General features: G+C 38.9%; 1 protein-coding gene across 3 annotated transcripts; it reads left to right on the top strand.

Annotated features, from left to right (window-relative positions):
* The first annotated feature begins 936 nt into the window (after positions 1–936).
* On the top strand, positions 937–58,948 carry DDX4 (DEAD-box helicase 4). Of its 3 annotated transcripts, none has more exons than XM_084802059.1 (22): positions 937–1,046; positions 1,797–1,886; positions 8,303–8,363; positions 11,962–12,039; positions 15,883–15,960; positions 18,077–18,127; positions 21,608–21,667; positions 27,939–28,040; positions 28,979–29,059; positions 29,552–29,593; positions 32,154–32,201; positions 32,296–32,343; positions 32,525–32,667; positions 33,455–33,607; positions 34,682–34,836; positions 38,514–38,643; positions 40,823–40,989; positions 53,611–53,756; positions 55,826–55,925; positions 57,015–57,285; positions 57,408–57,521; positions 58,256–58,948. In XM_084802059.1, exons 2-22 carry the CDS (start codon positions 1,815–1,817, stop codon positions 58,340–58,342), a joined length of 2,187 nt encoding a protein of 728 aa, XP_084658185.1. In that variant the 5' UTR covers positions 937–1,046; positions 1,797–1,814; the 3' UTR covers positions 58,343–58,948. The 3 variants fall into 3 exon arrangements, with proteins under 3 accessions (XP_084658185.1, XP_084658187.1, XP_084658186.1); XM_084802060.1 differs by lacking the exon at positions 937–1,046 and adding an exon at positions 1,055–1,314; XM_084802061.1 differs by lacking the exon at positions 21,608–21,667.
* Positions 58,949–60,948: the final 2,000 nt, after the last annotated feature.

Below are 60,948 nucleotides of genomic sequence, written 5' to 3'. Positions count from 1 at the left end.
GGGCTTGTAAATAGGTGAACCACAAGCCCAAATGCAGGCTCTGGCAAACAAGCCATTTCTTTCTTTCTTCTACTTGAGGGGCTGTTTTCTTCCCACAGACTAGCTTTCTTGGCAACTCCAAGATAGAGTCTGATCCTTTTGTTTGTTTTTTCCCCAGACAGGGTTTCTCAGTGTAGCCTTGGCTGTCCTGGATTTGCTTTTTAGACCAAGCTGGCCTCGAACTCACAGTGATCTGCCTGCCTCTGCCTCCCCGAGGGCTGGGATTACAGGTTTATGCCACTGCACCTGGCTTCGTCTTCACCTTTTTTTAATGGAAAGGAAAAAAGAAAAGCATCGCCTCCATTCGGTTGTAGTAGCTGAGTGGAAGCTAGTAGATTTCTCAGATATAAGATGGGAGCGCTTCAGACATTTAGACCCAGAAGGGCCAAGCCCCACACTGTGGGAAGTCAAGGGGATGCGTGAAGAGCAAGGAGAGTGGGCATTTGTTATGGCTCCCAGTTTTATTTACTTATTTATTTAACCTCCCGTTGGTTTTTAAGACTGGGTTTCTCCGTGGAGCACTGACTATTCTGGAATTTGCTTTGTAGTCCAGGCTGGCCTCGAACTCAAGAGATTCTCCTGCCTCGGCCTTCTGTGTCCCAGATTAACCCCTGCCTCTCCTAACCCCGGAGAATAGTGGAGCTGATAGCCACCAGGGTGGAGGTGGGTGGGGATGGGGGGCGGGCAGGAGAGAGACCGGATGCAGCAGGGTGGGCAGGCTCAGGGTCAGCCCTACTCGCACCGGCCTAACGGGCCACCTGGCGTCACCCTGCCTCGGCCTCATCAAAGGCTGAGAACTGGCAAACTCTCAGTGGGGGGGGGGGGGCAGGAGCGCCGCGGGCGCTGATTGGCTGGCGGGCCCGGGGTCGCCTGGAGCTATTTGTTGTCGCCCCCCCCCTCCCCCGACGCCCGCGCACCCAACGCAGTGTGCGTCACGGCGTCCGCACGTGCAGCCGTTTAAGCCGCGTCGGCGGGCGCGAGGAGCCCGGGAAGCCTGGAGCGGAGAGGTGAGTGGGGCCTGGCCGCCTTCTTGTCGCCGTGGCCCGAGGTCTCGGCTGCCCTAACAAACGGGGACCAGCGGCCTGGGGTGGGGGCGCTGCGCGCATGGGCCTGCGTGGGGTGTGAGGTCGGCCTCCCGGGCCTTTCTCCCTCCGACGGCGTCTTGATGGCGAGTGGAGCGGGTGTGAAGACTTGAGGCCTGCAGGGGGAAGGGGGCCCAGGGAACCTTGTGCTCGGCGCCTGGGCGGCCATTTCTCGGGAGAAACGGTGTTTGTGGTGAGCGCTCCTCCTTGGGGAGGAGGCAGTCAGGCCATCGAGGCACTATGGTTCTCCCAGTCTCCCCCCCACTGGGGGTGGGTGGGTAGGGGGGAGCGCAATGGGGGAAAGCCTCCTTGAATATTATCTCAGAGAGTGCCCGCCCACTTCATACTCAGCAAGCCGGTTGGGAACCCTTTGAAGAAGAACAGACAGATTTGGGGCAAACCTAGGCACCCCTGGGAACGCGGGGGATTGCTGGGACGATTAAATGTCACCCCTAGGCGGGAGGGCTGGGGAAGGGTGGGGAAGCCCATCACTTAGTAGTTGCAAGTGGTGTGTAGGGACAAAAACGTTATTAATAATGTATTATTTTGTGGTGGTGATGGTCAGTCTCAGTGCCTTGCGTTTCATGCCCTACGTCTTCGACCTATAGCACAGCCCCATAATTGAAAGCTAAGTTCTGATGTGACCATGGCCAAAAGTCCTTTTTACTTTTTAAGGAACCTGAAGCTACTACCATGGGAGATGAAGACTGGGAAGCAGAAATCCTCAAACCTCATGTGTCTTCCTACGTTCCTGCATTTGAAAAGGTGATAAAACTTAAACCTTGTGGAGTCATTAAATGTTGCCTTTTTTTTTTTTTTGTCATTTAAAGATTAAACTGGTGAGAAGTTCTGAATTACTACAGCTTGTTTGTCAGCATGTGATTTTTATCACCTGTTTTATGGGGACTGAGAAAGGCAGGCCAAACTTCAGATTGAAAACATATATGGTAATGTGATAATCACAAGCAAAAGTAATGCTACCAGTGCAATTCAGATCTCTGATTTAGGACTAACAGATGAACACAAGCTTGTACAAATGTGCTAGAAAAGTCTTGACAGATAAGTTGTATAGAGAAAACAAACAGAAAACATTCACTGCTTTGATTAAACTGAACTTGCTTGGTTTGTGGTCTTTGAATGCAAATACCCAAGTAATAATCCGAATGTATAATATTTCTTGGCTTGGAAATTATTTTAGGTCTAGCACCTTTAGTATAAGTTATATTTTAATCATTTTCTTTGCATCATAAAAAATAACATTTTGGGGGGGAGAGAGACAAATTACCTAAAAGTCTTGCTGTCTCGTTAAATTTTGAGTATTTTTTTCAAAAAATATTTTACATAATTTTAATGATGTGTATAACAACAATTTTGATTTTTTCTTTCTTTTCTTTTCTTTTTTTTTTTTTTGAGACAGAGTTTCTTTGTGTAGCCTTGGCTGTCCTAGACTTGTTTTTTAGACCAGGCTGGCCTCAAACTCACAGAGATCTGCCTGCCTCTGCCTCCCTGAGTGCTTGGATTATAGGCGTGTGCCTATAATTTTTTACTTCAGCACTAGCTATTACACATTTCGTAAAAATAATTTTTACATTATTTTGTCAAAAGAATGTAGTGTAATATATGATTTTTTTGAGATATTTGAGATAGTTGTAGCATATCGTTACTATCATTGGTATCTACTGCTTGTTTATTTAATTTGAGTTTTTTTTTTTTTTTTCCCCAAAAATGGGAATGGTTGGTTCAAATGGTCAGAAGACATTCAATGGCTTGTTGTTCTTTCTGGTACTTGTTTTTGTTTGTTTGTGTGTTTGTTTGGTTTGGTTTTTCCAGACAACATTTCTCCGTGTAACAGTCCTTGCTGTCATAGATGTTACTTTGTAGACCAGGCTGGGCTCGAACTCACAGAGATCCACCTGCCTCTCCCTCCCAAGTTCTGGGATCACAGGCAAGTGCTACTGCAACCAGCTCTTTTTTTTTTTTTTTTTTTTTTTTTTTTGGCTGTTTTTTTGTTAGCTTGTTTGTTTTTTTAAGAGAGGGTTTCTCTGTGTAGCTTTGGCTGTCATGGACTTGATTTGTAGCCCAGGCTGGCCTCGAACTCAGAGATCTGCCTGCCTCTGCCTCCCCAAGTGCTAGGATTACACGCTTGTGCCATCTCCACTGGCTTCCTTCTGGTTCTTAGTTGATTTATATAATAAAAATTTAATTAACTGATACAGACTGTTCTATTTGGACTTTGTAAGTCATCTGTCTGACTTCAAGATTTTTATTGTCAAGAAATGTTCTTTAAGCAGCATGCTGCGGTGTGGAGTGTGCTGGGTATATGTACTGCCCTGTGTTTCTGAAGGTGGTGGCTGTTAAAGTCCTGCTCCCCTTTCTCTCCTTTCCTCTTCCCTCCCTTTCTCCCTCTCCCTTACTCCCCTCTTCTTTCTCCTCCTCTAACCTCTAAATGCAGGGAATACAGGTGTGGTTTGAAATGTACATTTTTGGTACATTTTTTGAAATGTACTTTTTAGTAATATAACGATGTATCTTGACATTGAGAATACTAAATTGATAATTCTCCCTTATGATTTAATGTTACTGTATGGAGCCAGTTTGTGGTAAGTTTCTTTGACTTGTCATCAAATTGATAACTGTAACTGGTTTTTACAGTTACTTGCCTTTATTGACTTGAAGAAACACAACATAATCGATGGCTTTGTTGATCTTCCTTGGAAGTGAATGTGTCACCTAAGGATAGAATAAAGGTGTGAAATTATGAAAAAAACTGCTTATCAATATAGTTCAGAAATCATAGTTGCTACACAAATTTGAACATTGTTGGCTTATTGGGATGAATGTATTAGATATTCAGTTTGATTATTGTACAGTGATGCTTTTTGTTAACTGACTGGAAGTAATTCTCAATAGTAATCATTTCTGTGTAAGACCTGTTTGCCTTTTTGGTAAGTTTTAAGATGAAAAAGCTCCTGAAATTAAAGTGGAAATGGGTTAATCTCTCCATAATTATAATTTTATTAAGCACTAATAGCAGTAATAGTTGATTAAATAAAATAAATGAGTAGATGACATCTCGGAATTAACAGTAAAAATACAGGTAAATAGAAACATACTCATGCAAAGTTATTTGTAGCTAAAGAGAGAATCTTTAGAGGTCAAACATTGAAATTTCTATATTGGTGTGTTTGGATGGACCAAGAGACTACAAATGGCTTGTATGTAGCTAGGTATTCTAAAAGTAAATGAATAACCTGACCTATGATTTATTCAACTTTTTTTACTTAGTCCTGTGTACTCTAAATAGTGTTGGATATAAAATACTTTCTTTGAGAGTCATATTTTAGGAGACATGTTTGAGACATTTGAGAACCAACTAATTTTGCATGGTAGAGAGAGTCATAAAAACAGAAGACTGTGAGCCTGTTATGTTGGGGTGGGCCTTGGTGAAGTGGAGGGAGATGGCGGTAGGCACTGACTGGGAGGATTTCAAGGAGTCTTAGCAGGACATGAGGTGCGAAGGGCACAGGAGGGAACGGATAACACATTAGGACATTAGGAAGGCGGATGTAGTCTTCCAGATAGCTGCTACAGCAAGTCACCAGAAACTGGCTAATGCAAAACAACTGAAGCTTTTTCTCTCCTTGTCCTTGAAGCCAGATGTTAGCGATTAAGGTATCTGCAGGACTGTCTCCCTTTGGAGGTCCTAGGAGAGAATCTTCGTTGCTTTTAGCATCTGTTGCATGTAGACAATCTTTGGCTTGTGGTTTGTGTCACCCCAAGCTCCTGCCACCTCTGTTGTGTGTGTCTTCTCCCATTACTTCTTTCTTAATGACACCAGTGATGACAAATTAGGACTTGACTGGATAATCTAGGGTAATCCTATATCAGAATCTTTAATTATATCTGTTGTGGTCCTCTTTCAAATAAGACATTTATTAATTCCAAGGATCAGTAGCATCTTGGGACAGGGCTCACCCTAGCTGAAAAGCTTTTGGCAGTTGATGGCTTCTAGGGGAGGGAGAGTCATTTTGTTTGAGTGATGCAGCCCCTGAGAGGCTACTTGTGCATATGCTGGCTACAGTAAGCAAGTGGACTTACTTAGTGCAAGTACTCGGGGGGGTGGGGGCGGGGGGTGGGGGGGTGTAAAAATAACATAGTTGGGAGGAAAAAGTGGATAGATGAGGAATTGAAGGAGAGGAAATGGGGACTGGATTTGATCAAAACATTATGTGTACATATAAAATTCTCAAACAACAAACAATACAGCCAATTCCAGGGTTAGGACTTGACGTCTGTGGTGGCCATTATGCAACTTAGATTGCCAGTATGACGAAAGCAGGACGAGATAAAGCCAGAGTGGAACAATCTCACACTGTCATGTTTGTTTGTTTTTGTTCTTTCGAGACAGGGTTTCTCTGTGTAGCCTTAGCTGTCCTGGACTTGCTTTGTAGACCAGGCTGGCCTCGAACTCACATCGATCTGCCTGCCTCTGCCTCCCAACTGCTGAGATTAAAGGCGTGCGCCACCAGCCCAACTAATGTTATGTTTTTGCTCTTTTTTTTTTTTTTTTTTTGGAGACAAGGTTTCTCTGTGTAGCTTGGCTGCCCTGGCCTCCCTTTGTAGACCAGGCTGGCCTCGAACTCACAGCAATCCGCCTGCCTCTGCCTCCCGAGTGCTGGGATTAAAGGCATGCGCCACCACGCCCGGCTATGTTTTTGCTCTTAATAACAACTTTGGGAAATATTTGTATGGTTCGTGAACTACATAAAAGTTTTAAAAGTTGCTGTGTGTGTGTGTTTCCCGAGACAGGGTTTCTCTGTGTATCCTTGACTGTCCTGGACACGATTTGTAGACCAGGCTGGTCTTGAACTCAAAGAAATCAGCTCGCCTCTACCTCCCCGAGTGCTGGGATTAAAGGCGTGCATCACTGCGCCCAGTACTTAGTGTCTTTTGTGAAAGAACAATGTTAGCTGAATATAGCCATCTTGGTGCACTCTTTCCAATTTTGGCACTTCTTAAATGAGCTTATCTGAAGATTGTGACTTATAATGCGTTATTTTACTTCAATAATATCTATAACTTGAGGTTACTTCATTCTTCAATTATTCATGTTGCATTCTCATGTATATGAATTTCAGAGCTATAGTTTGAACGATTTTACTTTGAGGAAGCTTACATCAAAAATAAAGGAGTGGATTAATGATCAAAGGACATTATAGGTGCTAGAAGTGAGAAAAAAATTACCCAGATTGTCATTAATAGAGAAGCCCTGAGAAATACTGGAAGATTTCAAAGTTAGTTTGGTATTTAGTTATTGATTTTATAACAAAAGGCGAATCTCCTAAGTCTATTGGTTAGTATAATATTGCCACAGTAATGTACATGCATCTATAGCAGTTTGTTTTTAAGACTAGAAGCAGGAGCATGGGTTTGTGAGGTAATGAAGATAGTCTTCAACCACTCTTCATTCTAGTCTAATTAGAATTAATGTTGAATATTTTGATCAGTATCTGGTTATTCAGCACTTCATTGCATTTGAAAGCCAACCCCAAAATTCGTACAGATATCAGTGCATAAATGGATAGTCTGATAGTCTTTAAAGTCAGTTATTTAAGTGTAGACATAATAATGTATTTGGTTTGATTATTTACAATTGTAGTGTTTTTTAAAAAATATTTATTTATTTAAGTATACAGTGTTTCACCTTCATATATGCCTGCATACCAGAAGAGGGCACCAGATTTCACTATAGATGGTTGTGAGCCACCATGTGGTTGCTGGGAATTGAACTCAGGACCTTTGGAAGAGCAGGCAGTGCTCTTAACCTCTGAGCCATCTCTCCAGCCCCGGTAGTGCTTTTTAAGACATGTTTGAGATAGATTTTTTTTTGGTAGCCCAAGCTAGCCCCAAAGTCTTTGTCATCTATCTTAGCATGCTGAGTGCTAGTCCTGCCTAGTCACAGTGAAGGTTTTAAAATAAGTTATCTTTATTGTGAGCCTCACTTGTAATGATTTTTTCCTATGTTCTACTCTAGTCTGTAGCATTGGTGTGCATACTATGAAATATTGAGCTCTGCAAACAATGCTGTGTATTGTCTTTGGTTTATTTACTTTTTAACAGTTAATACTTTTCAGGTATGTGCGTCAGCAAGCGTTTCATGTAAAGCACTAGTCTGTGAATGATTCAGACTTTGTAGGTTTTAGTCTCAGCCATAGCTTGGCTATTGCAGCTATTGATATATTTATAGATTAATGAATTGCTATGCTCCAATAAAATTGTTTATAGAAATGGATAGCTCAACAGATTTGGCTATGGTTCTAGTTTATTATTTAATAATCCTAAGTGATAAACATAGTTGCACTTAGACTATTAAGTTACTGTGTCTTGGAATAACTAATGAAGGTACATCTAATGACGTACAAAACTTTACTGCTTATCAGTTCTTGGTTTTTGTTTCTTTGTTTTTTTGTTGTTGTTTGCATGCAATTATACATTAGTCTCTCTTTATCTGAAGTTTCACTTTTCCTGGTTTTGGTTACTAGTTGCCAACTATGGTGTAAAAATATTAAGTGGGAAATTTCAGAAGTAAAAACTTATTTTTAAATTTCATGTCATTCCAAGTAGCATGTTACAGCAGCCTCCTAACATCTCCCCTTGTCTTATCCGGAAAGTGAGTCATCCCATTGTCTGGTGGTGTCTGACATAGAGGTTTATGACCCACAATCACCTGGACCAGTTTATTCTCCTGACATATTGTCAGAAGGTTAATAGTAGCTTAATCTTACATTCTAATGTTGGTTTCATCCGCCCCGGTTCATCTCATTGTGTAGGCATTATGTCATGTCACAGCTCAAGAGCGGTGAGTAAAGAACAGTAAGATTCTTTACAGTATATTATCATACTTGGTTTGTTATTTTCTTACTGTGCCAAATTCATAAGCCTTATCATAGGTATATATATATATAAGAAGAAGTATCTCCTATATTTTGTGTGTTTGAGTGCATTAAGAGGGACTGAGATAGAAAAAGACATACACAATCGAATTTAGAAAGTACTTACAGTTTCAGGCATGAGGGTCTTAGAATGTGTTTCTCCTGAAAAAGAGACTGCAAATTTCTGTTTGTGAAATAGATGACATATTCTTATTTTCGTAGTTGAAAGCTTGGTTTTCTTTCTTTCAGGATAAATATTCTTCTGGAGCGAATGGAGACACTTTTAACAGGACTTCAGCTTCATCATCAGGTGTGTGTTAAGGCAAGGCTTTTCTTTTTAATTAATGGTTGTACATAATACTTAAGGGTGGACTGACAATGTGTTTTTAAATTTTTCATTATTGTAGTTTGGATTTGTTGGGATAGGGTAACTTGTAGCAAAAGAAGATACAATGTTAGTGTATTATTCAATTTAGTTAGTTGCTGTAAAACTTTTTCCAACCTTAAGGCTGCATGTTTGGCTTCAGGTTGCTAAAGCACTGTCTCAGCTTCTGATGACAAAGGAGCAGGATAGGTCCGATTATTAAAGCAGGTTCCAGTCATGACGACTGGCATCAGAAGACTAATTTACTGACGTTCTCAAGACTGCTGCTCCTAACCCTTTCTCTGTGCTATTTTTTTATTTGGGCTGCCCACATGCTGCATGCACAACCTATGGAATCAGTGTATATGGTAACGTAGTAGAAGGAGTGGGACGCTGGCTGAGAAGTGAAACCACGGCAGTGCTCGTCTGCTTTGTTGAAGCCTGAAACAGGCTGAAATGTGATGGCTGCTATGCAGTGAGATATTTTGTTATGGTAAAATGTACATACAGTGACCATTGTCACCGTTGACTTTATTATTGTGTGCATAATGTATGTGTGTTTGCTATGGCGTGTGTGTGGAGGTCAGAGGACAGCTTTGTGGGGTTGTTCTCTCCACCTGTAGGGTTCTGCAAATCGAACTTGGAAGGGCAGGCCTGTGCAGCAAGCACTTCTACTGCTGACTCATCTTGCCAGGCCTGATTTTTGACATTAAAAAGAAAAGATTTACTTATTATTTATGTGTACGAGTATTTTGCCAGCGTGTATGTAAGTGCACCACGTACATGCCAGATCCCTGAAGAGGCCAGAAGATGGTGATAGGTTCTCTGGAACTGGAGGTGGAGACGGTTGTGAACTACTGTATGTGTGTGCAGGGAACCACACTTGGTTCCTCTTCAAGACCAGCAAGTGCTCTTAACTGCTGAGCTGATGCTCCGGCTCCAAGGCTGTATTTTTCATCTCCACCATTTTTAAGTGTATAATTGCCTGATGTTAAATACCCTCATATTAATACACCATCTACCATTTACCTTGAGAATTTTTCATTTTTGAAAACTGAAATTCTGTTCCTATTAAATTAATAGCTTCTCACTTCTGTCCCCAGCCACTGGCAGCCAGACTACTGTACTTTCAGTGAGTTCAAGCTACTGTCTATGCATTTGAGTTTCTGCTCATTTTAAGGCAGTCAGATGCAAGGCCTATGGGCATACTCAGTTTATCATTTCTCCCATTGAAAATTAGAGGATGAGGTAGGAGCATTTTATAGTCAAGGGAACGGTTGGTTCACTACCTGGCTTAAAGTGAAGAAATACAAATCTTTCCCAAGGTAGTTTGTAGAATGTGAGGGGAATGTAAGACTCAGTTTAAAAGGTTAAAGCAAATTTAATTCCTTTAGCTATTTTAAGTTCAGAGTAAATGTATTGACAAAAGCTTATAGAAACTTGTGTTACTGTCAAGGAGCACTTCTTCTGCAAACAGTTAAATGTATTGGTTTAGTATATTATCAGATTCTCAAAAGCCTCCTGAAAACAACAAAAGGCTAATTTTACTTCCTCCATATGAATGCTGAGATCTTTAAACACAAAAAAGACAAATGTGGAAAAGCATACTTCTTGATAATGTAACCGGCAGATACCTGGTTCTTGGAGGTATCAACCAAAGGCAGTTTCAGTAATGGCCTGAAGTAAGCCTATATCATATGAGAGCGTAATGCTCTGTTGTCAGGGAATTTTTAAAAAGCTAGAAGCCAGGCCGGGCGTGGTGGCGCACGCCTTTAATCCCAGCACTCGGGAGGCAGAGGCAAGTGGATCACTGTGAGTTCGAGGCCAGCCTGGACTACAAAGTGAGTCCAGGACAGTCAAGGCTACACAGAGAAACCCTGTCTCGAAAAACCAAAAAAAAAAAAAAAAAAAAAAGCTAGAAGCCATAGCCTATTGATCTATGTATGTTTAGGCTAAATGAATGAAATCACACAAGAACCAGTTGCTGCTTTTTTGGATAACAAGTACTTTTTGTAGTTCTTAATTAAAATTATTTTCAAAAAGGTAATTTGAGTATTGCATGTGTTTATTGTGTGTATGTCAGAGGTGGCTTGGCTGCATGCTGCAGCACAGGTGTGGACAGGAGCGGACTCCTTGCAGGGGTCAAGTTCGCGTCTACCTCAAACTCAGGCTCTCAGGCTTGTAACAGTACACGTAACTGACTCATTGTGCTGGTCCTAGTTTATGATTGTAAATGTAGTTTTTTGGACATAGAAAACTTATTTTCTGTATAATCTGCAGAAAATATTCTGGTCAAGTGAATATAAAGTAACTGATACCTAAATAACTCCTGTCAAAAATTTAAATAGAAAGGAATAAACTAAATTACTCGAATTTGTCCAAAATTTTGGCTGCACATTTTGGCATCCACTGACAGTAACTCTGATTATTGTTAGATTTCTTTATATATTCTGACATAATTGTATCAAATTCTATTTGTATTTTATGGATGCACATTTGAATGTTTATTTTTGTTGAGACACAGACTTGCTTATCTGCTCCTGCTTTCCCTACTCTTTGATCCTGTTAACATTATACTTGATCTGCCTTCTTTTCATTTCCCTGGCAATGGAATCCAATTATACTATGTTTGCTTTTAATTAACAGTAGTGTTTTGGTTAGTTTTTATTGTTGTCTTGGCCCAGCCTTGAGCCACTTAGGAGGAGAGATTCTTACCTGGAGAATTACCTTGATCGTAGGGCCTGTGAGCATGTCTGGGCATTTTCTTTATTGCTAATTGATATAGGAGGGCTGAGCTTACGGTGGCTGGAGCCACTCCAGGCAGGTGAATGGGTCTTTATAGTAGCTAGTGGAATACAGGATATTCTTCTTTTAAAGAGCTACTTACCCACCATCAGAGACGTGAGAAGGAATAAAATTAATTACCTAAGTAAACAGCAAGTACAGGTTAGCAGCTTCCAAAATGAGAAAATGACAGCGACTGTTTGCTGCCTGAACAGTCACCTAAAACTCCATAACACTAGCTCATTATCTTCAGTCTTCTGGCCCAGTATATCCGACAGACATACTTGTGAAGCAACAACTTTTGAGGACTTGCGTGTATTAAGATAAATGCACATGTAAAATATTTAATAAATTTTTTTTAAAAAGAGCTACTTCTACATACAACGCACTTTGAATCAGGCTCTTTGTCATCACCACAGTTCGTTCTTACACTAGAGATGGAACCTAGGGCCTCATGCATCCTCAGCAAGTTTTCACCACTGAGCTACGTCCCCATCCTACCTTAACTCTGTCACTTAACTTCGTCTTGAGAAAGTATCTCAGTAAGTTGCTAATGCTGGCCTTGAACTTATGCTGTAGCTCAGACTTTGCATGAAGTTGTCACTCTTCTGCCTTAGTCTCCCAAGTAGCTTGACTTTGTCACTTTTCTTGTTGGTAAATTAAAATTCTCTGTTATGTGTGTGGCACATGAAAAAGCTTTAAATTTATATATTTAGATAGCGTTTTTGTTAGGCTTACTTTGAAATGTTACTGGCTTTAGAAATGGAAGATGGACCCTCTGGAAGAGATCATTTCATGAGAGGTGGATTTCCTTCTGGAAGAAATTTGGGAAACAGAGGTAAGCATCGTCTTTCCTTAAACTTAATGCCATAGGAACTTTGGCTGTTTGGTGTAAAGCTAAGCCTGCTATAATTCAGTGAATGGTATGTTTTGTTGATATAATGAGTTAATTTTTTTTTTTTTTGAGACAGGGTTTCTCTGTGTGGCCCTGGCTGTCATAGAACTTGCTCTGCAGACGGGTCTGGCCTTGAACTTACAGAGATTCACCTGATTTTATTGCATGCCATTTTATTTATGGGGTGTGAGGCTGAGAAGCAAAGATACGTATGCCCAACTAGCTGTAAACTCTATATAATATAATCCTTGCTGCCATGACTTTCCATGTGGAGTGCAGCACAGACAAGCACTGAACTTGTGGTCCTCTTTCCATGGCCGCCTAAGTGCTGGTAGTGGAGGTCTGCGCTACCACACCAGGCGGTGCCATGTGCTTCATGCTGTTTTACTCCCGTGGGATAATAAGACGTAGTTAAGTGGACTAGACAGACAGATTGTTTTGACAGATTGTCTACAGCTGCTGCTTAATTTAAAATTTCTGTTTTTAGGAATTGATGTGAGAAGACTGTTGAAAACTTTTGGAGGTTAGAGTGTAGGGGCTTGCTTGAGTGTTAGCATACTTAAAAGGTGGTATGGGAGCTTTACCTCTTAGCTTAAAAGTATTAAGTTTAAAAAGTTATTTTAAAAAGATTGAATTTTTAAAAAGTTATTTTTAAGACAGCGTCTCTTATAGCCAGGCTGGCCTTGAATTTGCTGTGTAGCTGAGGCTGGTCTTAAGATTCTTGTCTTCCTGCCTCTACCTCCCACATGAAGCAATTGCAGACAGAAGTCACTGTGCCTGGCCAAGGCTGAGCTTCATTTTCAGACTATCAACACTTGTATGAGTGGTGGATCCTGTAAGCCTAGAGCTTGGCCAGCTGAGGCAGGGGATTTCTGAGTTAAGGCCACCCTGGGCTACAAACAGAAACACTTGGGTTCCGTAGGCAGCGATAAAACAAAATACCTCTATTTTCCCAGAATTAATACAAGTGATATGAAAGTCCTGAAAACATTCTGTACTATTCTTTATTATAATTCAATACAATATTATTAAAATTTCATGCTAATTTTAATCTTTAGAGTCTTTTATCTTGTAAAGCACAGCATAGCTAGGACTGTTTGGTAATTTTAAAATACTTGACACTCATCCTTAAATTTGTCTTTTGAAAAACTTTATTGACTTTTTCAATTGCTATCATGAAGTATTTCATTTGAAATTTGGAAAACCTAATTTCTTATTTATATACAAATACAAATTTGAATTTTACATTCTTGCTACTAATTGTTAATATTATTTTTCAAATATTGATATTTTGTTTTTAAATATCTGCATATTAACATACAATGCTGACTTGGATCATGTGATTGATTTTCTTCTCACTTTAAAGACAGAGTTTTATTTTGTGGCCCTATTTGCCTTGGATTTGGTATTTTAACCAGACTGGCCTTAAACTTGCCTCTGCTTCATAAGTGCTAGGAGTTTACACATATGCCATCATTATTAGCTAATTTGAGCTAATTACTCATGTAAATGAATAAATACTGGTTTTGCTAGCTCCTACTAACAATAGAAATGTTAATATTTAGGAGAGAATTAACAATGTAGCTATATTTTCAAATTTTAAAGAGGCTATGTGATACATTTTGATGAAGGTTTCTAATTAGTAAGGTAGAGGACTCTACTTCCAGGGATCTTTTTCTTTCTTTCTTCTTTTAGTGCTGGGATTAAAGGCATGCCTGGCCTCAGTAGTACTTTTTCAATGAGAAAATGACCAACATAACAGATTTTGTCACAAGTTATTTTCATATGTTTTATCTTGAAATACACATTGATTTTTTTAAAAAAAAATCAGAACTCTGTAATCTCAATGTGATGATCATGTCTGTAGTCTCAGCACTAAGGAGACTTGGCATCATGTGTGTTCAAAATCAGTCCAGAGCCGCTTAGTAAGACGTGTCTCAAACAAACCCCACCCCCCAAAAAAAAATCCTCTTGGTTGAATTCCAATAACTAAGTGTTATCTTTGTGATATATATAATTTCAGAAATTTACAGCCTCATGAGTATGTCTTTTCCTTACGACTGACCTAGCATTTAATATAGTTTGATTTGGAGGTGTTTTTTGAACTCATATAGTTCAATGAGTGTTAGTGTGCTTTTGATTTGATTCTTAGAATTAAAATGTAACATTGATTAGCTTATCATGTCCTTAAAATGACTGAGTAAATTCTTGAATTACATATAATTCTTAAAATATGATGAATTACTCTGTTGTTGGTACATGTGATTAGTACAAGCTTTTTGGAGTTTTAAAGATTTCCTTCAACATCTTAGGTAAGACAGTTTACAGGGATCACAGAGAATGCTTTTTCCCACTTGTAGTTTAGAATAACCGTGTGTACTGATTTGGATATGACTGTTGTTCCCTTCTTTCCAGGTAGAGAAGGGGTGGTAAGATGAGGGTGTGTGTGTGTGTGTGTGTGTGTGTGTGTGTGTGTATGCTCAAAATACACGATATGAACTTGTTTATCTCTCCTACATGAACTTCTGTGAGAATTAATGAAAATATTATAAACAATAACCAACTATGTTTCTTGTCATGGTATCTCTGACCTTAAGATTATATTTTCTTTTTTGAGATGAGTTGTGTTACCCAAGTTGGTCCCAAACTACTGGGCTCAGCGGATCTCCTGCCTCAGCCTCCTATGTAACTGGAACTACAGGTGTGTTCTACCGAGCCTGACTGGTTCTTTACTTAGTGGTGGAGAAACACATGGACTATTACTAAGAGGAGGTACAGAGAAGTATGCTGTTGGGAGTGTGGGCGGGCGCTACATGATTAGAGCACTAGAGAAGACTTCACAGAGGAATTGGTCTTTGGAAGAATGAAAATTACAATAGGAAAAGCAGGGATACCATGCCGAAAGGAACAGAGTATAGTATGCTGGCAAGATGGCTCCTTTGCTGTTGTGAGTCTGCTGTCGTGAGTCAATCCCCAATTCCAGGATGGAAGGAGAGGATAAAGTGAAAGTTATCTTTTACCCTTTGCATGTGTGCCACACCCCAACAACAACAACAGTGACAACAGCAGCAGCAGCAAGAACAACAAATTGAGGTGGCGTCACACACCCTTAATCCTATCACATGAAAGCAGAGGCAGTTGAATCTCTAAGTTGGAGGCTAGCCTGTTTACCTAGCGAGTTGAAGGCCAGCCAGAGCTACGTTCTGAGACTCTTGTCTCAAAAAGAGAACAAAAGTAGGGTTCTGGCAAGGTGGCTCAGCAGAAAAGGGCACTTTTTGCTAAGCCTGACAGCCTAAATTGGACTTGTGGTAGAAAGATAGAATCCATCCTCTGATCTTCAAATGCATGCTTACACACAAAATAAGTGTAAAAAATGTTTCTAAAGTAGGAAGTTCGGAAATTCTAGAAGTACCAGAAAAGTAAATAATAGAACAATAAAAACACAACACAACACAAAACTTTCAGTAGTGAAGATTATCAGGTGGGCTGAATATAACGCCTTGTCTATTGAGGTGAGGAGGATTCAGTATGGAGAAACCATGGGATGAGCTCCTGATAAGAGGTAAAATAATGGATTGAACTTACATTTTACCACTAGTAGGTTTATGATTTTTATTTTGTAATCATAACTTGATAAATAAAGAAAACTTGGCAAATATATTATTTTTAAGTTCCTTTACTATTTTCTTACCATCTGAAAAAGTCATCTAACCCTATAGTTCATCCCTATTTTTTGGTGACACAATTTTGCATGTTAAAAAGTTTTAACTATCTAAATTTTTTCAGATACTGGCGAGTCTAGTAAAAGAGAGACTGCACCAACGACTGGTAGCTTTGGAAGAGGAAAGGGTTTTGGAAACAGAGGTAATTGTAATATTTTAACAACCAAAATTTTAGTTGACTCTAAGGTTTCTGGTTTATTTTTTAGAAAACAAAATGCAGAAAGTGTGTGCCATGCTAGGAATTATGAGGGTCACAGTAAGTATTGTCATTAGGCATAGTGTAAAAGAAGCAGTTTATGCTGCTTTGGGTTTGTACAGTGTTCATTTGTCTTAAAAACTATTTTATTATTACTCTGTGTGTGCGCGTGCGCGCTATAGAACATGTGTGGAGGACAGAGGACAACATCCAGGTGTTGGTCTCTCCTTGCTCCATGTGGACTCAGGGATTGAACCTGGCTCAGGCTTTTGCAGCAAGCACTCTTATCCCTGCTGGCCAGCTTGCTGGCCTCCATTACTTGCCTTTTGAAAACCAGCCATTCTTCCTGCTGTAGTGCCATTGACTCACGTGTACATGAGCCCCAGTCCTGTCCTTCTGTACTACTCAGGGCCCAGTTCCCTGTGGAGAGTTGTTTTATACTTCAGTAAGGGAACACATGTGTTCATCTGTAGCTGAGCACAGGAATCCAGCAAAGTGTAGCTGGGTGTTTCCTAGCATTTTAGACACTAACCTGGACCCTTCCTGGGGACAGGAATGAGGAGAAGCAAGCAGCTGTTGAGGAGGGCAATAGAATATAGACCTTTGGTAAGCAATTTTGAAGATTGCAGATATTTAAGTGAAGGTAATAATTTAGGAATTACATCTACATTTAGAAAGGAAATATCTGCAAACGGGTTTTTTTGTTTGTTTTTTTGTTTTTGTTTTTTGTTTCTGTCAGTCATACAGTGGAGCTATTGGGGTACATGCTTTTCTATGAGAACTGTTCGTTAGATTTCCACGGTATTTTATTGCTGAGAAGTCCCTTAAATTTGCCTAAACCTCAGGATGTTAAATGACGCATATATTATGAATAAGTTGAACAATTGCCCATATAACTGGATAGTTCTTATTTTAAAGAAACCCAATTGTAACTGAGTACTATATGATATAGTTTAGATAATGTGTGATAGGCAGTCTGTATTGACATTTGATTTTAAGGTATGTATCCCCACATATCTTTTCTGTGTGAGAGAGAGGGTGGGACAGGCTGAGGTGTCTTGCTATGCTGCCCCATGGGTATCTAGCCCATGAACTCAAGTGACACTTCATGATTAGAGTGTCCAAGTAGCTGGGGCTGCAGGCATGCACCACCATACCTAAAGGACATTTTACTAAGAGTCAGCAGGCCGCTCACTGACCCCGGAGCTCATTGATTTGGCTGGACGACCTGGCCAGTGAGCTCCAGGGATCCTCCTGTTCTTGCTTCCTCAGTCCAGGAATTATAGATATACATCATTGTTTACAGCTTCTTCATAGCTGTGCTGTGGGCTGAGCTCCCACCCCTCATGGCAGCTGCTGTATCAACTGAGCCATCTCCTCAGCCCTAAGTTTAAATTGTTTTGATATTTTGAATAGAAAATAAAAAATGGTTACAATGATACATACTGTCTCAGTTGTGGACAAATCCAGGAATTGTTTTAAGATTACCACAGCAGCTTGTGCTAGCAACACATCTAGTGTTTTATAGCTCTTTACCCCAGTTGGTATAGTGTAGTGATACTGTTTTCTTGTCTGTGTATATATAAGGAGGAATATAGGGTATTTGAGATAATAATAAATTTAAAACAAATTTTAAGCTTCAAGAATAGAACTGATAATCTAATAAAGGCAGAAATTCTAGGATAATTAGTTTTCCTCCCATGTCTGTGTATGTAGTTGTATAGTTTATCTCATTTTAAAGGGTCTTGATAACTAGTTGTCCCTGAAAGACTTTCAAAACCAATTTTATTTGTGTGTATATGCATGCTGTATGTGTTTCTGCTAACATGGTGTGGAGGCTCGTCTAAGGGGTCAGATCCCCTGGAGCTGAATACAGGCATTTGTGAGCCACCTAATGGTGGGTGCGTGATCCGAACCCCTGCCTTTGTGATAGGGCAGTGAGCTGTCTTTCCAGTCATGAAAAACTAAACAACAACAACAACAAACCAAACCAAACCACACAACTATAAAGGTAAAAGAAATTCTTTCAGAAATTTGCAGTTTCCTTTTATATTTTGCATAGGTTTTTTAAATAACAAGTTTGAAGAAGGTGATAGCTCTGGTTTCTGGAAAGGTAAGTTGTGTTTTTGTGGTAACTTTAAACATTATACTGTTGGATGCACGTGCTACAGAGGTTCAGGTTGGCAGTTTTACTCAGATCCAGTTCTAAGTTAAGCTAGGCTTTCGTGAAGCAGCTGTGGGGACCTTAGGCAAGGATGCAGACAAAGAAGTCAGACATCTTTACTTTGGTACTTTTGCCACCGTCCTTAGTTAATCTATGAGTACAACCTTTGAAAACTTCTATATCTGTAGAAAAATGGGTAGGTAGTAGAAAAGTAAGTCAAGAATTAAAACTCCACGGTAGGTTAAGTGTAGTTGCCAGCACAGCTGATGCTCAGTCTCCAGGGTCACATGGGGGAAGCAGGATGCTCGTTCCTGAAAGTTGCCCTGACCTCCACATGTGCCTCTGTCATGCATAAAACTCCAAACATACACATTCAAAACATGTTTAAGCTCAGGTAAGTCTAAGAGGAAGATGACGAAAAAGTGAATCTCTGCTCAAAATAAAAACATGTCTAAGGTACTGAAACTGGGGAAATAGCCTGATGAGAACAGCATGTCATCAGAAGGTTGACATTGCTTTATCATGTCTGATGACAAGGCTTGAGTGGGGTTTTAGAACTTGTGTGTAGAAAGCATCGCTGGTGATTCTGATAGGCTTTTTGTTTGAAAACCACTGATCTGTGGAATCTTCCTGACATTGACGTCCAGAGTTTATGGACCTCTCAGCCCCAATTACCTGCTAGTTTAGTGATACTGAAACAAATTGTTCACCCTGAGCTAGTGTTTACCACTCTGTAGAATGGATGCCATCCATGTATGGACTAGCTATTTAGGCTCTCAGTAAAAGAACAAAGCACAACAGTAACAGAGTGGTATATATTTAATAAACATCATTTCTGCATTAGGTATTTGCGGTGTGAGATTGGATTGGAGCTCAGTGGTGGTCTAATATGCGTAAGACCTTGGGTTCTATCCCCAGCATTTGGAGGAAAGGATGGGGCCTTGTTTTATTATGTAATTTGATTCCCAAAGTCAAAACCAAGACTAAACACAATCTCTAAAAGTCTTGTAAAATTGATATTGGGTAATTTGTTGTTTTTGAGACATGACCTTGCTCTGTAGCCCAGGATGGCCTTGAACTTGTGGCAGTCCTCCTGCCTCAGCCTTTTGAGTGTAGTTCTGGGACTGTGAGTCACCATACCTGGTTTAAGATTGGGTTATAGTATATCAAATAAGATGGTTTCTTCCAGCCATTGCTTTTAGCCTGCCCCATTATATATATATATATATGGAAAACATTCTTTTAAATTTTTCTTTAGCTGGGCCTGGTGGCATACGCCTTTAATGCCAACACTCCAGGAGGCAGAGACCAGGCAGATCTCTTTAAGTTGGAGACCAGCCTGGTCTACAAAGTGAGTCCAGGACAGCCAAGGCTGTACAGAGAAACCTTAAAAACAAGAACAAAACACAACTGATTTTCTCTGGTTTTTTAGTACCTTTGTTTTAATCTATTAATTTTTATATATTTTGCTTGTAAGCCTCCCCTTTAACAGCTGAGCCTCCCTCCAGCCCTAATCTATTAATTTTTAACCTCCTTACTAGTTATTTTGTGCTTGCTTATAACTGTGATAAAAGCAACTTAGGGGAGTTTGTTTCAAGAAGGCAATAGTCTGTCATGTGGGGAAGACATGGCAGTGGGAGTGCTGCACACAGTGAGAAGAGAGAGAGCTGGGTGCGCATGACACTCAGCTCACCTCGTCTTTTTATGCAGTTCAGGATTCCAACACGTGGGGGAGTAATAGCCACATGCAAGGTTGATCTTTGATCTCTTCAGCCTCTCTGGGGACATTCTCAGAGACATGGCCAGTCCTGTGGTCTTAGGTGATTCCAAATCCAGTCAGGTTGACAATGACAGTTTTCTCCAGGTTCTGTTTTACTTCCTAAAGAGATCAGAGTAAGTACAGCACCGGCTGTAGAGGAGTAACTGACCAGAGGTACCTTAAGGCCCCTTGCTTTTTGCCAGGTACTAAACGGAACAATAGGATATTTTTCTCAAAGGCAATATGTGTTAGTTCATTCATTATCTCAGAGTCAGTTTTCTTTCGAAAAGCTCTTTCTTTCTCAGTTATCTCTCTTAACTCTTCTTTTCGAGAAAGCTGTGTTGTTGGCTCTTTAATAGTATCTGCTGACTGCGTCTGAGGGCCTTATTCTGGTCCTTGGCCCTACTGCAGATGGGAGTTCTGTGGTTTGTGCTAACACAAGAAACTATGTATAAGCCCGTAATCCATCCTTCCTCGGTCCATAAAGAGCAAATAGGCTACTTTCGCAGTGGTACTGATGACTACAAATGCACAGTTGAGAGAGAGGGGCATGGAAGACTTGTGTGACAACCCTTACCTCCACCAAGCCTCCCCACCTGCTAGCAAATAGTGCTAGCCTAGGCTGGAAGCTGTCAGAGAGAACACTTGAAAACAACTGTGATAGCCGCAGCAGGTGACTTCCAGCAGGGGTCAGGAGGGAAAGGACTCGGCTCCATTTAGGGAGCAGGCCACTGAGAACTTGACCACATCCCAGTGAATGTGGGGATGACACAAGCTGGATTTTGTTTTTCTGGAGTGGGAGGAGGAAAAAGGATGGAGAGGACAGGGAAGGACTGGGAAGTAAATGCCGTGGGGCGTATGATGTGAAATCCCCAAAGAATCTATTAGAATGTTATTAAAAAAATACGTTGACTACTGAAGCTCAAATAGTTAAGGAGAAGCCGTCAGCTAGGTATCAGGATCGTTTCTAAAAATGAGAAATACAATGTGTTAGTTAAACAGGTATTTTGCACAGGACTTACTTGATAGCCTATAAACTGTCAGTCACTTGGCATTATCTCTGTTTGTTTAAACTTCTTGAATACTGGGCATCAGTGACATGTACAAGATACCTTGAAACTGTATTTCCCAAATAAGCTTTTTTAGAACTTTTGGAGAATTTAGAGTTATATTAATAACATGAAACTTTTAAAGTTGAAAAAATTGCACTTTCCTTGCTGCCATCACTGAACACCTGGAGAATAAACTCTGGAGTGGAGTTTAGGTGTTTATTTTCACCCAGTTCACTTGCATATCCATCAGTGTTGTGATTGATCCTCATACCACTGTTCAGAGAAGCCCTGGTGTGTACTGGTAATGTCACTGAAGCAGAAAGGCCATTGAGAAAATGAGTTATTTAATTAGGAAAAATGAAAAAAAGTTTGTATGGATTTAGGAAAGCATCACTGTCTAGTGTTATTAAGAATGGTAAGTTACAGAAAAAAAATGATAACATTTTAAATAGCTATTCTGCATAGGGAGTTTACCTTGAACAATGTTTTTTTGTTCCTGTTAAAATTATCTTAAGAATCATAATGTTTATATTTCAACTTGAAGACTTTCTATTACAGATCTATTCTTAGGTCATTAAAGTTACCTAGATGCTATTCACATGTTACATTTCTATCTAGAGTCTAATGATGACTGTGAAGATAGTCAGACTCGGAACAGGGGATTTTCCAAGAGAGGCGGTAAGGACAGTGCTCTGAACAGTTTGTATGTAAGACAAAAATAAACTGACAAAACTGACTTCAGAAGGCCCAAATAAAAGTATGAACGCCTTTAAGAAAAGTACGTTGGGAACTGTGTGCAGTGGTGCACGCCTGTAATCCAAGCTCTTGGGAGGTAGAGGCAGGTGGATTGCTGTGAGTTTGAGAGCAGCCTGGTCTACAAAGTGAGTCCAGGAAAGTCAAGCCTACACAGAGAAACCCTGTCTCGAAAAATCAAAGAAAAATATGTTCGTATATGCATCCTGCTTCTAATACCTGAGTGGCCATCTGTATGTCCACCTCTCTACTCTGAGTGGCCATCTGTATGTCCACCTCTCTACTCTGAGTGGCCATCTGTAGGTCCACCTCTCCTACTCTGAGTGGCCATCTGTAGGTCCACCTCTCTACTCTGAGTGGCCATCTGTAGGTCCACCTCTCTACTCTGAGTGGCCATCTGTAGGTCCACCTCTCTACTCTGAGTGGCCATCTGTAGGTCCACCTCTCTACTCTGAGTGGCCATCTGTAGGTCCACCTCTCCTACTCTGAGTGGCCATCTGTAGGTCCACCTCTCTACTCTGAGTGGCCATCTGTAGGTCCACCTCTCTACTCTGAGTGGCCATCTGTAGGTCCACCTCTCTACTCTGAGTGGCCATCTGTAGGTCCACCTCTCCTACTCTGATATCATTCGGTATTGGGGTTTTTCCTTAGGACCTCAAAAATGCCATAATTTACAAAAGAGGGATTTTTAGTGTTTTGATCAATCATAATTTATATGAACTGAGAATGTATTTGTCTCAGAAAAAGTTCATTGGAAATTTGAGAGAGGCAAGAAATTCCACGATATTTTATGTTCAGGTCTAATGATAGTTCACCATGCTTTGTTAATTCTACCTCTAACAAATTTGAGGTGAGATGGTATAATAATTACCGTTCATACTTTTTGAATATATAGGGAGACATGTTTAAAAAAGCAGCAGCAATACATTAAAAATCCCCCAGTGAACTTACATAGAATGAGTACTCCTTTCTACACGTCTGTGATAAAGGCTTCTGTGTTTGGAACTCTTAGAATTGCATGACTTGGGAGCGTTCTTTCCTTAGCTCTTGAGATAGTTAGCTGGCTGAGCAGCAAGCTCTCCCTCTCTCCCTAGTGAAGCTAATCTCTCGATTTCGGATTGAAGAAGGCTGTCTCCTAAATTAAGCCTTATAATTTTGTAAAGATGTGATAGTAGAGAAAAAATGAAATTAAGTACATCTTTTAGCATTGCTTTTTTTTTTTTTAAACACTGCCACTCATCAAACCCAGGGCCTCTTGTCCCTCTAAGTTCCCCACCACCGAGACGTAAGCCCAGCCCTGCTGCTTTTCCTTCTGTTTGCTTTCTGTGTCTTTCTTTTGTTTGTTTTTATTTGTTGTTGTTGTTGTTGTTGTTGTTTTGTTTTTTGAGACGGAGTTTCTCTGTGTAGCTGTTGCTGTCCTGGAACTCAGACCAGGCTGGCCTTGAACTCAGATCATCTGCCTGCCTCTGCCTCCCGAGTGCTGGTGTCAAAACTGTGCCACTGCTGCCTGGCTTCCTTCTGTTTCTAACAACCAGATTTTTGACACCAACTGTGTGGGAACGATTGTTATATTTTAAATATTCTGATTATTTTCTGGAGAATGGTGAATTGTCTTTGTGTTACCTTTACTAAGCCAGATTAATTCATATTCAAATGAAGAAACCAGAGGTCATTTGGAGCAGTATGTCCTTATTTCTGAGTTACAAGCAGTATAGGATGATTAGGTGGGATGTAGACATTTTCTAGTGTATTCTCGAGTCCTGTTCCTTGTAGACACATATTTTAGAGTAGGAAGCTAGCAATAGCCACTCAGTGAATATGTGTGTGTGCTTATTTTGTAGTATGACAAGATACACCATTATTAGGTAGCTCAATACTTAAAAAACAAAACAAAACACAAAAACTGAATACCTCAGTTTATTCGCCACATGTAGGTTAAGAAATAGAAATTACTAGCACCTCAGAAAAGCTCATCTTTCATACTCAGGTTCACTCACAGATAACAGCATCCTGAAGGTTAACTTTATTCTGACTTCTAGAAGGATAATTTTGTCTTGTTCTGTTTGATACAAAGGGACTAATACAGCAGGTGCTATTCTGTTTTTGGCTTCCATTTCATGTATTATGATAACCATACATGCTATTACTCTTTTTTGTTTGTTTGAGACAAGGTTTCTCTGTGTAGCCTTGGCTGTCCTGGACTCCCTTTGTAGACCAGGCTGGCCTTGACCTCAGGTCAATCCACCTGCCTCTGCCTCCCGAGTGCTGGGATTAAAGGCGTGCGCCACTCCCGGCCATGCTATTACTCTTAGAGATCATTAACATTGTTGAATAGTATTTTTTCATACTAATAACAAGTATTGGAGTTGTTTTCAGTTTAGGGCTATGAAAGTGATGCTGTAGTATTGTTGTACATTGGTACCAGGAGTAGAATTGCTAGTGAACAGGCTATGGGTAGTTTTAGCTTTAAAAGATACTGTAAAACATTTCAGTGAGTTGTTAATACTCAGCTACATCCCTCACGCCCGTACGCTTTGCACTTCCCTTTTCATTTGAACAGTGGCACTGAGTTTTTTGTTATTGAACCTTATTGTGCTTTTCGTTTGTCTTTACTTTTGTATATAGAGCAGGAGTCAGAGGCAGATGAGATCGTTCAGCATATAACACTGTGGCTTTTTCTAGTCAACATTTTTTTCATTTTCATTATCAAGTCCTTAAACACTTCCCACATCTGAATTCTTGGTACTTTGTGACACATACCACTTTTCATTGAATTAATGCTTTATATATTATGTAATTAACCAATTGATTTCAATTTGTTACTCTACTGTACAATCTTGGCTAATTCCAGAGCATGGAACAGTGTTATAAGTATAGGAATTTCTTTTTTTGAGGAGAATGAAAATATCCCTTTCTGGAGATTGTTACCAGACATTATCATAAACTGGTATTCATGAAACATAGACTATCTTTTTTCTTACCTTCAAATTCAAGACTCTGGTTTCCTCTAGAATGTTACTGTCAAGTTGGATGTATAGCTCAGTGGTAGAGTGTCTTCACACGGCTGAGTGTGATTTCCTAGGACTGACCTCCCCAGATAATGTTACTTTAGGAGGTCACATTAAAAATAACTAGTTTCAAAATATTTTAATGACTCAGAAAAGTAAAGAGTACTTTTAAAAAAACATTTGTGTATGCATACCTAGATTTAGCAAACATATTTTACGGTATTTCTTTCAAAGCCTGGAAAAACTTAGAATTATGGGATGGCAAAGGCTGGTCCTACTTTATATTTTATCTCCCTTGACTAGCTGATACTGGTTTATATTTTAACTGTCCATACTTTGATTAAAAGTTAATATAATGTATACTTACTACTAATTCATTATATTTTGAGATTCTTTTCTATTGAAAGTATGGACCTGTGAGTGTGGTGGTTCACATTTGTAGTCCCAGCACTTGAGAGGCTGAGGCAAAGGATTGCTGCAAGTTTGAGGCTGGTGTGGTGTGACACGAGGCTCAAGGACAGCCTGGAACACATAAGAAACCCTTCTTAAGCTTCCAGCTTCAAGAAAGTGTGGGTCTGTTTGAATTGTTGTTAATTTTGTATTTTGTTCTTTGATTCAGTCTATCTGTTTTAACAAGGTAATTGTTAAGATTATGAGACCAGAGATTTTTTGCCTTCCCTTAAGATAGGGTAGAGTTGGCATAATACCCATGGCTGTTTCTACCTCTAGTTAATATTCTAATATAACTCGGAACTGGCATCAACTCTGGAGGATAAGAGTGTGTTTCTTTAAATGCTTGTCTATTCTATGTGGAGACATAAGGTGCCAAAGCATAAAGCGGCTAGGTTTGGGGACCCAGCTTATGCAAGTGTGACTTAAGTTTTAAGGCATACTGGATAAGTTAAATGAACCGGAATCAAGAATAGATCCGAGGAAATTATAATGGAAATGGGAAATAGTGCAGTTACCAGGTTGGAGGGAGGGAGAGAATGTCTGCTTGCCCAACATATGCCTAAATAGCTTCGAAGAGAAAAAAAGGGAAAGCCAACCGGGAAAGATGACCATTCAGAAAGAATAGATCAGACTCCCAGTTAGTCACAAGAGTTCTGAGCAACTTATATAAAAACAAATTCCTCCCCTCATGCATAGATTGAAATTAAACTGTTTCAAAGGTTGAAATCACCAGAAAGGGCAGGGGATGAAATTTATTTGTACAGAACAATATCTTGACAACAGAAGGTTTTTGTTTTGTTTTAAAGGTTTGTTATATATAGTGTTTTTACCTGCCTGTTCCCCGAAGGCCAGAAGAGGGCGCCAGATCTCATTCTAGGTGGTTTTGAGCCACCATGTGGTTGCTGGGAATTGAACTCAGGACCTCTGGAAGAGCAGACAGTGCTCTTAACCTCTGAGCCATCTCTCCAGCCCCGAAAACAGAATTTTCATACATAAAGTAATTAGGCTATCATATAGAATACTATACTCAGAGTGCTGGGCAGGGAGTAGCTTTGAATCTAAACTGCTGTATTCAGATATTTGGGTGCCAGTGAGAAATTATGCCATTCAAATAAAAACAGTGTTTAAAACTTCCAACACTGGATAGAGAGATGGCTCAGAGGTTAAGGGCACTGGCTGTTCTTCCACAGGTCATGAGTTCAGTTCCCAGCAACCACATGGTAGCTCACAACCATCTATAATGAGATCTGGTGCCCTCTTCTGGCCTGATGGCGTACATGCAGGCAGAATACTGTGTAAATAATAAATCTTTAATAAAACTTCCAACACGTTGTAGAATTACCTGCAAAATCAAAGACAGAAGTAAGATGGCAGCTGAACACAAGAAAAAAGGGGAGGAGATAAGCGTCAATGATGAGTGCAAGTGGGATGAATGCTGAGTAATGATGTGGCTGCCGAGGTGGATAGCCTGAGCTTGACCCCGAGACCCGTGTGGTGGAGGACAGAGTTAACATACAGACTGTGGGCAGATTGAGTGTGTTAGCTGACCCCGAGACCCACGTGGTGGAGGAAAGAGTTAACATACAGACTGTGGGCAGATTGAGTGTGTTAGCTTGACCCCGAGACCCACGTGGTGGAGGAAAGAGTTAACGTACAGACTGTGGGCAGATTGAGTGTGTTAGCTAGTAGATACATTCATTTGAATTTTATTTTTGGTGGTACTGAGAACAAAACACAGCCTCTGTCACATGCTGGGCAAGTATTCTACTGCTGAGCTACATCTCCAGCCCTGATTGTTCTTTGAATTAGTTCTGTCTTTTAAGGAGGATTTTAAAGTATACATAATCTACTGTAAGTAATTAAAATATGTAGGATTTTGTTTAGTTATAAATAGTTAAATGCATTTATTTTCTATGTATTTGCCATTTGTTTGCAAGTGATCTACTTTATAGTGGAGTCACACTTGTAATTTGTAACAGGAATTGAGACTTTACATGTACCTAATTTCTTGTGCTTTTGTTAAGGCATTTATTATTTTCTATAGGGGACAAATATAAGCTTGGATTAATTTAATCCTGTAGCAGATTATCTAGATGTAGTTTCTCAGCATACGTTGAAGTTACATGCATGTTATCATTTAGTAAGACCAGGAGAGACTCAGGAACTGTGCTATAGAGCTTGTTGTAGCCTGTTTCTCTTAGTAAATAAAATACAATAAAAAATTGAAGCTACAGCAAAAGCAGAAATCAGCAATAAAAGTTTAACCTTTATGGTATGCTGAGATGGCATCTAGTTTATAATTTTAGAATCTATGAGTACAAACAAAAATATTACACGAAACCTGCTAGCTGCTATATAAATCTACATTCTTAGTGGTTTCTGGTTTGTTCGTTGCTAATTTTGGAAGGAAATGGGACTAAGACATACTAGGATTTACAAATCATCCAGACTTAATCCTGTAGTAGAAATCCAGCTAATGGTACAGTTGTTGCAGCTTACTGTTGTATTCAGACAACATGCTCCTTTTACTCAGTCTTCAAGCAATGCCTTTTTTCTGGTTGTAACAATATTGGTAAAGCAGAACATTTATAGGTTGTGACTTTTGAAAAGTTAACTCTGTTAATTCTTTAAGGTTAAAGCCGTTTAGATTAAACAAATGTTAAGTTTTGCTACCATGTGTCCAACATTCCTTTGTTGTTGTTATTTGTACTGTTCCTGTGTGTGTTTCAATACAGGCTATCAAGATGGAAATGACTCCGAAGCATCAGGGCCGTTCAGAAGAGGTGGAAGAGGTAGTTTCCGAGGTTGCCGTGGAGGATTTGGTCTAGGAAGACCAAGTTAGTAGTGGATTGCATAAGATGCACTTTGTTTGTTGGAAATGATTTTTAAAAACCCAATTGTACTAGGTTGCCATGAGGATTATGTGAATATTTTAGTAGAGTATCAGATACAAATTAATCACCCATGTCATGTATCATTATTTTTAAAAACATAGGTAACTGAATATTATGTTGAAACACATATTTCAGAAGTTTGTGTTACAAAATATATATATATAAAATATATAAAGCATTATATATTATTATTATTATATTATTATTACTATTTTGAAACCTGGGAACTGCGGCTGACCTATAAATAAGTGGTCTTCTGTGTGGCTCTCCCTTCATACATTCTTTTACCAAAATGGCTTTCTGCTTTAAATTCCTGTTGCCATTCTTTTCTAGAAAGAATGTATTATTTTCTGAAGTCACCATTGGAATCCATGTGTTTCTTAATAGAGGGCAGATCCATGATTTTAGAAACTAATGACGTGATAAATTTTTAGTACTCATTAAACAAATGTACTAAATTGAATAAACTACCCTTTAAAAAATAAGGCTTCCGAAGGGTCTGTACATGGCAAGACCAATAATGTTAGAGCTGATACTGACGGGGGCAGGCATGATATTTTGGCTAACAAGCAGGGAATTGATGCAATGTGGTTTCTAGGCTCAGTAAAATTGCCATTTGGTGGGAGGAGCCTTTTGTTTGGGTATAGCATTGACCCTAGCTTATTTATAAAATGACATTAATCTTTGAGGAACTTATTTGTAATGGAAGTATATAATTTGTAGAAAAATCCTTTCTGTGACACTTAGAAAAATACACATTGTGATTCTTGTTATACTGCTTTACACATCTTTTAACCTGTAATACCGTGCCTTGGACTTTTTGCTAAATGATTGTAAAATCTTGTTAAAAGTAACACAAATTCTGTTTCCTTCAAATAAAGATAATGAATATGACCAAGATCAGGGGACACAGCGTGGTGGCGGCCTTTTTGGTTCTAGGAAGCCAGCAGCAAGTGATTCAGGTGAGAAATGAAACTATTGCCGAGGACTAATATTCATATATGTTTTTATGCTTTTAGCAAGAGGGCATGTTTAAATATACTAAGGCTAGCTAACAATTTCTTCCAAATCTTAGTTATGTAGGCAAAAATATATGGGCAGTTTTGCCTCCCTTAGAAAATTGGTACACTATGAATTATTTTTTTTTCTGAGTGGATGTGAGTAGATACTTTTAATTGGAAGATGAAAATAAGACTTGCATTGGTTTCAAAGAAAGTTTCTGAGGTATAGGGGAAAATGACTTGAGGTGAAATGGGAAAAAGAACATAATTGTAAGTGAAAAATGCCTGATAAAGGGGTAATGTTTAAAAGAATTCTATGAAATCTAAACTTCAAAGGGACTAGGAATCCTATGAAGGACTCCATCGAGTCCAGTTATCTGCTCCTTGTGTGTCTGAGGACAAGGGGAAGAGGGAGGTGAATTCTCTACATTCGTTGCAATCAATGTTTTACAGGGAATGGTGACGCTTATCAAAGCAGAAGTGGAAGTGGGCGAGGTAAGTTCTCACTTCTCTCAACTTAAACTGATTGTAATCTAAGTTTATTTTCTTTAGGATAAAAGTAATTGTCATTGTTTTTATACACATAATTATGAATTTTACATGGCCTATTTGAGTTCCTTAATTTTTTAGGCTATTTTCTTTCTGATCTAGCAGTTCTGTTATAAGACTCCGTGTGATAGGAGTGCTTGTAGACACACGCACAAGGGCACTAGGACACTACAGCACTCAGAGGGTTCTTTATATTAAGTAAAGCCTGAAAGTCACCTGAAAGATGCTGGGGGATGCTCTGGTGTATTCTGATGTTAATTACAGTTGTTGTCTCTGTGATCCAACCTTAATAAAAAGCCATCTCACCTGGGCAGGGCAGGAGATAGGTGGGGCTAGGAGAGAGAGGAATCCTGGGAAGAAGAAAGGACGGCCAGGAGGAGAGAGACCTGAAGTGAAGAGAGGAAGGCCGCCATGGCTTAGCTGGAGGAGAAGCACATGGCTGCCAGCGTGGATGGAGAATCCGGCCCAGATGAAGGATATGAGCGAGTATTTGGGATCATGAGTGGGAGGTGGCTTGATAGAAGTTATTGGAAGCAGACGGCGTGGGATTGAGGCAGGGTTAGGGTTCCCATGCCTGAGGCCCCACTATGAGAAGTAGTTTAGAGGATTGACATCTGCCCTGCCCCAGGCTAACTAGGCTATTTTAAAATATAACAAGGGTCTGTGTCTTAATTGATCGTTAGCCAGACCTACAGATAATATAAATAATACAGATAAATTTAAAAAACAATAGAAATTCATCAATAAATACTTAATATTACCAAAGTTAAACATGCATATATTAAATATTGAAATATTTGTACAAATTATTAAAATATGCTTTTTTATGATATAAGAATAAAGGAAAGATAACAATAGTTTAATAAATATAACTTTTTTTTACTCTCAAAAACTTTTTCCCTAGAACATAAATATCAAAGTAATGTATGAAACTTAAAGCACATTGCAGATTATTAGCTCAATAAAATTTTTTTGCTTTTTGGTAATCATTAGTCTGAAAGCATTCAGAATAGCAGTGTATCCCCTGGTGCCTTACATTTTCCATATAGAAAAGAGTTGTTAAAATCCAGTTAAGTCAGATCATTCACAGATGTGTATAGCTTGTCTGAAGGAGAATCAGAAATATCCCAGAGTTGCTGAACAACAACTTAAATGTAAACATGATACATTTAAATGTCCAGTTGACAAGGGATGAATTTATGATAGTTAATATTGTCAATTTGACAAGATCCATAATCACTTGGGAGTCAAGCCTGTGGTATGTCTGTGAGGAATTTTCTAGACTAGGTTAATGGAGGTGTGAAGACTCATCCTGAATGTATGCAGTACTAGTCTAAGGGCTGGGATCCTAGACTAAAGAAAAAAGCAGAGTGCTTTCCACTTCCTCACTGCTAATGCAGTGTGACGATCTTCCTTGGCTCCTGCTGCCTTGAGTTCTCTGTCATGATGGAATCTCCCAAAGCTGAGCCAAAATAAGCCTCCTTCCTCCAGGTGTTTCTTGTCACATCAGGAAGAAGGCTCTACATCTCTTAATCTAGTCAGATTGATTGCTAACTTCTGAGAACTTGGAATTGGGAAGGATTTCCATTCTTCTAATTGATAAGAGTAAATCATCAGCTGGGCATGGTGGTGCACACCTTTAATTCCAGAGCTCAGGGAGGCAGAGGCAGGTGGATCTTTGTGAGTTCAAGGACAATCTGGTCCACAAAGTGAGTTCCAGGACAGCCAGGATTTACAGAGAAACCTGTCTCAAAAAACAAACAAAAAGTAAATCATTGTACCTGAATTGTTTATATAATGTACACAATGTGGTTTATACTGAATACTTACCTTTTTCTTTGATTTTGTTATGGTATATGCTAGGCAGAAAGTACGTAAGTTACCAGCTCCATAGTGAAAATTGTGATTATGAGTCTCTGAACTGCTCTAGTAAATATTTGTCTTGTCAAAACTTTTAACCCCAGTAGAGAAGACTCTGGGAAATTCAACCCATGTTTCTCTTCTCTTGGCTAAGTATACACCTTGGTAATTCACTTCAGTGTATCATGGCTGTAATCTGAGTTCTCCCAGCGAATCACTCATGCTGGGGGATGGTCTTAGGTGCTTCCCAACACAGTTTTAGTTTCTTTCCCAGCTGACCAGGGAAAGGATCTCATAGCTTAAGCAAAAAGTAGTGCAGTCTGTAATCTATGTTCAACCATCATGTTGAGCACTAAAGAACTTTAAAATGTATAAGATTCTCCCTCATACTCCATCTTCCCATATTATTCCTCTCTCTCCCTTCTTTCTGCTCATGGTTGGGGATCAACCAACCCAGGGACTTGTGCACAACAAAAGAACATTTCTACCACTGAGCTGTGCCTACAGCCTCTGTCTCAAACACCACTTGTAAGAAGTGACTTGAAAAATGCTTGCTACTTTAAGATGGTCGTCTTTTAAGACAGTGAGAGTGAAGACTTGCACACCTTGGTGTCTTATTGATTACCACTCTGAATTTCTTTAATAGGTGGTTACAAAGGTTTAAATGAAGAAGTAGTAACAGGCTCTGGAAAGAGTAAGTTTTATTTTGGAAAAAGTTTTGATCTTTATAATACTATTTATTTTATTCCTCAGTTAACGTTTATCTTTTTGGTTTTATCCCCTTTAAGATTCTTGGAAGTCAGAAGCTGAAGGAGGAGAGAGCAGTGATATTCAAGGTACATGACATTGGCATCATCTCTGAGTATATGTTATACTTCACCAATGTTAATATTTAAAAGTATGGCTAAATTAAAAACATTTGAAAAATGAAAACTTTAGTAGTGATTTCAGCAGTATTTTTCAATTTTTCTCTTGTTTGTACTTTTTATTTATGATACTTTTTACTTGTATTACAAGGCCCCAAAGTGACATATATACCACCTCCTCCACCAGAGGATGAGGACTCCATCTTTGCCCATTATCAGACAGGCATAAACTTTGATAAATACGACACCATACTTGTAGAAGTATCTGGACATGATGCACCACCAGCAATTTTGGTCAGTATTATTTCTGTATTGATATAAATATATGGTGTAATTAAATTGCTATCAATATGAAAGTTACCTTTTAGGGTCTGGAATCCTTTACTGAAAATTGAGAAGCATTGTTTAACATTTTCAGTAGGATTGTTATATTAAATGAGAAAATGCTGGAATTCATCTGTACTCTCATACCATATTAGCAACTTGGTTTAAATTTACTGAAAAGGCTACTTTTTCTAGAGATTCAAATGTTCACATCCTAATTATGTGATAAAAATAGATCCTAGGAAATAGATTGTATGTGTTTGGCTGTTTTGCCTGGATATATAACTATTCATTACATGTGTGCCTATTGGTTGCTGTGGCCCCTAGAACTGGAGTTAGAGATGGTTGTAAGCCTACATGTGGGTTCTGGGAATTGAATTTATATCCTTTGGAAGAGCAGCCGGTTCTCTTAACTGCCAAGCCATTTCTCTAGTCATGGTAAATAGATTTTGTATGGAGAATGGCAGAAGCACTCTATTCCCTGTTAATAATCATCTTCACAATGAGCCTTTGCTTCTTACGGAGCTTTTTGTATCTTATAAGGCTTAAGGGGCAGAAAAAGTATTTACAAGCAATGGTTATGGGAAATGCTTCTACCATGTCATGAAAATCGGTTCTTGTTTATTTACTGTGGGGCATACTGGTATGTAAAATGGAATCAAAGTTTAAAACTCACTTAAATGGAATATGTTATGAAATGATGAGCATATGATATGTACAGTTTATCATTTAATTAACTGACTCTCTTCCTGTTTAGACTTTTGAAGAAGCTAATCTTTGTCAGACACTCAATAACAACATTGCTAAAGCTGGCTACACTAAGCTCACTCCTGTGCAGAAATACAGTATTCCTATTGTATTAGCAGGACGAGATTTGATGGCTTGTGCTCAGACAGGGTCGGGGAAGACTGTAAGTCATCTTATTTGCTTTCTTGCTTTCTTTTTTTGAGAAATGTCTATATTTAATTTCCATAGTGGTGCCACCAGCTCACATTGTCACTAGTTAGTATATAAGGGTCATTTGATGGCCATCCCCACTGGGATGAGATGAAGTTTGAAAGTAATTTTAATTTGCATTTCTCTGGCTAAGGATACTATATGGACTTTGTTACCATGGCTGCATGTCTGCTTTTATATCAAGACTGTATGGGTTGTGTTACAGTTGCACTCTAGTGTTTGAGAGCAGGTATGGTGTTGCCACAAACAGTTTTCTTTCTTTGTATGATTGCTTTGGCTATTAGAGGTCTCTGTAATTCAATATAAATTTTAGGATTCTTTTTCCTAGTTGTGTGAATAATATTGAAATTTTAATGGGTGTTGTGTTTACTCATTAAATATTTTAGGTAACACAGCTATTTTGTAAATGTTCCACATTTTTTGTCTTTATTAGTGTTTTAAATCATTAATTGTAGACCTGTTTCACCTCCTTGTTTAGATTTACTCCTAGATATTTATGAATTTTTCTATGTTGAAGTAACAGTGTATTCTTGTGGTGAAATGAACTTGGTAATTGTGTGTCCTCTTAAGGTGTTCTTGAACTAGATTTGAAAACATTTCTTTAGGAACTTCTGTTTGTATGTTCCTCAAGGAAGCAATTGTATAATCCAAATTATGCTTTCCAGATTTGTATGCTTCCTGAAGAACTTGTGGTAATATTATTACTGGTTCCTGTGATAATTTTATTACTGATCTCTCAAAGATTCATGTAAAATAACTCTTTTAAGTGTAGTAATTTACATGATATTATATCTACATTCCTCTTTATAGTTAATGCCATTGTTTTGGATACATGCATGTATTTATTTTTTAAAGACTTTTATTGAGCTAGATTAATTTTATCTAACATGTTATATTGTATACCATGACTATGAAGACCTAGTTAACTCCTTGCAGATGGAAGAGACTCTGAAAGACTATCAAGAAGGACTAGCTTTTGGACAGGGACAAAAATGATACATTGTAAATTAATCAATTTAACTTCTAGGCAGCTTTTCTCTTGCCTATTTTGGCTCATATGATGCGGGATGGGATAACTGCCAGTCGCTTTAAAGAACTGCAGGAACCAGAGTGTATTATTGTAGCACCAACTCGAGAATTGATCAACCAAATTTATTTGGAAGCCAGAAAATTTTCTTTTGGGTAAGTACCTATGGAATGCCATACATAAAGTAGTTCTTAGAGAGTTTTCTCGGTTATTTGAGAACTCAGTAATAATAGACTCATGTAAATTGAAGTATAATTGAATGAAACAGTTTCATAATCTTGTTTATAGAAGCCTTTCTATTTTATAAAAAACAAAATTAGATAATGTAAAAATAAGAAAATATTACAAATATTGATATTCAATAGCTTGCTTTTTCTGACACTTAAGGACTGAACGAAGTACCTTGCCTGCGCTAGTCAAGTAGTCTATTACTAAGCTACACCCTTTTAAAACTTTGAGATAGGATTTTGCTTATTTTGTCAAGTCAGTCTCAAATTGAAATTCTCCCTCAGTTTTCCAAGTAGCCAGATTACAGGTTTCTGTTACTACACCTGGCTTTTTTAGTAGTTAAAATACTTTTAATATGCTATTTCTGCATTTGTTTATGAATATTTATTGTGTGCGTGTGCCGTGGAGGTCAGAGGACAACTTGGAAGTGCCTGTTCTCTCTCCTCTTGCCATGTGGGTTCCAGGGATCACATTCAGATCACGAGACTTAAAGGCAAGGCCTTTACCTACTGTACTGACTCATCTCACTGACCCTTCTGGCAATTTGTAGTGCGTGTTTAAAAGTAAATTTGGGTGGGGCTGGAGAGAAGGCTCAGGTTAAGAGCACTTACTACCCTTGCAGAAGGCCATGGTTTGGTTCTCAGCACACAGTCTCTATGAGATATCAGCCAGGTTTGCAGTGGTCCAGTGTGTTGATTGGATTGTGTCTTCGTTAGAGTTTCTACTGCTGTGATGAAACACCATGAACAAAAAGCAAGTTGAGGAGGAAAGGGTTTATTTCACTTACTCTTCCTCAACACTGTTCATCACTGAAGGAAGTCAAGCCAGGATCCTGGAGGCAGGAGCTGGTGCAGAGGCCGTGGAGAGGAGTGCTGCTTCCTGGGTTACTTCTCTACTTGCTCAGGCTGCTCTCTTATAGAACCCAGGACCACAGCCCAGGTGTGGCACCACCCATAGTGGGCTGGGGCCTCCTTCATTGATCACTAATTAAGAAAATGTCTTACATGTAGCTCTCATGGAGGCATTTCTTCAACTGAGGCTCCTTCTCTGATGACTTGATCTTGTGTCAAGTTGACACAGAACCAGCCAGTACAGAGTGCCCATAAAGATACTTAACTCTCCTTAGGAAATGGCAGTTGGTTTGCTGTAGATTAAGTTCTCAGTGAAAGAGCAAATAGGAGGCTGCAGTAGTTATAAAATCACACACTGCCAGTATACTCCAGTATGTCATTAACTTGTCCACTCTCAGGACTGGTTATATAATTTGCCAGAACTTATATAAAATTGAAGTTTTGAGCCCTTTCCTATGAAGCTGTTATAGCAGGTTGCAAGATGACATTAAGCCAAGCCCCAAGGCTCTTTGGAGTTTGAGATGCTGTGTAACCATATGTTCAACACCTATGAAGCCAGCTGTGCCCACTGAAAGCAATCAGGAATCCTGTTTAAAAGATGAAGCATTATTTCAATCTGCCTGCTTTTTTTTTTTTTTTAGCCCTCCCTGGTGGAGCTGCCTTGCCAGACCACAGGGAAAGAGGGAAGAGTATGCGCTCAGTCCTTCTGTGACTTGATGAGCCAGGGTGCATGAGTGGGGCAGGGATGGGGAGGGGGCTTTTCTGAGGAGTAGAGGAAGAGGGATGGAGGAAGAGAGAGGGGGGTGCCAGGGGGCAAGTAGGGGGCTACAATCTAGATATAAAGTGAATAAATACATTTTTAAAAAGATGAAATGCTCAAGATGGCAGTGGCCACCAGCACCAGTGGGGCTAGGGGTCCTCTCTGAGGAGCCTGAGAGACTCAGGGAGGTTTCTCATGGAGATGCAGAGATGGAGGATAAGCCTGCAGAGCACACAGCATCTCCAGAGCAACTAAATAAAGGGAGTCTAGTGGGGAGAAGGTTTTCAAAAACCTTTAAACATGTTTTGTGGAATTGGAAAGGGGGAAAAAAAAAGACGACGACAGTGGAGGTGGAATGGCGTGGTGAAGAGAAGTGGACCTAGTGACTCTGGCTGTGGCAGCAGCAGGGGCAGTCAGTCCTTGGGCTGCCTGGAGGCTGGGTATCAACCACCCTGCTGTGCCTCCTTGCTGCCTGGTAGGTCAGTGCTGCCACTGAAGCCTGGAGCCATGTCTGCTTCTGCTGCTTGTTTTCACGGCTTGCCCTGCTGGAGGGAGAACTCAGGGTGAGGCACTGCCTGTGGCCTGTAGACATGATGCTTGTGCCCAGGAAAAGGTGCACAGCAGCCTTGAGCTCTTGCAGGTCCTGCCCCTGAACACACTAACTGAACAACAAGATATCTGAGATGAAAATGGTTTGTTTTCTGGATTAAGTCTCCTGAAGATCCGTGCTCCTGCTGGTGTGTGTGGTCTCTGCTGCCGCTGGAGGCCGTGCTGCCCCCGAAGGCTGTATTGATGTCAGTGCTTCATGTTGAGACCATGTTGGTGCCCAAGGTCCATGCTGCCTCTGGCTGTTACGGGCAAGGAAGTTTCTTTTGTAGTACTGTCAGTGACTAAGGACATGGAGTGCTTCTGTGACAACCTCCCCACACCCCACCTACCCCAGAAAAGAAACAGTCCAGCAGGAAGCTACTGAAGAGAGTTCTGGAAAACTGTGAAGTGTAGCTCTTCACAGTTGATGGCTTCTGGCAAGAGGCTGGAGAAGGACTAAGTTTTCTTTAAGAGATTGGCCACTGGGAGCTTGGCCACGCTCCGAGTGTATGGGCAACACAAACTGAACTTTGTGGGGGGTTTTGGGGGGTGGGGGAACAAGGTGGAAGTGTGGGCCTGGGAGGAGTGGGAAGGAAGGGTGGTGGAGTACATTTTATGAAATTTCCAAGTAATAAAACTATTATATTTGGGGGAAAAGAGATGAAACATTGAAGAGTTCGTCATTACTTAAAATTATTGTTGGTAACTTTGTTTTGTCATGTTCATTATTATCAGGTGGAACTACTTTTAGAGTGCTTGCTTTTCCATGAATTATCCATCTGTTATCTATAGGTTATCCACTGGAATTTTAGTGTTTTTTTTTAGCACTTAATATTTATAAACCACAAGCCTTTTATTTTTATAAAATTTAAAATGATTATTAAAATCTCTTTAATGTCAATCCTTATAGCGCTTTTGCAAAAATTATGTATAAATTGCTTAGTATTGTGTTGGTATCTGACTTTAAATTGAGTAAAAGACGAGAACCATTTTCAAAAACAAAAAGCATGCTTGGTAACTTTAGATACTATCTGTACCTAGAGATGGATATTTATATTTGGATGTTGGTACTGACCAGGAAGCTTCCTCCTTGCTGGCCAGCTGTCAGTACTAGAGAGTGCGGTCAGTGCAGGCAGCGAAGGGAGAAAGTCACCAGTCAGTTTTTGTGATTCTTTTGCGTGAATCAGTGATTTGGGGAGGAAGGATGATAGTGGTATTTCTCACTGTTTTAAGCAGCCCTTTAATCAGATTGCTTTTCGGCATTATAAACTTCACTTTCTGAACAGAATTTAACATTTTTTTAGATAGTTGAATTTTTTTTCTTTATGGATCTTGCTTTGTAAAGTGTTAGAAACAAACGAATAATTTCCAAATAACTAGAAAATGATACTTCTCTTATCTGTAGGACTTGTGTAAGAGCTGTTGTCATATATGGGGGAACCCAGTTTGGGCATTCAATTCGACAGATAGTACAAGGCTGTAATATATTATGTGCTACTCCAGGGAGGCTGATGGATATCATAGGTAAAGAAAAGGTAAGCCATGGTTATTTTATTATAGGGAAAGGAAGTGAATAATGAGACACGTATTTCCTGTAGAGCGCTAGTTATGGCTTGGTTCTAGCAGGTGCTTCAAATTCATTTTCATAATTGTCAAGATAATCCCAACAAGGCATAGGATTTTCCATATTACACTTGAGGAACAAACTCAGATAATTATTTAAGAAGTCTGTAGTTGGCGCAAGTCCGTAAGTTAGTGTTAGAATCTGGATCTGATTCCAGTGATACGTTATTACATGGAGGAATACAGTTAATACTTTTATATAGTTTCATCTGTGTGCTGGTAAAGTAGTCTTTTTCTAAGACATTCTTTGGGGCATCAGTAACTTTATCTTCTATTAAAATATGTGAATGGTAGTAATATGATAATTTTAATTTTGTTAATTAGCTGGGCGCAGTCGTGCACACCTGTATTTCTAGCACTCAGGGAGGCAGAGGTAGGCAGATCTCTGTGAGTTCAAGGCCAGCCTGGTCTATAAAGTGAATCCAGGACAGCTAAGGCTACACAGAGAAAACTCTGTCTCAGAAAAAAATTTGTTTTTGTTAAAGTTGTTAATTTTCTAAGTCTTTGAAGAAGAGATTTTTAGGGCTATATATTTACTTGGGAATATCATACCCAATTATTATATCTCTTTCTTTGTTTTTTAAGATTTACTTATTTTTTATTTATACAGTGTTCTGTCTGCATGTATACCTGCACACTAGAAGAGGTCACCAGAACTCATTATAGGTGGTTGTGAGCTACCATGTGGTTGCTGGGAATTGAACTCAGGACCTTTGGAAGAGCACCCAGTGCTCTTAACCTCTGAGCCATCTCTCCAGCCCCAATTATTACTTCTTTTAATTCTTTAAGATCATGTTAATGAACTGCAGTAGATTATTTTATGTTCTCTAAAGGAGGTACTTAAAACATGTTCTTTTATGATAAATGTACCTCTAAAAAAGAAATTTGTTAAAGGCAGCTAGAGAAATCAATGTTAGATTTCTTACTAACCATCTTTGTAGTATCAAAGTCACTTGTAGTTCCAGGATAGCCAAGGCTATATAGAGAGATCCTGTCTCAAACCAAAAAAAAAAAAAAAAAAAAAGTTAATATAGTTTGAGTATTTCATGTTAGATTTTATTTTCTCACATCAAGGAGTTTGATTTCACCCTATGATATAGCATGAATCCATGCTGTCTAATACAAGTTAACTACTAGCTATATGTGACTACATATATTTTAAAATACAAAATTTAGTTTCACATTTATTCATGATTCAAACTATGTATGACTAGTGCCTAATAGGTTAAACACTAGAGATAAAACATTCAAGTAACTGCAGTAAGTGTCTAGGTTAAAGTATTACGGTAAATATGTTAGGAACTGTTTTTGTTTTTGTTTTTACTTTTTAATTAATGGGTTTTTTAGAGGCAGGGTTTCGCTTGTGTGTAGCCTTGGCAATACTGGACTTGTTTTGTAGAGCAGGCTGGGCTTCAGACTCACAGAGATCTGCCTGCCTCTGCCTCCCTGAGTGCTGAGATTATAGGTGTGTGCCTCTGTGTCCTGCTTAGGTTCTTTTAAATTTAATTTATAAAATAGTTTACATACTAGTAAAAGTTTAGATCAGCTATATTAATATTATCTATGGTGAGGCTAACAATTGTATGCCTTGACTTTCTATGTAGTAGGTAGGTTTTCTGCTGCTGTGATGAAACACCATGACCAAAACCAGCCTGAGCAGGAAAGGGTTCCACATTATAGTCCATCTTTGAAGGAAATTAGGGCAGGAACTCAAAACATAGCTGGAACTCGGAGGTAGGAAACTGAAGCTCAGGCCATGGAGGAAACCTGTTTACTGGCTTGCTTACTCCTTAGGATTTGCTCATCGTCCTTTCTTACAGCAACCCAGCACCACCAGACCAGAGGTGGCATCAAACAGTGTGAGCTGGACCCCCAACATAGATCATTAATCAAGAAAAGGCCCCAAAGGCCAGTTTGATGAAGGCATATTTTTTTCAACTGAGAGTCCCTTCCCAGATGATTCTAGCTTGTGTCAAGTTGACATAAATAGCCCCTAAGAGTACTTTTAAACAGTTGAATTGTGGTGCATATCTTAGCAAAATGTAAACTAGTATGCGTTTTCTGTTCTTGTCTTTGAAAATATCCTTAAAGATTGGTCTCAAGCAAGTCAAGTACTTAGTTTTGGATGAAGCTGATCGAATGCTGGATATGGGTTTTGGACCAGAAATGAAGAAGTTAATTTCTTGTCCTGGAATGCCATCAAAGGAACAACGCCAAACCCTTTTATTCAGTGCAACCTTTCCAGAAGAAATCCAGAGGTAAATATTTTTTTTCTCAAAAACAAAGGTGTGCATGGTAATGTGTTCCTTTGGTTCCAACACTTAGGAGACAGAGAAAGATGAATCTCTGAGTTGAAGGCCAGCCAGGGTTACATAGTGAGACTGTCTCAGAATTAATTACTTTAGGGATAGGTAAAGTGCCTGTCGTTCAGGTGTGAAGACCTGAATTTAACCCTCAGCACACATACACAATGTCGGCTTGTTAACTCCAGTGCTGAGGGTGCAGAGATAGGCCAATTCCTGTAGCCTGGTAGGCAGGTCCCAGATTTCAGTAAGAAACCCTGTCTCAGAAAACAAGGTTGACCTCTGACCTGCACATGTACAACCACACACAAACATGCAGATGTATGGACATGTGAGCACACCTGCATGTACACATATACATAATAACATAGGTATTTACCAAGTGAAAGCAATGTGAATATTCTGGGTTTAGATAGTTTAATTGCTTTTTTAAAGCAAAATTTATACATCCAATACAAAAGTAGGTGTATGCTTTAAAGTTTGCCACTTTTCTTTATATTTCCAACTTCTTTTTCTGACTTTGCATTATGATCAGAGTCTCAGCCTCTCTCTTCCCCCTCCCGTGTGTGTGTGTGTGTATGTGTGTAGCTGGAAACGGATAAGTGTTATAAAAGTTACTTTCACTGTGCCTTATTTTTAATCCTAAATGTATAGGATTTAAGAGAATTGAGCTTTGGTAGAAAGTTCACATACCAATTACTGACAGACACTTGGGGATCATCCTGTGTATCCTGTGGTTTTATGAATTCAGGGACTGGGATGGCACATCCCTCATAGGATGGCTTTTCTACCAGCTAGTCCCTTACTTGGCACAGGGAGCCTAGAGAGTCTAGGCAATGCCAGTAGCCTAGACTCTGTAGAATTCTTGCTTGTTTGTCTGATGGAACTGTTCTCTTTCAGAACTAGGAACTCTGTTCCTCCCCATCTAAGAAGGAGAGGTCAGGAAGCAGAGATTTTCTCAGTGGATTGACTCACTGGGGAAATAATGGTAGATTATCATCTCTGGCTTCCACATCATATAAAGATCCTGTTTCATAAAAAGTTGTCTCCAGGGTGGTCCATTGGCTATTCTTTCCACAGAAAACACAGTTCTCACAGGCTTGGAGGCTGTAGGAGGGCTGGCTGTGATGTAACCTGTGGATCCTAGAATACAGACCTGCTTCTTTGATGCAAAGTTGGTCTCTTGCCTCACAGAATACTGTGTGGAATCTTGTGCTAGTGTATCAAACTCCACAGGTTCTTGGTTTGGTTTGGCATTGGCCTTTGATTTGTTTTACTTATGTGATCAAAACTTTCCAAAGAAATTAGAAAGATCTTTATTGTAGAAAAACGAAATCGTAGAGCATTACAACAGTTTCTTAGTGGTACTTAAGATAGTCATTTCTTTTTCTAAAATTATTTTGTGTATGTGGGTGCTTTGTCTGCATGTATGTTTGTGCCATGTGTATGTAATGCCTGAGGAGGTCAAAAGACATTGGGAATGGAGTTACAGGCAGTTGTGAGCTACCATATGGGTGCTGGTCCACGAGAAGGGCAGCCTGCGCTCGTAACTGCTCAGCTGTCTCTTCAACTCCACTAATCAACAGTGTATAGTGCTTTCATAGTAAATGAGTCATGTTTGGTTCTTAACCTGGGACATATATGAGAAATAGAAGATCTCTTGATTTTAAATTATTTACATTTTGATTCTGGATTTGTTTTTGTTTTATAAAGTGATTTGTTAGTGATTGCATTGTATTTTAAATTTGAAATAGAGTGCCAACATTCCTATCAGTGTTGATAATATGAAGTAGACATTAACCTAACCAATTAGAAGATAATATTTCTGCTGCTGTTCCTTTTAAGATTTTCTTCAAAATAGCAAAGTATTTTTGTTTTGGTGTGGTTTTGCGTTTTTTGGTTTTTTGAGACAGGGTTTCTCTGTGTTGCCTTGGCTGTCTTGGGCTTGCTTTATAGACCAGACTGGCCTCAAACTCACCGAGATCTGCCTGCCTCTACCTCTCAGAGTGCTGGGATTACAGGCGTGTGCCACCATGCCTGGCTAGGAAAGTATTTTTATGTTGACCACTCAAAATGATTCATGTATACTACTGTCACTAGTGGTATGTGTGGATCTTTTGTGAGTAATGTTTGATTATTAGCCTTGGATATACGTGATAAGTAGAAGATCTCTTGATTCTAAATTATTTACATTTTGTTTCTGGATTCATTTTTTTAAAAAAATTAAAATTAATATATGTATACTATATTTACATCATTACTCCCCTCTTCCCTTTAGCTACTCCTATATCCTTATTCACTCTGAAATTCAGGGCCTCTTTTTCTTTATTGTTTTGTTATTGTTGTCTTTATTATTGTTATATATACATTATTTCTCTCCCTACACCCCCCCCCACACATGTATATGTATTAGGACTGGCCACTTAGTATTGGATAATTAATTGAGACTCTTTCTTGAGGAATATTGTTTCTCCTTCTCTTAGCAGTCATTAATTGCCGTAGCTCTTCATCTAGCTGTGGGGCCTTGTGGGAGCTCCCCATCTAAACTAGCATGGCAACTGATGGTGTCCTTGTGGAGATCTCATTTAGCTAATCCTATTGTTGAAACTTCCTAGTGATAGTTTCCTTGACATGTACAGAGTTTGACAGCAGACAGACCTTGGCTATTAGAATTCCCCACACCTTTTTTTTTTTTTTTTTTTTTTGGTAATATTCCCTGAGCTTTAGTTGGAGGAGTTATCTTGTAGATTTATCAGTTGGGGCTGGGCATCCCATGGCCAGTTATCTGAAGTTTGACCAGTTGTGCTTTTCTATAATGGTCTTTTTCTGCTGTAAGAAAGAAGCTTCTTTGGTGGCGAATGAGAACCACACTTGTATGGTAAGTATTTAGAATGCTTCTAGAAATTATCCTGGTTTAGTAAAACAGCAAATAACAAGGTTTCCTTTAGGGTCTATGGCCTTAATACCAGGCCTGAATCCTGTCTTACTGAATGGGCCTTAACTCCAGTGAAGACAGCTGTTGGTTATCCTCGGGGAATAAATGCCACTGTTGCACCTCTGCTGATATTTTTCAGTGCTGGTCATTATTGGGGTTTGTAAGTATCACAACTGGGTGGTGTCTTGCCCTGAGGGCACCATTCCCTTTATCCCATTCAATATCTGGCCTTTCTTTAAACCTCTTTTCTTGAGCACAGGAATGGTCTTCATCATTATATACCCTGGTGTTCTTTTCCTCCTCAAGTACATTTTTAATTTCTTCCCCACCCCATTTGTTCTTTCATTGTAGATCTCCATAAGAATGATCATTAATAACCACATGACACAGTCAGTACTAGGCTGTCTTGAAATTTCATCTGCCAGTGACATTAGTCTAAAATTCTTAAATTTAGCCTCTGGCAGATTTTTTGGACAAAGGCAAAAGCAGGAACATTCTTTGCCAAAATATCATAGGAATGGTCTTTAGGACAGTTGATACTGTTCTTTGAGTGGTGCCTCTACTGTGCACATTTCTGTCAGAACTCTTTATTTCCCATGCTCCACTAAGCTCCTCTGCTTAAGCATCCAATTTTGGATTCCTAATCCAAAATCCTGAAGTTGACATTCCACCAACAAGCAGCATGGCCAGGCAGTGCACCACTCCCTGGTGCCAACTTCTGTTGCTGGGATGAAAACACGACTGAGGCAACTTTTAAAAGAAGGCACTTAATTGGAGGGCTTGCTTATCATTTCAGGAGGTTATCCCATGACCATCGTGGTGGTCTGATCGTTGGCCGGCAGGCAGGCATGGTTGCTGGAGCAGTAGCTACGGGCTTATATTCTGATGTGTAGGCGGCAAAGAGTTAGAGACTGGGCCGTGTGGGCTTTTAAAACCTCAAAGCCCACCCTAAATAATATAATTCTCCCAACAAGACCACACCTACCCCAACAGGCCTACACCTCCTTATCTTTCACAAACAGTACCACTAGCTGGGGACCATGAGTTCACACTTATAAGTGTATGGAGACCGTTCTCATCCACAGCCTCTGAAAGCTAGTCCTCTGGGAGGAGGTTTCCAGGTCATATCTAGCTTGATTTCTTCCAAGTCCACTGTTTGAAGTTGAACTCTTCAGCCATGGGGACTTAACTTCAGATCTGTGAGGCAACCAATGTTTTGGGGACTCCATTGGCTAACAACTCAAAAAGAGGGTTTTCATACTGGATATTGGGGGCTCACCCCAAGTATTCATTGCCTGCATTAAAATTTTACCTGTTGCCTATTCTCTGCCTATTTTTATTTTAATTTAATTTAATTTTATTTTAAAGATTTATCTATTTATTATTATGTATACAGTGCTCTGCCTGAATGTATACCTGCAGGCCAGAAGAGGACATCAGATCACAATATAGATGGTTGTGAGGCACCATGTGGTTGCTGGGAGTTGAACTCAGGACCTCTGGAAGAGCAGCCAGTGCTCTTAACCTCTGAGCCATCTCTCCAGCCCTCTGCCTAGTTTTTAATCTTTGTAATTTAAAATTATATTTCTCTTAAGTGTGTGGTATATGCATGTATGTTTGTACAGGTACCATTTGGGCATGCCTGTTGACATCAGAGGACAGTATCTTCCATTTTGTGGTTTGAGATAGGTTCTCTCACTGAGCCTGAAACTCCGATTGGCCTAGGCTGGCTGGTCAGTGAGCTCTGGGGATCTGCCTGTCTGTGCTGCCAGAGCTGGAATTACAGATTCATGCTGCTGTGGCCAGATTTTGGCATGGACACTGGCGATCTGAACTCAGATCCTTGGGTTGGGGGTGGGGCTGGGGACCCGGCTGGTGGCCATAAGCCCCAGCAATCCTCTTGTTTCTGCTTCCCACAGAGCCCTTTCTATTTTTAAATTAAACTTTGCACTTCCAAGAAGCTACATGAGATGTTTATCTTTCTCCATATAGATTATTTTGTTTAACAGTTCTATCCATTTTTCTGCAAATGTGGGCAGTGAGATTAATTCCTTATATGGAGTGCTGCAAATAACTCAACACTAAACATGGATATTCGGTGTCTTTTGTATGCTGACTTCATTTCTTTTAGGAATGATACAGCTGGATGTCATGTCATGGTAGTTTAGGAAGTTGTTGCTCGTGCCAGTATCCTGAGGAGTTGTTTGCCTTTTTTCTAGTAGTTTCAGAATTTTAGGTGTCTGGTTGTGTTGAATTGATTTCTGTACAAGGTTAGAGGTGCAGGACTAATTTCAGTGTTCTACATGTAGTTAGCTTTCCCAAAACCATTCATTGACACTCCCCCGCCCCCAGTGGTTTTTGTGTGTTTGTTTTGTTTTATTTTTAAGATAGGGTCTTACTATATTGTCCTATCTTAAAGACACAGAGTTTCACCTGACTCTTCCCAGGTTCTGGGATTAAAGGTATGTGCCACCAAACCTGGTACTTTGCAGTGTGCTGTTGACGCCTTTATTGAGTGAGATTCACTTGATTGTAGATGTGTACATTCACTTTTGGGTCCTTTACTTTATTCCTCTGTGAGTCTGATTTTATGCTACTACCATGAAGTTTTGTTACTATGGCTTGTATTATATTTTTGAAATCAAGTATAAAGACTTCAAATCTTTGTGTTGCTTATCTCTACTATTGCTATGGGGTAAATATACAGGATGGCTTGTTAGAACCCTTCTCACTGTGCCTTCCTGGGGTCAGGTCATCATCTGGGGATTTTCAGGCACTCTATTACTTAATTTGAAGTATCTGCTAAAGTTCAAGCAGGACTGGCTGGTAGGTGGATAAAGTCCAGTTTATTTTGGTTGTGCTTGGTGGTGTATTTCAGTAGCAAAATTTGCTACCCAACATGCTCAAAGGGTCAAGCTCCATCCCCAGCACTACACCAAAGCAATCAAACAACCACAGATTGAAACAAATCAAAGATAATCAAAGTAAAAAATAACTACCTCAACAACAACAGAAGAGAACGTAGCAAAACACAGAACTGGAATGTTAGACATAAATTAATTTTATGAAGGAAGAAAAATCTTAAATGTCAAAAGAAATAGGCAAAAATAATCTAAAGAGGAGGAGGAAAAATTAATTACTAAAAGAAGAAGGAAAGAAAAATGCATATCTTAAAGTAAAACAGCAGTGATAGAAAGTCTTAATAAAAGCCTTTCTTCTCTTGTGGTTGACCATTTAGGCAAGAGTGGATATGGCAACTCAAGATGGTCAGAGCTTCCTTTTGTGTCTTCGTAGGCTGTGGCTCTTGGGAAGAGCAAATGCTCAAGATGATTGGCAAGAATAGTTGGAACCCCTCCCAGTTGCCTAGCATGTCAGTGTGAACTGTGTAGAAATAGAGGGTTTTCTCCTTCAGTGCTTCATCCAGCACTATTTGACATGGCTAGGCCAGGGCTGATGCTGCCCACATGGAGGGCAGAGAGCATTGATCAGCTTACAACTACTATCCATGCTGGATCGAGGTTGGGGAGCTTCCATAAATCCATCTCTTTTAATTCTGATGTTCTAAAGTTGGAAATGATATGCCATGGCTATTGTACTTCAGAAATCCTGTAGCTGGCTTCCAAGATACCAGTATGAAGAGGGAACACAAAGTATTTTCCTAAAGCATGGAACTTTCAGTGGCTTTTTCTGTTTTCTTTTTCTTGTTGTTGGATTCCCTCTTGCCCATTATTAATTTAATCACTTTACAGCCTGATCTCAGCCCCCTCCCTCCTCTTCTCCCAGTCCCACCCTCAGACCCCCCCTACCCCCCCCCACCAATGGTACAAACCCACCCTAGCATATCAAGCCTCAGTAGGACTAAGTGCACCCTCTCCCACTAAGGCCAGACAAGGCAGCCCAGCTAGGGGAAGTGGATCCAAAGCCAGGCAACAGAGTCAGAGACAGCCTACTCCATTTGTTAGGGGACCCACATGATGACAAAGCTGCACATCTGCTACATATATGTAGAATGGCTCAGGTTAGTTTACTCTGTAGGTCTTCTTGTAGTGTCCTTGACCCTTCTGGCTCCCACAGTCCTTGCCCCACTCTTCCACAAGAGTCCCCAAGTACGTTGTTTGGCTCTAGATCTCTGCATCTCTTTCCATCAGCTGCTGGATGAAGCCTCTCAGAAGACAGTTAAGCTAGGTTCCCATCTGCAAGCATAGCAGAGTAACATTGAAAGTCAAAGGGTTGGCTCTCTCCTATGGGATGGGTCTCGGAATTGGGCCAGTCATTGCTTGGCCAGTCCCTCAATCTCTGCTCCATCTTTATTTCTCTACGTCTCGTAGGCAGGACAAAATTTAGGTTAAAAGTTTTGTGAGTGGGTTGGTTTCTCCCTTCCTCACTGGAAGTCCCACCTGAGTACAGGAGGTGGCTGCTTCAGGCTCCACATTCCTTTGCTGCTAGGAGTCTCAGCTAGGGTCACCCCCATAGGTTTCCTGGAGCTTTTCCCCCTCCCAGAGACACCCTCCACTAATTTCTGTTGTCTCTCTCTCAGTACTTTCCTCTCTCCCCACACCTGATCTCTACCTTCATTCCATTCCCACCCCCTCTCCGACCCAGTTTCCTCCCTTCATCCACTTCAGATGTATATTTCCCCTTTTGAGTTAGATTCAAACATCCTCCCTTGGGTGGTCCTTGTTACTTATCTTCCTTGGGTCTGTGGATTATAGCATGCCTATTCTGTACTTTATGCCTAATATCCACTTATAAGTGCATACATACCATGGATATGTTTATGGGTCTGGGTTACCTCAGTTGGGATAATATTTTCTAGTATCATCCATTTGCCTGCAAATTGCATAATAGCTTTGTTTTTAATATCTGAGTAGTATTCCATTATGTAAGTTTACCACATTTTCTTTGGTTGAGGGACATCTAGGTTGTTTCCAGTTTCTGGCTACTATGAAGAAAGCTGCTATGAACGTAGTTGAGCAGCTGTTGTGGTATGGAGGAGCATCTTTTTGGTATAGTGGTCTTGAGGTAGAGCCATTCCCAATTTTCTAAGAAACCACCAGATTGATTTTCAAAGTGGTTATATAAGGTTTCATTCCTACCAGCAATGGAGGAGTGTTCCCCTTTCTCCACATCCTTGACAGCATGTGCTATCACTTGAGTTTTTGATATTAGCCATTATGATAGGTGTAAGATATCATCTTGGAGTTGTTTTGATTTGCATTTTCGTGATACTAAGGATGCTTGAACATTTCTTTAAGTGCTTCTTGCCTATTTAGAGATTTCTTAATTGCGAATTCTCTGTTTAGCTCTGTACCCCATTTTTAAATTGTGTTATTTGGTTTGGTGGGAATAATATATATATTCAATATATATTGGATATCTGTCAGATGTTGGGTTGGTGAAGATCTTTTCCCATTCTATAGGCTGCCATTTTGTTCTGTTGATGTTGTCTGTTGCCTTGCAGAAGCTTTTCAGTTTCATGATGTCTTTTTGATTAATTGTTGATCTTAGTGTCTGAGCTGTTGGTGTTCTGTTCAGGAAGTTGTCTCTTGTACCAATGAATTTAAGGCTGTTCTCACTTTCTTTTCTATTAGATTCAGTGTATCTCGTTTTGTGTTGAGGTCTTTGATCCATTTGGATTTGAGTTTTGTTCAGGGTGGTAAACATGGATCTATTTCATTCTTCTACATGCACACATTCATTGAAGATGCTTTCTTTTCTTCCATTGCATGGATTTGGCTTCTTGTTGAAAATCAAGTGTCCCTAGGAGTGTGGGTTTATTTCTGGGCTTTCAGTTCAATTCCATTGATCAACCTGTCTGTTTTTATGCCAATCTATGTTTTTTTTTTTCAATTAACTATTGTTCTGTAGTACAGCTTGAAATCAGGGATGGTGATACCTCCAGATGATCTTTCTGCCTTTGTACAGGACTGTTTTAGCTATCTTGGGTTTTTCATTTTTCCATATGAAGTTGAGAATTGTTCTCTCAAGGTCTGCAAGTAATTGTGTTGCTATTTTGATGGGAATTGCATTGAATCTGTAGATTGCTTTTGGTAAGATGGCCATTTTCACTATGTTTAGTTTTACCTATCCATGAGCATGGGAAATCTTTCCGTCTTCTGGTATCTTCTTCAGTTTCATTCTTCAGAGACTCGAAGCTCTTGTCATACAGGTCTTTCTCTTGCTTGATTAGAGTTACACCAAGATACTTCTTCATGTTACTTGTGGCTATTGTGTTGCTTCCCTAATATCTTTCTCATCTCGCTTATTGCTTATATAGAGGAGAGCTACTGAGTGTTTTGAGTTAATTTTGTATCCAGCCACTTTGCTGAAGGTGTTTCTCAGCTCTAGGAGTTCTCTGGTAGGATTTTGGGGGTCACTTATGTTTGCTCTCATACCATCTGTGAATAGTGATACTTTGACTTCTTCCTTTCCGATACGTATCCCTTGATCACTTTTAGCTGTCCTATTGCTCTAGCTGTATTGAATAGATACAGAGAAAGTGGACAGCCTTTTCTTGTCCCTGATTTTAGTGGAACTGCTTGAAGTTTCTCTCCATTTAATTTGATGTTGGCATTGGCTTGCTGAATGGTGCCTTTATTGTGTTTAGTTATGCCCCTTGTATCCTTGATCTCTCCAAGACTTTTTAACATGAAGGGGTGTTGGATTTTGAAAAAGGCTTTTCAGCATCTAATGAGATGATCGTGTGTGGTTTTTTTCTTTCAGTTTGCCTATATGGTGGTTTACATTGATAGATTTTCGTATATTGCACTGTCCCTTCTCCAAGCTGAGTTCAAGGCAATACCCGCTTAATTCAGAAGCAGTGCTGTTAGATGGGAAACTATAGGGGAGTAAAATTTTCCGAGTTCAAGCTTAGGTAAAAGCTGCTCAGAATGATTTCCCTGCATTACAGCTAAGACTATTTGCTGTGCAGTATAAGGAACTTCTCCATGAGCCAGGTTGTAGGCCATTGTCTATTCAGGCTGCGCTTGTGCAGAGTGCTCAATTCTTTGCCAGAGGCGTTCACTTTCATTTCTGACCAGCTCTTTGCCAGGATGCTTTGCGATCTATAGTAGAAGGCACTGATGCTCTGTTTCACTATCCAGGATCTGTGTTTCTCTAGGTTTGTGACTGTTACTATTGAATTTCAGTGCTTTTCCACAGCCACCCTCGTTTTGAAGTGGGTGGTCTTCACTTACTTTGATTCAGTCAGAGAAGAGGGTGCTTGGTGCATTTTCTAATTTACCATCTTAAAGTTTTTCTCATTCAAAAATCTGAACCAGGGCAGTATAATATACATCTACTTCTGATGGCCTGTTGCAATTCCATGAATAGCAAAGTCAATTCTGAATTATCAGGAGTAAATTCAGCAGTTTCTATAGGCAGAACAACTTTTTCTGCATATTGAGTCAGTAATTTATTAAGAGATTCAGGACAGTCTAACAGCACCATCAGGATTGCATACTGTAGGCTCCAACTTTTCCAAACCTATTCTATTTGGGGGTCTTTAAATGCTTATACCTCCCTTCCAACGCACCCACCCTAGATAGGAGAGAAAGGAGGTTTATGGGAACAGGGAAGTAGACCTTGTTGAAATCCGTTCCTGGGAGCGATTCCCCGGTGTTTCTATCCACTACAGTGCAGTCTTCATTCTCGTCTCCCTGGAACTCTCTCAAAGCTGTTCTTATCACGTGATCTCTTTTGTCAGCCACAGACTTTTCTATTTAATTTAGTGGAGTACTTTTTCTTATAAAAAAGTTAGTGGTGACTCTTAATGAGGTTCAAAACTGAACCTACTTTCCACTTTAATTCTGCCTTTCCTTATTTGGATAATAGTATCATATTTTGAAGCCAAAATACTGTGAATCATGATAGTTCCTCCTCCACATTCCCTTAATTTTCTGATTTTGAAAAATTATTCACATTATTTGAAAATTAATCAAATCTAAGGTCCTTACTTGATGCTCCTGTGGATGGAGCCTACACTTTTTGAGGGCTCTTCTACATAGGTTTTACTTCATCTATGTCCTGCCCATGTCTCGTGTGGAAGAAACTGTAGGAAGCACTGCACATTTCTTGACGTTTAATATCTGTGCAGTAAATGCTAACTATTCTAATGCAGAATTTAAAACACAATATATTTGTCCTACTTGAGGCTGATGCCCAGTATTCATCTCTGTGCTCTTAATGCCATTAGTGCCTGAGTAAGTGGAGGGTGACAGATACTAAGAATTTCACTTGCCTGGGAGAGAGGGTGTTAACTCTCTCCCAGAAGGAGGTATATTAAAAAAATAACATTCTGAAAACATATGCATACAATTTATAATATGTGATACTTAACATTCTATAGAGTGGTTAGGCTGTGTTTATGTATTTATGAATGAATGTACATACACACATACATATATGCACTATGTAACAACAATTTAAAGACCATAAATTTGAAAATGGGCAGGGTAGAGAGGGCTGTATGGAAGAGTATAGAGGGAGAAAAGAGAAGGAGGAAATGAAATAATTTTTTAAATTAAAAAAAAGAATTAGAGGAAACTAAGAAACATTTTTTTATAGCAAGAGGATAGCTAAGGAGAAAGAAGAAGCAGTGATTTATCTAGGTTTTGGGTATGTTGAATCAGCTATTTTGTGACATTCAAGGAAACAACTAAAAATAAGGGACTGCTATGCAGGCTGGTAGAATTTACTAAAGACTTGTGCCCTCCTTACTTAGCCCTAAAAGCCCAGCTACCTTACTTGGCAGTGTCCCCTAGAGTTGCACGTATAGATGCTGTAACATAGCGCCTTTCAGTTGCCAGCTGATAGTAAATTATTGTGTGTCAAAGTGTTGATCCATTCAGTGTTTCAGGCAACCTTGCACAACTTAATTCTTCATGGCCCTTAGGCCTCATTTTTCTTTAGTATTGTGACATGAAAATATTGACCTGTAATCTGGTTTACTCATAATCATTTATTTAAAGAATGGTAGCATAAGTAATATTTCATAAAACAAATTGAGCAGTAGCATGTATTCATACATGTTGAGATTAGAATAGAGCTGGGCTTTAGGTTTACATTTCAGTCAGGTTTTCCTTCCTCTTCTTCCCTCCCTTTTATGAGACAGGGTTTCATCCCAGACTGGCCTCAGACTCACTATGTAGCTAAGGGTGATCTTGAGCTTCTGGGGCTCATCCTGCCTCTATCTCCTATGCTGAGATTATAGGCAAGTACCACCACAACCTAGTTTATTTGGTGCTGGTAATCAAACACAGGGCTTTGTTCATGCCAGAGGAGCACTCTATCAATTGAACTGCGTCTCTGCCCAGGCCCCCTTACAGTTCAGTTTTTAATTTTAAAAAGTTCTTCTTGTTGTAGTCACTACTGTAGTTCACATTTTACATAACTTTTCATAGACAGGGAATTTACTCAAAATTCCTGTGTATATAAGCTGACACAAATGTTTTTGCTACTAAGTGTATATTTTAAAAATCTTAACATTTTATCCTGTCTTTGAAAATGATACTTGGATGATACAAGTAACGACTTCACCACTGTTCCATGTTGCTGTCTAGTTAATACGGAATGACATTAGCAGGACTGAAATAGCACTAGTGGACACGGGTAAGCTAAAGAGTAATATTTTTTCTTTTAAGATTGGCTGGGGAGTTTTTAAAGTCGAATTATTTGTTTGTTGCTGTTGGACAAGTTGGAGGAGCTTGCAGAGATGTTCAGCAGACTGTTCTTCAAGTCGGCCAGTATTCAAAAAGAGAAAAACTTGTTGAGATTCTACGAAACATAGGTACATTTAATATAATTTTGTCATGATTCTGGATTTTAAAACATTACTTGGTTTTTAAATGATATTGTTTTGTATAACTTAATAGATCTTATTTTTCTGTAAATCTTTTATAGATGACTTTATGACTTAGTTTTTATATAAATTATATAAAATATTTATTCTATAAAAATTGAATATAGAAGATATTTGAGATTAATTTAACAACACTTGGCTGAAATGTATTTTAGCAGAAATACATATGTACATTACATGTATGTATGCTATATTTCTAATACATTGGAAAACTAGAAAGGCTGATGACAGCACACTGTTTTTAGTACTGTAGCTCTGTTGAGCACCATGTATGTTTCTTCATGCTTTGAGAAACTGAGGCAGGCGGATTGTGAGTTTGAGAGCAGCCTTTGGCCCCACATAGCAAGATGCAGTCTTCAAAGGACAAACAACTTCAACTCGCATTTCAGGCTCCTCATTTCTTGCCTACTAATGAATCTTTCCATATCCATAGGATGTAAAGTGTTTCAGGGCTGCAGGATACTTGAGAATCTAATTCTTTCATAATACCCATGAGAAAAATTTTTCTCTGCCTTCAAATTGTTTTTTATCTTAGGTTGCTTGTTTTGCTGTGTTTGCTGGAAGTAGCTTTGTTTTGTGCAGGCAATACTTGGTATGGCCATCTTGATGGCTGCTTACATGCTGTAGTTTGCCTTCACTTTCTTTCTCCTACTTCAGTAATTTGACTTCAGTGTGAACGCCAGTGTTGAGGCAGAGAAAGGAGGAGTCAGTTGTAATAATGAACAGAAAGAAAAGCTGGAAATGTGAATTAGCAAGTACTTAAAGGCTTTTATTTCACTTTCCCAGGTTAATTTTTAGACAAGGTCTTGCTGTGCCTGTCTGAATGCCCTAGACCTCTGTGTAGACCAGGCTGTTCCAGCATGTGAGGTGATCCTCCTGCCTCCTCTTCCCCAGTGTTGGGATTACAGGCTTGACCCACCATGCTGAGCTCTGATTTATACTGGTTTATAATGTATTTGCTATTACTCCCCTCTCTTTCTCCCTTTTTCTCTCCCCTCTTTCCAGCCCTACCTCCCATCTGCCTGTCTGTTCCCTGCTGATCTTGCCTCAGCTTCCAGAGCGCTGTGACTGCAAGTGTGATTCATACTACCCAGCTTAGAAAAACTTGGAAATAAAATACTTATTTTGAGATGAACAGCTTTATCAGATGTTTCCGAACACTAATAACATATAAAAGTGGAAAACTAGTTGTGATTCACATAACATTTTAATAGTTTCACATGTTAACACACTTAATTCTCTCTAAATAGACAATGAGAGCAGGTGCTTTATTTTTTTATTTTCAATATCTGGTGTAGTGACAGGCAACCATGAAATTCTTGTAATATGTGACATAAACTGACAAGGAGGTTAAGACAGAGTGCTCATGAGCTGCACCCATTCTTCCTTATGCTAAGCTGTAGGGCTCGTACCATCTTTCCTTTTCAGCATTTTATAGAGTAACCCCTCATACAGAATAATCTATGGCAGTTAGTACTTTAATCTAGCAAGTAAATACTACTTAATGAGTTAAGCCTTGGTATCAGGGTGGCAGTTAATTTTGTATCATGTTCTGGGAATGAAAGGATTTGAATTAAGAGGTAACATTGGGACTAGACTATAGAGTTTAGCCTCTCAGGGTCACATGTATTACTGTAAATGCCTTGACCAGTCTAGGTGGGATGAAAGATTGGATTATTGTTGGAAGTAATAGACATGTATAGGAAATGGACAGGCAAAAGAGACCGAGACAGATTTGTAATTGCTGAGAGACGGTAGGAAGTTAATTACATTTACTTAAGAGAAGAAGGCACAGTTATTATTTTTTAAAATCCATCTAATAGGAAAGAAGTTGTTTCTTTTCTTGACATCCATCTATTCAGGAAATACTTTGTCCAAATCAGGTGCTGGCAGTACAGTTGTCTCAGTTGTGGCTGAGACAAATTATCTTGCTCTAATGTTCGTTTTTTTTCTTTCTTAGTTTTGTAGTTTGGATATTAATAATTTTGTTTTTGTAGGTGATGAAAGAACTATGGTTTTTGTTGAAACCAAGAAAAAAGCAGATTTCATTGCAACTTTCCTTTGTCAAGAAAAAATATCAACTACAAGTATTCATGGGTGAGTACATTAACAAGATTTTCTATTAAAAATAAGTTTGGTTCGCTATTAAAAAGGCATGCTCATGAAATATTTTGGCCAGTGAGAAACTGCAAATATGGACAATGTGTCTCATAGATTCTGTCACATAGTGAGACAAAATCTTAGTTTGTATCTGTATATTCTGTTTGCACAAATAAAATAGCTTAGGGATCCATTTCTCAGACCATGTGTTCCTCATTCAGAAATACATGGCTGTTGTCATTAATGTGATTTTAGTACTAGGATTAGGATTCATGATTCTGTATCTCAACTGTTAACTCTCTTATTTCTTTTTTCCTCTCATATCAGGGAACTGCATCAATAGCTAGGAGTTATTCTTCATTGTTTTAAAACTGTGTATTATTTTAGTATTGTTCTTATGTGTGTGTTCCCACTACCTTGTGCATGTGGAGGTCAGAGAAGAACTTTTCAGAATTGGTTCTCTCCCTCTATATGAGTTTCAAAGGTAGAATTCAATTTAGCCTTGGGCGCAGGACCTTACTGGCTAAGTCACTGGCCCTTCGTTCTTTATGTTTATAAGAACTTTGTTTTTATAGGTAGGGACAGACAAGCTAAAAGTGCCTCAAACTCTTCATGAGTGGGAACTTGTCAGGAGAGGTCCTTAAGGGCTCTGGCTCTTAGATTTAAAATTACTTTTTATGCTGAATCTAATCTTTCTAATGTCTGACTTTTTGAAAAGGTGGAATACTGAAAAAGGCACATTAACACCAATTTATTGGTACTTTACTAGAAGATCTAAAATAATTTTTGAATATGTAGAACTCTGGAATTGTGCTTTAAGACTTTTTTTTCAGCAATCATTACTGCCCCAAGAGTAGAAATGACAAGTTGGATCACTGGAATTGACCGTCTGCTCCTGTTAGATGTTTCTTACTCCATCTGCTAAGAGGGTGGCTGTGTCTACTAAAGACTGCGGAGAAGGTTGGGGCTGGGGGCGCTGATAGTAACTAATACAAAGTGCTGTGACTTTTACTTTTAAAATACACTGGTTAATGAACTTTAATAAATTCCTCAAAAGTAGCTCTAATGCAAACTTTTATTTTTTAGTGATCGGGAGCAGAGGGAGCGAGAGCAAGCCCTAGGAGACTTCCGCTGTGGGAAGTGCCCGGTTCTTGTTGCTACTTCAGTGGCTGCCAGAGGGCTCGACATTGAAAATGTTCAACATGTTATCAATTTTGATCTTCCTTCTACTATTGATGAATATGTTCATCGAATTGGGCGTACTGGGCGTTGTGGAAATACTGGCAGAGCGATTTCTTTTTTTGATACTGAATCCGATAATCACTTAGCACAACCTCTAGTTAAAGTACTGTCAGATGTAAGTTTAAGCATTTAATTTTGCAACTTTAAATATTTAAAATTGAATAGTTCTTTGTTGTTGAGAAATATTTTACAATTTTTGAGATTTCATGTTGCATAAGAAATTTTTGTTTTCTCAAGGCTCAACAGGATGTTCCTGCATGGTTAGAAGAAATTGCCTTTAGCACATATGTGCCTCCCGGCTTCAGTAACAGCACAAGAGGAGCTGTGTTTGCATCTGTTGACACTAGGAAGGTTAGTTGGGAAACATGAAGAAATGAATTTCTAATTACTCTTTGAAAATGTGCTTGAATCTGTGAGGTAATGTTATTTAATTAATCTAAAACTATCCTTTTAATACACACACATTTGAAGTTTATAGTTGAGCACCTCAGTTCCTTTTGCTGGTATTTATTGAGATCTTCTGAACTTTCTAGAAAATTCTCTAATTTTGGCCACATCATTAATACAGAATGCTAGAGCTGTGGGCTACAACTCTTACTGATAATGCCAGGTTTTGTTTGCAGTAGATCTTGGTATAGTAGAGTGTTGTAATGCCTATTTGAAATGTAATATTAACTTTTTATGCTCTCTAAAACCCAGTGACTTTAAAAATCATTATCTTGAGTTATTTTGTACAAATTAGAAGTCACATGTTTGTATGGGCTTTTTTTTCCCCCCAAATGAATCATTTTATAAGAAAGGCATTACTGGCTGGGCATGGTGGTGCACACCTTGAGTCCCAGCACTTGTTAGGTAGAGGCTGGTGGATCATTGTGAGTTCAAGGCCAAAGCTACACAGAGAAACTTTCTCCAAAGAAACAAACAAACAAAACAAGACAAAAAGAAAAGAAAGAAAGAAAAGAAAGTCATTACTTGCTTTGGATAGTGGAAGTAGAGAGTATGAGTGTCTGACGTCAGTCTGGATGATGTAACATGAGGGCTGTCATAACTTGTTTCTCTCATTTTTCTTTTCTTTTTAAAAAAAGAATTACCAGGGCAAGAACACTTTGAATACAACGGGGATTTCTTCTTCACAAGCTCCCAATCCAGTTGATGACGAATCATGGGATTAAAGCAAACAAACATACTTCAAGTCTGATAGTTCTGATACAGAGAAGAAAAACAGTTTTTATTTTTTAAATTTTAACTGAAGTGTGAAACCTGATATTCTTACATCTTCTGTTCATCTGTTCTTCCTCCCAACCCTTAAAGAAATAACCAGCTTCATTGATTAGTTATGTGAAATGCTGAAAGTTACAACATTGCAGTTACTGATACAAATGGTGTTAACTGGAAATATTAAAGCATTCTAAATGTTTTGCTTATTTCTAGTATATTCTTCAGAAAGTTAAGACATGTTTCATGTCCAAATGCTAAAGTGTTTATGGTCCTATAAAATAATCAATAGGATATGCTATACTCTTAGTTAATTATTGGGTCTAATTTCTATTTGATCCTTTAAAAGAATAGTGTGTTGGTACAATGTGATAACATGATTTTCATGAAACAGTGGAGACAGAAGCCTTTCAAAGTTATTTGATTTTTTAGATCATCAAACATGTAATTAAAATGGTTCAGTTTGCAGTGTTAGCTCTGTGCTTGGTAATATGACAAATGCTTGCTTTTATAATATACAGATTTTCCTTGGAAATAAAAAATAAAACACATTTCCCCCCTAAGTTTTTCAACAGCATTTTTCATTTTTCTTGTGGCATATTACAGTTCCTAGCTTTCATATTTGGAAATTTTGTTATTTTGTGAAATCAATGCAGTGGGCAAGAAGTTTTAAACAAAGCAAATATTAATGTATAACACCCATTAATACCAGGACATTACAATGAAAATTAGTCTCAGAATATAACCTACTTATTAACAAACAGAATGGTCAGTTTCATTATAATTTTTTATGTTTTACATTTAGGGGAAAGAATCCTGTCATGTTCATTCATTTTATATCTTGGATTTACCTACTCCATGCCATATTAAAAAATAATTCCATGTAAACTTTGAAAAATGCTTTATCCTTATTTTAAAAAGCCCAGACTACAAAGTATAGAATAAAAAAAATCTTTTTAGTTAGGAATTAGGTTGATTTGAAGCTCTGAGGACAGAAATCACAAAGGAAGAATAGATTGGCTAAAAATGTACTGAGCCTGTAGAAGAAGGATGACAGCTGGAGATGTATCACAGTGCATCAGTGTATGGCCCTTTATGTGTAGAAACAGAGGAAAGCTGATGAGTAGTACAGCACCATTCACAGCTCGAGAAGGGAGCTTCAACTAATAAAATATGGAAAATATTTTACTTTGTAATCTCACTTCTTGGAAACATTAAATGAATGAAGATGTTTGCATTATCATTTGCAACATCTATGTGTTTTAATTTTCTGATGTGTGTTTGCAAAGGGTATTCATAGTAAATGCTTGTCTCATTTTTTTCCGTCACTCAGTCTTAGTCATAGCTATCCTGATTACTTTCTAAGTTTGTGATTTTGCTTTAAAAATTACTATAAATAGCATCTTTGAATTAAATATAAGGCTGGAAATGATACATAAGCCCACTACATCACAAACCAACTATGAGTCTTTTTATATTAACCCTCATCGCTAGGTATAGGTTTAAATAATTTCCTTAAAAATTATAATTAGGAAATAAAATTCTATAAGAAATATTTATAATAGCAATATTCTTCTGTTCCCCTTTTTTCAAATTCCCATCCCCATTTCATAATAACCACCTATAACAGTTTCTTGCTATTACCTTCGTATATTTATACATAGTTTTGGTCTACGTTTAGACATCTGCTAATTTTGATATTAGGGTATAATTGATTCTCTAACTCACCATAAAAGCGTATTTCGTGAGGTACTAAAGGCAGCCTTTCTCTTGCCTGTCTTCCTTTTTATGTAACAGACTGAACTGTATAATTGCATTTCCAGACACTTGCAGTCCTGTTCTATAACCGTGATCTTCCTTGAATCTATTGATTGATTAAAAAAACAGTAGCCAGTATTTATATTGTACCTATGCAGATACCCTTGAGGTGGCCCAATTAGCATCTTGGTAATCTTCACCATTTTCCTAGTTTCATGACTTCTAATTATATATGAGGAGAGAAAGATAACTGTTCAGTCCAAATGGAAATTCCACAGACTTGCCTTAAGTATGGGTTATAGTTTGAGTAATGTGTTAATAACGTATTAACTTTTCTCCATCATATTGCCTAGGAGGCTCAAGTTCCGTAATAGTCTTCTATTTTATAATAATGAGTAGGCCTTGTAATCCAGGAGTGATTATTATGTTGTTTCATAGAAATTTTCTGTTTTTTTTTAAAAGCTTCTCTTTGCTCCCATAACTAGTTCTTTGTATTCACCTTTCATTAATTTTTTTGCTTGTTCTTACATTGTCATTTTTATTGTCTTTCAAGCCATTTAAAAGCAATAATTTTTTAATAACCCAGAGCTTAATTCCCTCCCCAGATTATTATTTAATCAAGTTTTCTGCTTTATTAATACCACTTTCTTAGAATTTAAGAAATCAGTTTTCCATTAAGTATTTGTCATTTTGTAAATTACGCATTTGATGGAACTCAAGGACACCCTTATTCAGACTAAGTGTCCAGTCCCTTTTTGTGTCCAGCAGCCCTTAGAGTCTAATGCTCTTTTCTGCTTGATGATCA

This window comes from Acomys minous (assembly GCF_964271855.1).
Source record: "Acomys minous genome assembly, chromosome: 11".
Lineage (NCBI taxonomy): Eukaryota > Metazoa > Chordata > Mammalia > Rodentia > Muridae > Acomys > Acomys minous.
The sequence above is the reverse complement of the archived record's forward strand: the minus strand, read 5'-3'. Positions and strand labels throughout refer to the sequence as shown.

Bases quoted from the DNA above. Each gene is read 5' to 3' on its own strand.
- DDX4 (XM_084802059.1), top strand. From the start codon at position 1,815: ATGGGAGATGAAGACTGGGAAGCAGAAATCCTCAAACCTCATGTGTCT. The intron at 1,887-8,302 runs GTGATAAAACTT...TCTTTCTTTCAG, and splicing joins ACGTTCCTGCATTTGAAAAG to GATAAATATTCTTCTGGAGC. The intron at 8,364-11,961 runs GTGTGTGTTAAG...TACTGGCTTTAG, and splicing joins GACTTCAGCTTCATCATCAG to AAATGGAAGATGGACCCTCT.